Source organism: Strix uralensis, chromosome 3, assembly GCF_047716275.1.
Source record: "Strix uralensis isolate ZFMK-TIS-50842 chromosome 3, bStrUra1, whole genome shotgun sequence".
In the NCBI taxonomy this organism is placed as follows: domain Eukaryota; kingdom Metazoa; phylum Chordata; class Aves; order Strigiformes; family Strigidae; genus Strix; species Strix uralensis.
Genome location: NC_133974.1, coordinates 37,642,724 through 37,714,812, shown reverse-complemented (window position 1 = coordinate 37,714,812; position 72,089 = coordinate 37,642,724). Strand labels below are relative to the sequence as shown.

The 72,089-nt window shown below is 39.7% G+C and overlaps 1 protein-coding gene across 1 annotated transcript; it reads left to right on the top strand.

Moving 5' to 3' along the window:
* The first annotated feature begins 30,973 nt into the window (after positions 1-30,973).
* On the top strand, positions 30,974-66,324 carry ELOVL4 (ELOVL fatty acid elongase 4). Its single transcript, XM_074861924.1, has 6 exons — positions 30,974-31,292; positions 48,533-48,720; positions 51,983-52,063; positions 58,509-58,680; positions 60,851-60,978; positions 61,487-66,324. Exons 1-6 carry the CDS (start codon positions 31,193-31,195, stop codon positions 61,760-61,762), a joined length of 945 nt encoding a protein of 314 aa, XP_074718025.1. The 5' UTR covers positions 30,974-31,192; the 3' UTR covers positions 61,763-66,324.
* The last annotated feature ends 5,765 nt before the right edge of the window (positions 66,325-72,089 follow it).

The following is a 72,089-nucleotide window of genomic DNA, read 5'->3' as shown; positions in this document are numbered from 1 at the left end:
TTTCCCAGCATCCCTTTTCAACTATTTTATAAAAACTGAGCTGATGAAAAGATAATAGGGAAAAGACTTGTTTTCTTTTCTTGCTGACAGGTAGCTAAGGTTTAGGGCCTTGCTTTTTTTCTTCTTCTTTATGTATGAAAAGATGGTATTCATGGATTTGTAATCATTGCAGTTCCTCATGTGGAAGATACTATTATAAGTGTATAAATGCAGTTATTGTTATTATTGCATAAATAATAACATATTTGTACTGGAATGAAGTGTCCCCTCATGGCTAGAAGTAGGGTTAAAAATTTGTTTAAGTAGCCAATCATTAATACTCTGCCCTTTGAATTATAAATGCATCCAAACAATGTATTACTATGCCACAGAGATTGCACTTCTGATCCATCTTTATTTATGACCTTAAGAAGGAAGTAAATAAAATATTAGTGAAATTGATCAGTAAATGAGAGAAGTGGGAATAGGAGTGAATAACATATAACAACCTCAGGAGAACACAAAATAAAAACAGAACAGAAAACAAAATTATAAAAAAACCCTCAAGCATTCAAAAAGAATAAGTGGGCAATCAGTAATGCTGCAAAGGAAGTATAGATGATGTTACACAAGGACATAAGTATGTCATAACTGCCTCCAAAAGCAATTGCCACTTTAAGCAATTAAGAACTCTGACAGAGTTCTCATGAATCTTGCTTTTCACCCCTTGCCTGTTTTCTCCCTCTTTTGTTGGAGGTCACTACTTCCATAATGCAAATAACGCATTGTACTTCTTTAATCCCAGTGAAAGCAGGATGCTTGACTGAAATGGTGCAGCTCAAATACGCATTCCTTTTGATGCACTCTGCTACCCGGAAAGTAGCCTCAGGCAGTGGGATGAGGGGAGTCTCTCAAACTGCTTCACTTCTTTCTCAGCAGTATGATCAAAACATTCAGGCCAAGTACTCTCAAAATCATCTCCTGCCCCTGGAAATGGATAAATTCATTTCTGCCTTGAAAGTTCTCGCTGTTTTTGCCGATGATAATAATGAGAAAGCAGCTCAAATGTTAACAACATGCAGCGTTTGACTTTTGTCTCACATTTGGCATTAGTGGAAGACTCCAGCAGCAATAAGCATTCATCTGCTTATTTCAACAGGAGATTTTCATGTGGTAGATGAACTGTGAGCATGCACAAACCACAACTCTACAACAAATTAATGATCCAGTAACAAAGCAGCCTGTCATTTCAGCCGGGATGTCAGGGAACATGAATTCAAACACCTTTGCTGCCAGAATTAGCAGAGAGATCAGATTCAGACTTTCTTATCTTCTTTTTCTTAACAGCCCTGGACAGACTGCATCAAAAGCATCACTGCCACTCCCGATTACCACATTATCACAAAGTTATTACATTATCACAGTGTTATTTACAAATCGGAAAAAGATCAGAAAAACTTTTTAAAATTCAGGAAGTTGGTAAAAAGTGACATGGGGACAAAACTGAATGAATTTTATTTGTGAAGCCAGACAAGAAGTAACATTCTATAATATTCAGTTGGGCCGATAATTAAAATTACAGGCAGAAGCAACAGATTCTAGTACCACTCTGATAGGTCAGCTTTGTGTTGCAACATTTTGATGTTAAGGCCTTGAGCACTCTTTGGAGGTACACTGTAATTACTATTCATCAGTATTGTTGAGAAAGTGGACCCTGTTATTTCTAATCATATAGGAAACAGGGGTTAATCAGACCTTGCCAGAGAGGAAGATAGAAGCTGAGATACAAACTGTTTGTTGCAGTCTCAGAAAAATTGCCTGCTTGTGGATCATGTTTAAGCTGAAGTTACATAGATTTAATTACCAATACAGCCAAATAATCCCATCAGCATTCTCCACAAAATGCACAGAGTGTAGAAACTGTTTTCTTTCATTTTCTCTGCTGTGAAATTATTTTTCTCAGTTTATTTTCTTCAAAATAGTCAGCAGTTTCCTTGAGTTGAAGTTCATGGTTTGATTTTTAATGTTTCAAGAAAATTAATAAGTATTTTCTCCACAAGTTTTTAAAGTGTGATAGATTTTAAATTAAGGCTTCTTTTCCTACATCTTTTTAATGAAAAAGAGAACTTTGGTCAACTGAAGATTAAGCATTTAAGGGAACTGAATGTTTCTTTGGCTATTTTTGGGATACCTCCCAGTTAATGGAAGTAAAGAGCTTTTGTTTTCATAATATGAGACCATGTGAAGAATGGTAAGATTTGAGATATCAGGGATTGTTACCATTGCTGGAATTAAAAAATAGATTTTAAACTTAAGCAAAAGAGAAGGAAACTGAAATTTTAGAATAGACACAAAATTGATTGAAATGCTGTTTCTGTAAAGCATAAAGGAAATTGAAGCTGAAGGAAAAATTCTGGTCCCCAATACTAAATTATTAAAAAAGGCTAAAATAATTATACTCGATGACGTTTTCCCACAAAAAGAAATTAATTTTCCAGCCAAAAATGCGATTCAAGATGACACAATGAAGCGAAGGTAGCGGAAGCTATTACTAGGCAGATTGCCCAGAACGGAGCCTCAGGAGACATTCAGAAGAAAAAATTGATCTAAGCTTGCCAAACATGAGATGCATTTTAAGATCTTATTACTAGAAATAAATATGTAACTGATTTTTATCGCAGCTGTAAATAGCAGCATGAGAGCCAGAAGATCCACCTCAGGACATCCTTGTTATAGCTCTTAATTTTAGCTCATCTTAAATGAGCTAACCTGGTTATTGAAAGCAGTCCAAGGGCAGCAACAGAGAGCAATGTGGGCTCCCATACGCTGCTGAGAACTGTCGAGCTGAGATGCCGTGCTCTATCCTGAATGGTTCTCCATGCTGTCACTGTTGCTTCTGGTACCCAAGTAGCATTTTTTAAGGAATACTTAGAATATATAGAACGGTACAGACCACTGCCTGATAGAAAGTATTGCTTGCTCCACAAGAATCTGACTGTAACTTAAAAGACAATTGTGATTTTGTACAGAGCCATTTCCTCTATTCTGCCCTGACTGGTTTGCGAGAAAATTGATAATGAAAAGTCAGGTTAGTTCCTTGGGAATCAGGTCTTGCATGCTGAGCTGCACATTTCTCTAATTGATGGGGTATGAAAGAAGCAGAAAATTAGGAAAGGAACCATGGGGTAGCAAACTATACTTGAGTTAACTCATTGCAGCAACACCTCCTTCCAAATTTCTCAAGGAAGGAGGTTACTCAAAAAGGAACCCATAGATTAATGGCATGAAGGAACCAACCACCAAGAGTGATTTAATCAAAGGTATGAGAGTCGAAATTAGCAACTGGCAAATGTCCAGACACACAATACTGATAAAAAGAGATTAGAAGGCTTTGTCCACCCTGCTTTCTGTTGGGTGAGCAGCATGAATAGACATGCACAAATTAGCTCTAATCCAGTAAACAGAGGTAACATAGCAGTCAAGACATGGCAGCACAGTGTGGGCCAGTAACCAGTGTATTCTGTATTTATTATATAGCCCTGGATACTGTTGATGTTATGATTATCAACACTGTGGTTAACTGAGCTAGCCGGATTACAGCCCAAATAGTGGTACTTACCAGTGCTGCTGCTGTGCATCCCATTTGTAGGTGAACATGTGGAGAGGCCAGTGGAGACAGTGGGGTACACTACCCGGAGGGCTCAACTTGCCAAGACAGCTCCAGGCTCATTGAAAGGACTGATGTAGTTGCTGTAGTGTTGCAGTAACACTTGTTTTCACTGTGCATGAAATAGGTACCCAGAGGTAAGACAAAACAAAACTTCTTTTTAAAAGCAAAGACATGAGAATAACCAGTTATTCCATACTTTGAGTGCATCACAAGACAGCTTGTCCCCAGGGAGAAAAATACAAGAATAAAGGAAGGGGAGTCATCATGGCAGTGCACATTTCTGATGCTGCCTAGGGGAGAAACCACACCAGTTGTCCAGTTTATTACCTTATATCCTAGGAAAGTTGAAATTCAAAGATTATGACACCTTAGAGGACCCTAAGACCATTGTCTTAAGTGAACAAATGATCTTAACACTGCTGATACTAAATTCTTCAGAACTGAAGTACAGTCACAGATAGGTAAAGTTGTAGACATTTTGACCGTACTTATGCTGGCCGTTTCATACATCGTAGGAAAATTTGATTATTTGCTACACTAATCACTTAGTAGGACATTGGCAGTTAGCCTCATTCTCAGTGGAGAGGTTCCTTATGCTGATATAGCCAAAGGGTGCTCCAGTGTATGCTTATGTAGGCTCTGCATGAAAACTAGTTTGAAAAACTTGTGCCTGTTATCAGTAGCAAAAAGGGAATTTAATTATGACAAAATGAAATATCTTGATTGTCAAAAAGGAAGATCCTGTATGACCAAGAAAGCACTGCAAGGACTGCCTTCCAAATAGAAAAACCTGTCAGGAATGCTTCAAGCTTAACACTGTTTGAAGAATTATGTTGGAAACTACAAGCCGTTAATATCTGAAATCCCAGTGGGTGTTTAGAAAGTACTGAACCCATTGAAGATGGCCTGAGTGTTGAACAAGGTAGCAGCAAAGATCAAGGACTGAGCTAGCGTAGAGGAAAACTGTGCAGAGGAGATTACTGGGATATGTTTGACTTAGCAATTAATCTGACCTAGCCATGAGTGATGTAAAGGAAGACTACCCTACAGATGTTGAAAGTGGTTTCAGCAGATCTCTATCATTTCTGTAGATAGAACAGAGATAAAGCCTGCATCCTGAGTGTTTACAGGTACTCCTATTTTCCCAGTCACTAACCAATACAGGCATGTCTCATGCCTCAGTACCAACTCTTTCATACAAAAATGTACACTAATACTTTCAAGATGCCTTAGAAAAACAGATTACAAATAAAAGCTCTCTTACTCACCAGTGTTATTCCTTCCAAAAATAAATGATAACTTAAGATAATAAAAGTTAAATTTTTAAAACTTATCAGAGCAGGAATAGTGAATTATTCACTGTGGCGTGCAAATCCAATGTAATCTAAGCAGATAAGAAGGAAGATTTTTGTCCTCCATGTTAAACTGAAGGAATCAAGCAGTCATGGTTGAACAAATTCAGTGCATTATATTTTATATTATTCTGTGAGTACTCTGTGAAATATTGAGTCCTGTTTTGTCAAAAAAAAAAAAAAAAAGTGCCTGCTGTCTTTCTGAAGTACATGGCAGCTGTGCCTGATTTATTGCATTTCTTCACAGAAATCACAAGGCACCGTAAAAAAATCTGCTGAGTTCTCACCCAACATTAGACAGAGATAGTAAGATTTTCTCACATACCAAACCATTATGCTCCATGTTGACTACTTCATTGGAATCTGAATTCCTGTGTCTAATAATCCCCCAGTGTTTTAAACTAGCTGGCCAGAAGACTGGCAGAGCAACCAATAACGTCACATCTTGTTTTGCCCTAATCTTTATCTTACATGTCTTCTGAGAAGAAACCGTGTGTGGTCTCATATTAATACCAGGAAGGTAAATTGAGGAGATGAACATATCAGCCAGTTGTTGCTGACCAAGGTAGGGTAGGAATTTACAATGCATCAACTGTCCCTTAATTGCCTGTCTTACCATGCATTACTGTCTGGTTTAATCTCTGCAGAATGTGGCAAATAGATCACCCCTCAGTGAACTCACTTTTACGACAAGGTGAGAGTAGGCACATAGGCAGATACTGATGAGTAGCTGACATGTGGGGTCTTCAGATCCCTAGATTACTGCCTGGCAGTCTGTCCACTTGCTGTTCTCCTAAATTTGATTGCTTATGGATCAGGGACAGTAATTGCATTTGAGAAGAGTAATTATTTTCATTCAGGAAACCTGCAGTATCTAGCTTGAAACAAGAATGTGTATTTCAAGACTCCTTCACAGAGCAAAAATCCTTCCCTGTTTATTTACAGAGATAGCGTATTAACCTGTTGTCCTGGTTTAGCCAGGATAGGGTTAAGTTTCCCCAGCAGTGGGGGGGGGAAGCTCTAGCCGGGTTATTCATATACCATGCTGACGTCACATCCTGGCGCCATAGCGAGGGAAGAATCAGTGAGCGGGTGGGGTTTGTGCAACTGGTCCTCTTCACTGCTGTATCAGTACATACTTTGCTCTGTTCATTGTTATTACTGTTATTATTATTGTTATTGTTGTTGTTTGTTTTGTTGCTGTTGCACTGTTATATTAAACCTCTCCTTATCTCAGCCCTGGGGCTTTGTATTTCACTCCCTTTGTGGGGGAGGGGCAGCAGCCGTGTGGTCTCAGACCCCGGCAGGGACTAAACCACCACACCTGTGATTTTGTGAATGCCACTACCTATTAAGGATTGCAGGATCAGAGGACTTTAAATTAAACTTTCTAATGTTATCTACAGAGAGATTTTCACGTTAACTTTTTATATAAAATATACATTTTCTGAGAAAATGTGTTAGAGAATACCACGGAAAAGCCAGCAAAGACTGGCTGCAGTGTGGATATCTGCTCCACCATTGACCTCCATTGGCTAGAGGGGACAACCTGCATCATCGTGGTCTTCACCTCAGGCTGCAGGGAAATCTCTGCTCCGGCACCTGAAACATCTCCTCCCCTTCTTCTCCACTGGCCTTGGTGTCTGCAGAGTTTACTTCTCTCTCGTTTTCCTCACTCCTCTCTCACAGCTGCTGCACAGTGTTTTTTACCCTTTCTTAAATATGTTAGCACAGAGGTGCCACCAGCCTTGCTAATTTTTATACATGAAGACTGAATAATTTAATTTTGCAATAGCATCATAATTTTGAGTTTGCTGTCCTTAACATCCATATAAATCTCAGCCTTGGTCTTTTAATACATCTACATTGCCAGCCATTTTGCCTGGATCATAGGATGACAGGACGATTCAGGTTGGAAAGGATCTCAGGAGGTCTGTAGTCCAACCTCCTGTTTAAAGGAGTATGGGCAGTTCTTTGCTATCCCACTATATATTTTTCTGTTACTGTCCTTATTCCACAAGTGAGCCAGAACAGATTCCTTCTTGGACTCCAAAAGCAATCTGCATTACTTACTGGATCTTTTGCCCCTTTGACGTCCTCTGCAATTTAGATAACTGAGTCATATTCAAGGTTAAAAGATACAGAAAACTTCTCCAGCTTTTGCTTATATGTCATACATTGAACTATTCTGTTGTCTTTTAAGTGCTATGTCAACTTTCTTTTCCCCATCAGACTTTTCTGAAAATGGTAATCAATCTGTCATTTGAGGGCAGTTTTAAACACCTCTCACAGAATCACAGCATCACTGTGGTTGGAAGGGACCTCTGGAGATCACCTAATACAGCCACTCTCCTCAAAGCAAGGTCATCTAGAACAGGTTGCTTAGTGCCATGTCCAGTCGGGTTTTGAATATCTCCAAAGATGGAGACTCTACAACCTCTCTGGGCAACATCATCTAGTTTTCAACCACCCTTACAGTTTAAAAAGAGCTTTTCTTACGTTTAGGTGGAATGTCCTGTATTTCAAAGCCTGTCCTGTCCTGGGCACCACTGAGAAGAGTCTGACTCCTTCATCTTCATTCCCTCCCACTGGATGTTTATATCTATTGATAAAATCCCTCCAAGCCTTCTCAAGGCTAAGCAATTCTAGCTATCTTAGCCTCTCCTTGTATCAGGGATGCTCCAATCCCTTAATCATCTTCGTGGTCCTTCTCTGGACTTCCTCCAGTATGTCCGTATCTCTTTTATACTGGGAGCCCAGAACTGGATGCAGCACTGCAGATGTGTCTCACCATAGGACTGAGTAGAGGATAAGAATCACCTTCCTTGATCTGCAGGCAACACTTCTCCTCATGCAGCCCAGGATGCCATTGGCCTTTGTTGCAAGGGCACATTGCTGGCTTATGGTCAGCTTGACCAGCAGGTCCCCCAGGTCCTTTCCTGCAAAGGTGCTTTTCAGCTGCTTGGTCCTCAGCGAGTACTGGTACATGGGATTATTCCTTTCTAGGGCAGGACTCTACATTTCCCTTTATTGAATTTCAAGAGATTCCTGTTGGCCCATTTCTGTAGCCTGTCAAGGGTCCCTCTGAATGAGCAAAACCATCTAGTGTATCAATCACTCCTCCCAGTTTTGCACTATCTGCAGACTTGCTGAAAGTACCCTCTGTCCCATCATCCAGATCATTAATTATCATGGTTTGAGCCCAGAGGGCAACTGAGCACCACGCAGCCGTTCACTCACTCCTTCCTGCCCAGCGCTGGGAAGGAGGAAAATGAATCAAAAGGCTCAGGAATGAGGTAAGGACAGGAAGGGGTCGTTCAGTTATTAATGGTCACAGGCAAAAGACAGGCTCGTTAGGGAAGAAAAAGGACATCACTTTAATTCAAAACACTGATGACAACGACACTTAACAGACAGAATGTGACAGTGAGAAGCGTTACCATATCTTAAAAACACTTCTGGCACACCTCCCTTCGTCCTGAGCTCACTTTTGTTCCCAGTATTTCTACCTCCTCCCCCAGCGATGCAGGGGATCGGGATGGGGGGTGCAGTCAGTCTGCAACTTCTTCTGCCGGGGGGAGAGGCACTCTTCTGCATTCTTCCCTCTTCTCCACGTGGTGTCCCTCTCATGGGAGACAGCCCTCCACAAACTCTCTCCACCATGAGTCCTCCCCATGGGATGCATTCTTCTCTAGATGCTCCAGTGTGGTTCACCTCCACGTATTGCAGTCCTCCCAGCGCTGAACTACAACAGTGGGCACTTCTTCTTCCCACAGAGTCCCAGGAGTCCTCAACAGGCCACAGGCGGATCTCTGCTCCTCTGGTAACCTCCACGGGTCCACAGGATACAGGGAGTCTCCAGCGCACCTTCCCCCTTTCCTTCTTCCTTCCACTGACCTCGGTGTTCACATGGGTGTCATCCTCATAACTCATCCTCAAAGTCCCCACCCCCTCTCAGATTTCCCTTCTTAAATACATTATTGCTGAGGCATGGCCACCATCACTAATTGGCTTGGCCTTGGCCAGAGGTGGGTCCAACCTGGAGCTGTGAGATCTTTCAAGAAGCTTCTTACAGGGGGCCACCGCTGTAGCCCCCCTTCCCTGTTTCCAAAACCCCACCACACAAACCCAGCACATTAATAAAGATGTTAAGCAGTATTGGCCACAGTATCAACCCCTGGGGTACCATTAGTGACTGGCCTCAGCTGGATTTCATGCTGCTGATCACAACCCCCTGAGCCCCATAGTTCAGATCACTTTCATTGGTTGGTCAGTGAGGATATTATGCAAGATGGTGTTGAAAGCCTTACTAAAATCTCGATAAACAACATCTTCTGCTCTCCCCACATCCACCAAGCCACTTGTCTTATTGTAGAAGGCTATCAGGTTGGTCAGGCATGATTTCCCCTTTGTATATACATGCTAACTGCTCCCAACACCTTCATTTCCTTCCTATGCTTTGAAATAGTATCAAGCAGGATTTGCCCCACCACATTACCAGGAATCAAGGTGAAGCTGACCAGCCATTATTTCCCTGGATCTTCCTTGTCCTTCTTGAAGATTGTACTGACGTTGGCTTTCTTACAGTCCTCAGTTACCTGCCCGTTGCCATGACCTTCCAAAGATAATTGAGTGTCCTTGCAATGACATTGGCCACTACCTTCAGCACTTGTGGATGCATCCTATCAAGTCCATTGCATATGTCCAGTTTATTTAAAACCTTGATGTATCTTGGAAAACTCTGAGATTTATATGTATTTTAAGGACATCAAACTTAAAACTATGATGGTATTGCAAAAGCAAATTATTCAGTCCTTGTATATAAAAATCAGGTGATTAGTGAGTAGGACCTGAGAGGCGATTTTATTTTCATATATGGTGCTGGTGAGTCTCATATTAGTCAACAGCAAAGAATCCTCATTTCAAAAAATGAGTCATTAAAATGCACAAAAGATCCACAGAAATACCTCAGACCCGAACAAAAGGACTCCTTTGTTAAAGAGAAAAAAAGGGATTTGCAAGATAACTTGATTACTCTCTTTATCTTTGCTGGGAGCAAAAAGTAGATATTACAGTGGTCTTCAGGGGAGAAAAAGTTCAAAGGAACTAATGTTTGGAAGATGAAACTGGACACATCTGCAGAGACAAAGCACAGCATTGAGCATAACCACTGAAATAAAGCTTTGAAGGGATTTGTAAATAATCTTTGAATCAAATTTACTTTTTCTGAAAGAATGTTTTTGTCAAAAATGTATTTGTCTCAATACAAAGGTAATACAATGAAATGCAGTGAGTTGTGATGTATCAGCACAGATGTTCATTTCACAGTCCTATCTGACTTAAAACTCTACGAGATCATTAATTTCAGAGGTCCTGACAGTGAATTTGAAGGCCAAAACCAATGTGAGGCTTCAAAAAGTACTGCCTGTGCTGATCAGTATGGTTGATGCTGTATATCTGAAGAATATCAATCAGGCTGAGGTATCTCTGTTTGTTGTTGAGGCATGAACACCAAAATTAGATGGGAATTAAAAGCATGTAGTGCATGAAACATAGATCAGAAAAAACTTTATAGTAAAACATGAGTTCATTTTAGCAGAATGAGAAGAGATCCCACTACACACTGAACATTCTGAAACTCCTACTCAACAGTGTTTTAATGTAATTTTTGTACTAATGAAGTTATCATGGAATTAATGTCAATTTTTTGTCATCATTGGCTAGTTATTTGTGTATGTGCGTTACTCTGCATTCTTAACAATACATCATTGACTATGGGGTCTATTTTGTTCTAAATAAATTTTCCAGAACTATAAAATGCATTGTCATGTTTATCTTATTACTTTTTGTTTCCTAAATGACTTGCCATATGCTGAGTGACTGGGTTGCATAGCTGTATAGGAGGTGTCATTCATATGACATGAGTATTTTGGGAAACTCTTTTTTACATCACAGTCCTTTTTCCACCAGTATGCACCTTAGTGCCATCTCTTCTCTAGTCCATCTAGTGAAAGTGTGAATTTGCTAAAGATAACTTTAAAATGAGACTTCTGAGAGGTTGTTTTCTCAGAAGTGTCCATTCTGTTGAACAGTAAATACATAATTGCTGCAAGGCTTACACAGCTTTTTATGGTATAATGTATTTATCAAAATTTTGTATCATAAGGAGCAAAAAGAAAGAAGAAAGTAAGCTACATTACAGAATTGCTCAAAGAGCTTGAAGAACTCCAAAACAGTTCCAAAGGAATAAACTGAACATTCAGTTACAGTTCCTATGTAACATATTTCTAAGAAAGGTGGTTGTATTGCACTCATAAGAGAAGCTACAGTCAGATTTACTTGTGCCCTACCTCTTTGATGACGGAACAGCTCAAAAGGGCACAGGTCTTGTGACAGGTGAATAATACTGAAGAGACTCAATGTCAGTGAGACTCACATATGCACATGTTTTTGGTTGTTTAACAAGATTCTGAAAGTCATCAAAATGGTAGCTCAATAGCATACCTTTTCCCTCCCTTCAGGAAAACAACATGTACATGTCTATAATAACACTTGTAATCATGGGGCCTGGTCCGATAACTTCACCACTGGTTCACGTGTTTTTCTTTTTCCACACTGAATTCTCATCAGGTTTTCATGCACACTCCTAGCTGATGCCCCATCAGCTGGCATTATTTTGACAATTTCACATCTTCTCAAACAATCATATCCTAATGGGAGGATCCCTTCCCAATTCCACATCATAAAATTATACCCTTATTACCTGTCTTCACATCATTTTTCCCAAACAGAAAGGTCTACCCATTTCCTCATCTGCGTCTGTCTTCTTATTTGCATCAAGATCCAGCTCTACTGTCACATGCTTCATTCCTATTCCCTTTTCTGATTCATTCGTTAGAGTAGCACCATACAATGTCAGGCATTAAAATGACACCTCCGGGTTATAGGACAGTTCTCCAAATACCCCTGAAACAGCAGCTCTCTGGAATTGGGCTTTCTAAGTGTCAGTAAGATCATCAGTGGTACTCACGTGCACATTACTTGTCCATCAAATGAACGTGTGGAAAGTGAATTGCTGAGGCTGCTATTCCATCATTCTCAAGTGGTACTCAACATGTGTATGTGTGTGTATAAGAAGTATTGGCAAAGGTACATATTGTCACATTGTTGAAGAGATCAGATGTTTGTCTTTTGGGACAGCAGAGATTTTATTCTCTTACTGAGAAGGTAATCAGTAAAACATGATTTCACTGTTACTGCAAAGAATACCATAGACCTGTTCCTACCATGATGCCTAGTAATTGCAGGATGATGCAATAATATGCAGGCTGTGGTGAAAACGTCACTGTGTAGGGAAGCACCTGGATATGGTCCTGGCCATGCTACGGCTTACATAGTGAATGCTTACATACGTCTTATGTTATCTTCTCATTATCTAAGAAGATAAAAGGCAAGCTCTGGTCGCACACCCCAATACGCACTCAGCTTATAGATCTGGCACACACAGACAGAAGAAATCCTATCTCCTCCCTCTGAGGCTAAGGGGAGGCAACCAGGGAAAATGAGGGATGCCTCCCGCTCCCACATCCCTTATTGCAGGGTGATGTGGTGTAGGAATGAAGGAATGCCAGGTGACCGTGGGTCATGTTGTGTGTTGTGCACTGGTGCGGTATGCATATCCACTCTCCGGTTACAAACTGATTTGATGTTGCGCATCAGAGACTTTTGGTTTTACAGAATTTTAAGAGACTCTACCTACAGTAAAAGTATTGGATGCAGCAACATGTTTCTCCTTCATTTTCCAAGCACATAACCCCATTTTTAGAGTACTTGGCCAATATATCAACAAAATCAAATGCATTTGCAAAACCAAAAGTATGTGCAGAACAATTGAAAATATTTTTAATGGAAGAGGGGGAAAATGTCCTTCTCTTATCTAGGCAAAAACAAAGGCCCAGTTAGGGTTTGTTATCAACATGATATGCATTTATTCCCATTTGAAATAGTGTGCATTTGGAAGTCTTCAAAGCTGAAGCACTCTGGGCCAAACCAAACTAACAGAAACTATGTTAGGAATTTTTTTTTTTTTTTATTAACTAGAATTTTTTTCTTTATTTTTCTTTTTATTTATTAACTATTATACTTTATTAACTATGATTTTTCATTATTAACTAGAATTTCTTTTTCTTTATTAACTAGTAAAATAACTGGGGAAGTGAAAGGAGGATTTGCTAAGGAAGTAATAACATAACATAGGATGGCATCAAGAGCAAGAAGCTCGACATGACCCAGCAATGTGTGCTCACAGCCCGGAAAGCCAACCTTATTCTGGGCTGCATCAAGAGAAGTGTGGGCTGCATCAAGAGAAGTGTGGCCAGCAGGTCGAGGGAGGTGATTCTCCCCATCTACTCTGAGAGTACTGTGTCCATCTCCGGGGCCCCCAATGTAAGAAAAACATGGACCTGTTGGAGTGAGTCCAGAGGAGGCCACGAAGATGATCAGGAGCACCTCCCCTATGAGGACAGGCTGAGAGAGTTGGGGTTGTTCAGCCTAGGGAAGAGAAGGCTCCGGAGAGACCTTATAGCAGCCTTCCACTACTTAAAGGGGGCTACAGGAAAGATGGGGAGGGACTCTTTATCAGGGAGTGTAGTGATAAGACGAGGAGTAATGATTTTAAACTGAAAGAGGGTAGATTTAGATTAGATATAAGGAAGAAGTTCTTCACTGTGAGGGTGGTGAGGCACTGGAACAGGTTGCCCAGAGAAGCTGTGGATGCCCCCTCCTTGGAAGTGTTCAAGGTCAGGTTGGACGGGGCTTTGAGGAACCTCATCCACTGGAAGGTGTCCCTGCCCATGGCAGGGGCATTGGAACTAGATGGTCTTTAAGGATCCCTTCCAACCCAAGCCACTCTATGAGTCTGTGATTCTATGATCATGATCTTGTTACCAGAAATGGTTTCACTATTGCTTCATATTCAGTAGGTCCTGGAATGCATTAGCATTGGAGACTGAAAAAAGGCAAACTAGATAAGCATAATTCCACCTGTTAATGCAAAGGAGATTTCTTCATTACCTGGTGACTCAACAGTGTATTATGGATTGTAAATGTGTTAGTTATGGAGGTTGCCATTGAAAACATGCATCTCATTGACCACCTGCAATTCCACTCATATGAAGTGCTCTGAGGTGTCACTTGCCAGCTAAAGGGAAAATTTAGGCAAGCATGAAAAGAAGCTGAATTATGAGGGGAATTCCAAAAAACAAATTGTTTCATGCACCTTTCCCCATTCCTCTCAATCAGAAAAAGCTTGCTAAGAAATGACACAAGCCAAAGAATATAACTACTGGCCTCCACAGTCCTTCCATTTGAACAATTTTTCAGTGTTAGTTAATCTGTCTCAGTCTGCTGCTGGGATAGATCTACAGAAATAATGGAAAAGATGGGTACTCTTCCTAACTATATCTCTTGTATTTCTGCAAATTGCAAAGATAGTTTAAAATAGTCCCTAGCTGTATGTTTAAATTGCATCCATCCTCTGAAGATTACCCGATGTAGGAAAAAAAGTGGTGCAAGTTCTAGAAATACTTTTTCTCCTGTCTTTACACAAAGCCAAATACAATCCATATTTGTAAAACAGTAATAAATTCAGGGTCTAAAGCTGGATACTGCAGTGAAATTCAGGAATCTCTTCCTGTTCTGTCACAACTCACCCATGACTATAGTAAAGAGGATCAGTGGACCTTTTTCTGGCCAGAGACCATTCTCTTAATATGGGTCCAGCTTTTACTTAGTCTGGCACTTGTAACATTCAGCAGAATACCTTCCAGTACACTCACTTCCAGAGGCTGACCTTGAGGCTCATGGTCCTCATGGTATCTTCTCCTTCCTCTTTGCCATTAACATGCAACCTCTCAGTTACTTTCCCCTGTATCCTCCAGGAAAAGGATGAGAGAGCCTCTGTTCAAAGTTGTGTCATAGTAGATTATGGTGGCTGAAGGAATTGGCTGTTGGTTGCTCACACCAGCAGTTAACCCAAACCACACCATGACCTAGATAGCAGCAGGAAAGGTGACTTGGCATTCTGTTGGCTGGCATAACTGAGATGAACCATGTAGCAAATGCAGATGGCCATATGGAAATGGAGAGTGAAGCATTGTACTAATGTCAGCACTTGGGGAAGTTATCCAATACATGGAAGAGTGACAAGGAAAAAGGTAGGGAGGATAGAAACACTAAGGGAATTGTGTGAATAATAATTTGAGACTGAAGTGCTAAGGCTTGGACAACAGGCCCAAGCCAGAGTTGACCTATAGATGAATTCTGTATATTTTATAACTGATAACCACTGTGCTAGTAGGTATTGTACTAAGTTATAGCAGCCCACCTCTGCTGATGTAAAAAGTGCTAAAGGGTTGAAGTATTGAAGCCTGAACAACAGGCCCTGAGCCGAAACTGCTAACTTAGTATGTAATCATTAACAAAGTATGTATGCTCACTAGTGAAAAGTTTAGTTCAGACAGAACATAATCAGTAGTGAGGATGAAATGCTGAGAGAATGTGTCCAACTTCCCTTGCTCAGCATTGTTCAAGGCTGAGAACCCAAGTGTTTGGCCTAGCTAGAAACTCCCTTGGTTCTTCCCCCTGAGCCCTGGCCAGGCTTCGGGTGGAATCCAACAGGAGGATGAAACCAGACATTTCCACTCAAAAGAAAGGTGCCAGTTATTCTGGTTTGCTGATTTTTGGTATATAAGGCTGGACCCGCTTGCAGCGACTTTGGATGCCTCACCTACAGGTGGACGCACCGCATAGGACTTCCCACTTGCCAGGACAGGTTCTCCAAATCCTCACTGCAACCAGGGCTCCCCAGAGACTGCAGATCTGGATGTTGGTAATGTATGCCTTATCCTTTAAGTGCCTTATTCTGTCTTTTCTTACTGCATGTTTTCTGTATTACTCTGTTACATTATTTACTTCTCACCAGTAAAATACGCCTACTCGTTTCACTCTGGTGTCTGAGTTTAATTGGCATCCTTAATCAGCAAAACAGAGACTACTTTAACAGCATTTGAAGTACTCATGTATTTGCTGCTTCCATATGGCAAATCAGGGAGGTAACCTCACCACGCGATTTGTCCTGCAGCTCTGGCGATGCACACACTGATAATGGTAGGTTTAGATATGCACATAAGAGGTGTTGGGCAGGAATGGCAGTAAGGAGTTGAAGCCAGGAGGGGAGAGGGGTGGTGTGGAGAAAAATATGCAGCAAATTCATATTAATGATAACCTCAGAAGTCATGACATGAAGCCTACTGAAGTTGTGAACAATTAGTAGTGACTATGTCCCCACTAATAAATTGGCGTCAGAGAATGTTTCATGATCCTTAACTGAAATCATCTTCACTAGCAAGCTCCTAAAATGCTCTCTGTCCTGCTTTCAGCCTGAAACACCTAGCCTTCTCCTCAGCTGTTCTTAAGCCTTGTCCAGGGAGTAGGACCCCAACATGCTCAAGCCTTTCTTCGCAGGACAGTTGTTCCAGCCCTCTGACCATTTTTGTGGCCCTCCTCTGGACCCACTCTAACAGGTCCATGGGTCTTTTCTCTACTGAGGACTCCAGAGCTGGATGCAGTACTCCAGGTGGGGTCTCACGAGAGCGGAGTAGAGGGGAGAATCACCTCCCTCAGTCTGCTGACCACTCTTCTTCTGATGCACCCCAGGATACAGTTAGCTTTCTGGGCTGCATGTGCACATTTCTGGTTCATGTCCAGCTTTTTATTCACCAGTACTCCCAAGTCCTTCTCCATAGGACTGCCCTCAAATTGTGTTTCTTTGCTCAAAGGTTGGATTCTGCAGAATTGTATGGACACACAAATGTCTGAAGTATGTGGAACAGGTATTCTGTCATTCTGTCCTCAGTCTGGCTACATCTGTACCAAGTTGAATGTATGATTGATGTGAACACATCAGGAATTACCCTGTGCACACCACACCTCAACCTATTTACTTTGAATAGGGCGGAAGCAAGCACCATATTACACTGTTTATATTGATTTGGGAGCCACACCTTATGATTACCCTATCTTTGGGCTATGATTGTGAGGCATCCTCTGGTATTTACATTTATGCCACTAGTTTTCTGTGCAACCAGGGACGACTTATTTAAGCATGCTACGGCTGCATTTCTTCATCTCTAAATTTGGGGCAATTCTTTCCTAAGATTGTTATGAAGCTACATTAATTAATGTTTATAAAGCACACAGAGGATATCCTGGGGTGAATGAGATAGATACATGAAAAGTATTCTTACTATTCATAATAGGACAGTACATTCTATGTATATGTACATAGAAAATATACACACTGGCTCAGAAGAGGTGAAGTTTACCTAAACTATATATAAGGGCAGGATTCATTTTCTTTAGTCATCTAACACTTAAATATCTCACCTAGTCACTGTTCTAGGCTCTTTATATTATTGATAGAGACAGAAAACCTCAGGCAATGGCTTGTTTTATCTAGGGTGGTAGAATGAATCTTCCTCTGCAAGTGTCTGTTTTTCCCCACTGGCTATGAAACCTAGAGTAGTTCATAGAAGATGTGCAGGCGCACAAAGTAAAGTGAGTAAATCACAGACTTACCATTTTGTTCAGTCAACTGCTGCTATGTATTATTTATTCATAAGAATGATATGACTAAAATATCACCTATACAAGATGATAATATGCATTGGACTCACCATATCCTTTAAGTCAAGTTGGACAGCCACATAACAAAAATTATACAAGCATGTACCCAGCTCTATTACTGCACATGTGGATTGTTATTACACTGTGCCGTTAGTGTACAGACATGAAACAGGAGAATCACCTGGAAACTCTTGAGTCCTGCAGGCATGAGCTCAGGTTTCTTTGTCAAATGTGTGGCAAGCAAAGAAATCGAATACATGGCAAGAATCTATTTAAAATTAACATCAAAGCTGAGCTCATGTTTGGAAAAAGGAAAGGAGGAACAGGAAGAGGTGAAGGAGGTGGAATCACCTCAGGTACCTATTTAAACAGCAATAAGATCAGTGAATCATTATTATAGGTCACTATACCTTTACGGGACTATTTCCTTGGCAGTCCCTACCCATAACATGGACCAGATGCCACTTTCCCTAGCCCCCCCCTGCCACGGCTAAAGCATTTTTTATGAAAGCATGTCAGAGGGTTTTGAAACTGCTAATATCCGACTTGCCTATAAGATATTTCTATGAAAGCCTATGTTGCAAGGCCTTTATGGTAAGGGCTCTGTCCTTGCTATAGGTGTAAGTGATTTCTAGCATACAAGTTCCAGAGTTTCTTGTTGCTATAGCATTACAGATAAACTATTATTATTTGCAATTAATAGAATATTTTTTAAACCTCCTATAATCCATAGTTGTTATACCATTGTATTCTACTTATGCATGAAATTCCATTTGTACATGTACTAGATATACAGAATATTCACATTTTAGGATATACTGAAAGCTATTCTGACATGCTTAATACTGTTATGCAAGAAAAAACCCTCTACATTCATAGGGAATCTGAACCCAAGTGGCTATAAAAGTTGCTGTATATGCTATATATGGTTTAGTGTTTGATTCCCTAGATGAAACAGCCTTGCAAACACTCCTGTGATGACCATGAGGGATATTCTGGCTGTATTGTTACTACTGTTATTATTATTAATCACAGTAATGCAATTCCTATACAGTAGCATGTACCTGTACATACCTGTACATTCACAAATATTCCTTTACAAATATGTCCTATCTGTATCATTCATGAATGTGAGCAAATTTGGGATTACTGACATTGAGAGATCATAGATCGTGTATGACGTATGGTGAGATAGCATATACTGGAATTATAGCTCAGGACACATCACACTGTCAACTGTGTTCTAGGATACATTTGCACATATCAGAAAAAAAAAAAGACAAAATGCAGCTAGGAACAGATTTCATTTTTAGTTGCTATACAAACACTTTTCTGTCATTTCTGACACATTAAATGCAATACACATGAACAGAATACAATTTGTATCCCACCTAGCCACTTCACAGGTCACTAAGTAAAGCTATCACACCCGGAACACTGGAAGCAATAGTATAATTAAGTGGACACAGATCTTTATTATACTGGTATTATTTTAAAAAACATAGGAATGGAGAACTCACTGTTCAAGAGTATTAAAATATTAAAATAGTTGGTCAAATAACTCTCTTAAATATTAGGGTTAATTTTTCTCTAATCTAGAAAGAGTCATTATTTTCAAGTGCATTAGAGGAAACATGTCCAAATGTTAAATTGGTTGATTTCACAAACTTGTAACTTATTAACATGACATGGATTCAGGACTCAATTAAAAAGGCAGAAATAGGATGCCACGAGAAAGAAAATAAAATGTGAAGCAATTAATGTCCATCAGCCTGGTATTATGAAGTACAGATTTTGTCAGATAGTCTTGCTATTTGCAGGTCATAAGTCTGACCAATAAAGGTAATGGTAGTAGTGTATAAGATAAAACTTCTGTAAGCACATGAATTGCATGAGTTTATGAAAAAAATTAGAGGTGCAAAAATTAATTTAAATTATCATTAGAAACATCTCTCACAAGATTAACAAGTAAAGTGACAGAAAAGAAAAGAAAGAGTAACTGCAAATGGAACTATCAGCTGTAAGTAGTAAGACCATTTCTGAGATACCATGGACAGATCTGGAATTCACATTTCTAAAACAATAATGAAAACTTGAAAAAACTTTGGTGAATGGTATAACATCTGGAATATATGCCTAACAATAACAGTCAAAATAAGACTAATGCTATTTGCAATCCAATAAAAAATCAAGAGGTTACTAAATGAAGACATATGGAGAAGAGATTACTGACAGTAGCCTGATCTATACAGTAGGGCAGAGAAAGTATAATGGGTAGTTAAAAGCTGCAATGGGACATTCAGACAAGAAAAAATGATGATAAAAACCAACTCATAAGTACTTAATTCAAAATAAAAGAGAAATGGCAACTCTTGTATGCCACAGGGATAAAAGATATGACTTTCCTTTTGCTTTGCTGCAGAAAGTTTAATGGAGGTTATTTGATAGGCAGCCAGTCTGGGTTTAAAAGAGAGCGGAGATTGTGACAGCAACCAAGATGGATATTTCAACTGCTTCTTGACATGATAACCAGCAGGTCTGAAGACCATGTCCTCTGCGCTGCAGCTGCAGACTAGTTCTGGACTGACACTGAATTATGCATGGACCTGCACCTTGGCAGAATTATCAGTGCACTCCCTTACCCCTGCATTAGCAAAAGAGAGGAGATGGATCCTGTTATAATAAGATACTGCCCTATGGGACAATGTTCTTTAGTACTTTTATTGTACTGTGTAAAATTGTAAAAAATTTAGAAGTATGATTTCCTTCCTGTAGCTAAATAGCCTCTGTGGAGTTTGAATACACCCCTGGAGCTAGCCCTGTACCTACAGATACTCTTTCTAGAGCATGCTGGTATAATGAATGCTACTATATACCATATGTACATCTATTAACTTTTGGCTGTATGATAGCCATTTTCATGTTCAGAGTTAACTGTTCATTATTACTTTTTTTTTCTTACCCAGTGTCTGATGTATGTTGTTACATTGCATTACAGCAACTTTTTTTTCTTTAATACACTTTAACAACTGATCTTTTTAAAGGATTATGGAAAATACGAATAAACTGAGTCATCCATAGTTTCTCTGATATACTAAGAAATTTCTTAGAATAGCAAAGAAACTGTTTTCCTTCCTCAGAAGATTATGCTACCAAGTAGTTACAGTCTTAACATATTTCATACTTTCAAAATTCCCTTTTTAATGTTTCAGACGGGGTTCTTTGGTGCTGAAATAAGGCTGATTGTTCTTTCATTTAAGGATGCCCGTAAAACTCGTTTCAAAGATAGATCAAATAGTCACAGAATGCTAGCAGCTAGGGAGGTCTATTGGAGAATTACTTTTCATTGGCTTTTCCTGTTGTTACTTTCTATTCTGCTGTTGGTTTCTACAAGATACAGCCTACCTTTGCTTGGACATTTTCACATTCTTAAAATAAGTACAATGTTTACTCTTGTTCCAGGAGCTACAGATTCCAGTCCCTTTCATTAGTTGTCAACTTAAATGGAATGTACTGACAGTTTATTCTCAATAGGATAGAATAGCATAGAATATTTCAGTTGGAAGGGACCTACAATGAACATCTAGTCCAACTGCCAGCATGAACACCGTGATCATTTCAGCTGTTGCCATGTGGAGTGTGGAAACTCAGAAATTTAAAGAGAAATCAGTGACGCACAGACAAAAAGAATAAAATGTACTTACATTCACTTCACAGTAATATCATCATGTATTACCTAGCACTTCCTTAGGCTACGTTCTTAAGAACAAGTTGAAAAGTATTAACAATATATACAGAAAGTTGTACAAGTCTATGCAAGGGGTGATGTGAGAAATAGCACCAACCTCAGCTCACCACCAGTCCGCTCAGTTTGGAGTGCTGACATTTACTAAAAGTAATTAAAATTAACATCTGGGGTTAAGGGAAGGAGAATTTAACTTCTGGAGTTGAAGGTGAATCATGGAAGAATTCAGGTTGGAGGGGATCTCAAGGTTCTGCTCAAACCTTGGACAACTCTTAAGTCAGAACAGATTGCTCAGGACCTTTGGTTGGATTCTGAATATCTTTTTCTTGGCTGCAACTTTTGCCCAATGCCTCTAATCCTTCCTCTGTGTGCCTCTGAGGAGCATCTGGCTCCGTCTTCTCTGCACCTTCAAAGCCAGCAGGTAGCTGTAGACAGCAATAACTTCTTCCTGAAGACATCCCTTCTCTGGGCTGAGCAAACCCAGCTCCCTCAGTCTTTCCTTCTACATCATGTGCTGCAGCCCCTGATCATCTTGGTGGTCCTCCAATGGGCTCAGTATGCCCAAGTCCTTCTTGTAATGAGGAGCCCAAAACTGCACATGTAGTTTCAGATGCTGTCTTACAAGTGCCAAACAGAGGGAAGAAGCACCTCCCTTGTCCTCCTGGCTACACTCTTGGTATTGCAGCCATGCAGGTCAAACACAGAAGTATGTGATTGACCACTTTTGCTGCAAAGGCACACTGCTGACTCATGTTCAGCTTGTTGTCCAGAAGGACCCCCAGGTCTTTTTTTTGCAGAGTTGCTTTCTGGCTCAGTCCCCACTCTGTACTGTTGCATGGTGTTGTTATTCCATCCCAGATGCAGGACTGCATTTTCCCTTGCTGAATTTCATAAAATATTTGTCAGCCCATTTCTCCAGCTTGTCAAGGTACCTCCAATGGCAGCCGTATCATCCAGCACAATGACTGCTCCCATCAGTTGGATATCATCTGTGAACTTGTGGAGGGCACATGCTGTTCCGCTGTCAAAGCCATGAATGGAAATGCTAAACAATATTGGCCCCAATATGAATGCCCAAGGAATACCACTTATAAATAGCCGCCACAACACTTTCACTCTGTTACTCCAGCCTTTTATTTTTTACTCACTTTGTAATTCACCCAGCTAGTCCGTATCTCTCTAGTTTAGCTCCAAAGATGCCAGAGACAGAGTCAAAATCTTGGAAAGTGAAGGTAAATGACATCCACTGCTCTGCCCTCATCTTCAAATCCAGTCATTACGTTGTAGAAGGCAATTAGGTTGATCAAGCACAATTTGCAATTGGTAAATCCATGCTGGTTTTTCCCTATCACTTTCTCCTCCCTTATGTGCCTGGACATGGTTTACAGAAGGATTTGTTCCATAACCTTCACAAGGACTGAAGTAAGGCCAACTGGCCTGTATTTCCCCAACTCTTCCTCTTTGGCCTCTGGAAGATGGGTGTGACATTTGCTTCTGCCATCTTTGGAAACTTCTGATCACTGCAGCCTGTTGAAAAGATAGAGGACAGCCATGCAGTGGTATCAGCCATGCATCCTGCTTGGCTCTGTGTTCAGTTTGCTTAAGTAATCCCTAACTCAGTGTTCCTCTAACATTGGTTATATTCCACCAAACACAGGAGAAGCCTGAGAACAGACTTTGTCAGTAAAGACTGGGGGCATAGAAACCTCAACTTTTCCATCTCCTTCATCCCTAGGTCACCTGTCCACTTATCTTCCTCTTGCTGCTTTTGTTCCTATAGAACCCCTTCTTGTAACCCTTCATGTCCTTCACCAGTTTTTACTCTGGCTAAGCTTTGGACTTCCTAATTCAATCTCTGCATGCTTGGGCATTCCTTCTTTATGCCTCCTGAGCAGCCCATCCCTGCTTCCATCTCCTGTAGGCTCCCTTTTTCCATCTAAGCCCAGTCAGGAGTTCCCCATTCAGCTAGTCTGGCCTCCTCACACCTGCATCGTGTCCTGCAGATGGAAGTGGATGCTTCTTGTGCTTTGAGCAGGTTGTCCCTGAATATCAACCCACTCTCCCGGGCTTCTTTGTTTTTCAAAGCAGAAGCTCCTGAGAGCTAGCACACCAGGAATCTCCCTGAAGTCCTCTCTATTGAAGTTTAGAGTCATTATTGCTACTTGCCTCTTTTGCTTTCCATCTTCAAATCCTATGGCTTACTAGAACTAGACCAAACAAGTCCAGTTCTTTTGCTATTAGAATCAGCTAAGAAGAAATAAAACCAAATTTTATTATTCAACAAGTTTATTTTTAAAAAAATATTTTTTCATGTTGACATGTATTAATAAATTGATCCTCAGAGTATCTTAATATAATTATAAAAATTTTATTGTGTTCTTTTAATGTAGCATCTCTGGCCTTACTAACATTTTCAGTTGCCACTTTCTCAATGATGAGGTAAGTATTTCTGTTGGTGTTTCTGCCTGTGAATGGCATAAAATAGGTGTCCATAAAGACTCTACTCAAGTCCAGAGTCCTGTTCATTTATACAAGATGAGGATCTGTTCTAACTGTTGCTTTGTGAATTCTTGATGTAATTCAGATACAGAGCTATTATTCTGTGTCCATGAGCACCTCTGTTCCTATGATTTTTTGGGCAGATATTACAGTATCTGGTTGGTCTTTGTCATTTGGGCATACTGTAATATTGCCTCTAACAGATAGATCCTCTCTCAGTGTCAGGCCTCCCAAGTTTTGGTTTTAAGCATCTTGCTCCATTACATAGATAAGACCTACAATTTTGAGAGAAGACCTGAGGCAAAATAAAGATTTGTGGCTAGATGCAGGGTTGATAAAATGTGCACAGCAGGTAAAATGTGCACAGCAGGTAAAATGTGCATATTTTCTGCAACTACTCATATGCAATAGCTGCCTTTTTAAAAGCACAACAGTTTAGGGTGTCACCTTCCCTTCTGGAAGTCCATTTAGCTGCCATGTCGAGTTGTGACTCTTACCTTGGGGGCAGGTGACTTCACTCCCATCAGAGCTCTGTAATCCTGGTAAAATCTTCCTGAGTGTTAATTGCCTCTTGCGCTAAGAATGGATGGCTCACAGTCTAACGCCAATCCCAGTACCACAACAGCCTGCAACAGGCAGTGCAAACCCCACCAGGAAGCATGGCATACCTGCACAGCAGCCCTCCCTGGGGATCTCCCTCCCTGTCCCCAGGCTGGAGAGACAGAAGTATGGCAATTTGGGCTGAGTGTGGACAGGAGCTTGTAGAAGACAGTTTCAAGGTCCTTTACAAGGTAACAGCTGTTTTTCTGATTTCAACAACTACATATTCTTATGTTGTATTACCTGTTCTGCTCTTCTTTTGTTCTCTTAAAACACCCTTGTGTTATACACACACACAACTACTACAAAATTTTCTGTTGAGGACCCTGACAACTAAAAAGCTTTAGAGCAGCCACTGCATGAAAATGTACAAGAAAACTCTCATATGTTTTGTGAGAAATTTGGAATTTCACTATACAGCGTAGGAAATATTATGTTTTATATGTTTGTCTTGCCTACAGCTACCTAGTGGATCTTCATGTTCTTTCTGAGTAGGGTCCTGAGGCTCATGCCCTAGCCAATCATGCCTGAATATGGTGCTGGAAAGACCAGTGAACCATGGGTTTATACCAGTGGGTGGACAGGGCTTAGCTAACTTGAGGAAGATCCCAACATTTTTGCTGTATTCCATTCCAAAGACCTGGAACTGGCATTGCTTTTCTCTAGGCTTGATTTTACCATACATAAAATGAAATTAATAATACCCGCTTATCTCAGTAGGGTGTTATGTGGTTAACCTGATGTTTATAAAATGTATAACCCCCATGGCAAATACTTCCACATGACCTTCTGAGGATAGGACAACGCAAGCCTCTAATGAGGACTGGCATTCAGGCTGTCCGTCAAGAGCATACAGATCTACAGAATACCCCCCTGGCAGAGTGAAAGGTGGAGCATGCGCCAGGTCGCACCGGTTCAGAGGCCCAGAGGCTGACACAGCTTTTATGTAACTCCTTTACCACAGTTTTGTCCTCCACACATCACACAAATAAAGGGTATCCCCAGCACCATCGTTACCACCCATACTCACAGTTACAGCCGGAGACCGTGTAATAGCACACAGCTTGCATAATCAACACCCTTCCACCTAACTATATTGCTATAAGCATCTTCTGCAGGGGACCATGCCCTACATTTCAGGCCATTACAGAAGCAAAGGTGCAAAATCATCCCTACAAACAGCTACACGCCTTCAGGAGGCTGACACACCCAGTGAAGTGGGTGCAGTAGCAGTGACACACACCTATGGAAAAGGCTGGATTTGGTAGTTAGCGACGTGCTGCAGATCTGACTATACATGTTGCTGTCGTTTCAACATAGTGTCCTCAAAACATCAGCTGATACTTTGGCATAGCCCTTCTCCAGCATGTACACATATGAAGCCCTCATTGCAAAAGCGTGCTTGCCACACCTCACAAATGATAGATGCTGTGACAGATATCACTGCAGATAAAAATCTTAGCTGTGTAAAAGTATGAGAAACCATGTAAGAAGAGTATCAGTAAGGCAGAATGAGATAGTATGCATACATCCTTTGATCATCTCTGAAACACTCATTTTTAAAAGGAAGCTGAAACACAGGTAAAGCTGTGAACATGTACCTGCTGGGTATACAACACATCTCAAATACTCTGTAGACACATTAGCTTCTTGGTTAGGGTGAAATCTCCCACAGAGGAATTAATTACAAATGAATCTTACAGAATGGGGCTGGGAAACACTGGATTAATGGCTCCGCTTCTGGACCAGCACAGAACAGCAGCAGTTTAAGTTGGATGCAGCCCAGCACTGCAGGCCAACATTTCTTGTCACTGTCCAGATTTGTAATAAATGGGGTTAGTTCTACAGTTTAAAACCTGTAAATGTAATGATCTGGAGTCAAACCATAGTTATATTTACTTGGGAATAAAACCCAATGTAGCTTGGGAGAAAGCTGTCCACCACTTCCCTGGTCTTCTTCTTGGGACCAAATTTTTGGGTAGAAAGATGGACAAGAAATGTTAATATGTATATAGCGTCCTGTGGAAGCAAAAGTTGTATTTAATTCACTAGGTATTTGCCCTTGAGCATTTAAGCCAGGATATTAAACATATTTTAATTCTGGTATTTCAGATGGAGCCACAGCAAAAATGGCTGATGTTCAAAACATGAAGTTGCTACAGACCAGAAATCAAATTCAGTGCTGGTGCTGGCAGATGTGAGGTGGCACCTAGTGGGAACTTACATCAAAGGTAAGTTTTGGCCAAAGCCTGCACTAAGTATTAACTTCTCCGGATACTTTCTGATGCATCCATCATTCCAATGTATTTAGTTTGGAAAAAACCTGTTTTGATGCAGTTGAAAGTATGAAAGGACAGATGGCATCTAGCACACAGTTTAGAAGACAAAAGAGCTGGATCTGTTTCAGATCCTACGGAAGACTCCCTGTACAAAAGCTGTGTAATCCCTCTGTGCCTGAGTTACCCAACCTCAAATTATGGAGTTAACAACATGTTATGTAATAAACAAAAAAATGTGATTAGTACTGAAAGACACATTGTTGGTTTTAATGTTATTATTTTTTAAAAAATATGGTTGTTTGAAAACAGCTTCTTTTAAGCATGTATAGTATAAAGCTGCCTTAAACCAGCCTCTGTATTGAAGCAGATAGCAGTTGTACTATTGCATATGCATACACTTAAGCCTGTACTTGTTGATTCAAAGATCAGACAAGCTTTTCTGGCACAGCTAGCAGTCTTTATAAGGCATATCAGCTAGAAAGCATCCATACAAGAAGCATATAAATTTGACAGGCTGTGCAAGAAAATCCCATGCACTGCAAACTGATGCGCTAATTTATTTCATCATTTTCCCTCTTAAAATGTTAATGGAATGAAATGAAGAATTAGAATAGATCAATAGTTAATCAAAACACATTTCTAAAGTTAAGGTCTTTTGAACAATTTAAAATTGGTCATGCTTAACATATAGAATACTTTGTATGCCTTCTTTACGGGTAAGTGAATGGGTTGTCCCTTACCGCATGGTGTAACATTTAGATCTTCTGTCAAATGCATTGATTCAAGCACTTTCATGGTTTCCCACCAGGAAAGTTCCTGGTTGTGATGATTCTCTTTGTAGCAAGGCAAAGTTCTTTTACCACTGTTTTTGTCTTTTGGTGAGCTGCCTGGAGGGATTACTGGCAGCAACATACAAAGCTCTGACTGCTTTCTTCCTACTACACTTCATAAATATTATCCAACATACATACCTGGATTTCATTTTCCCCTTACAACAATCTCACTGCTAACCTGAAGTAAAACCTGCGTGCGAATACTTTCAATTACTGCAGAAGCATCTGCTCATTCGTCAAACATTACAGTAGAATATGCTTCACTGAAATTCATGAATAAATGCTTTTTCACATGCATTACTAAATGCACTGATCACCTGGACTTTGTAACATTTCTATTGCTATTTATTTGTGTCATGAAGAAGCAGAAAATGGCTGGAAATAGTTCTGAAATGAGATATCTCATTGGCTTTTTTACAAAAAGGTCTGGAAGGAATACAAAGTTTGTATCGTCTCAAATGGGAACTGGGAGGAGACCTTCCTTGGGGCAGGCTGTCCCACAACTTCCTGTTACCTTCCGCACCTTTCCTGAAGCACACAGACTTGCCTGCTGCCAGCACAAACACCCTGGAGCACTGGACAAATGGCCGGATTGCAGCTGGGAATTCGTGTGTTCCTCTGGGGTCAGCTGCCACAGGCCTGCCTTTTCCGAGCAGAAATTTGTCCATCTGAGATGTCCAGGTTTTAGGAACATGTACATTACCAAGTATAAGGTGACAACACTGGCTAATTAATGACACTAAAAAAACATCTTTTTCTGACTACCACACTGCAGATTTCCTTGGAGGTTGCTTTGATGCTATGCCTTTGGATGCCTTCCTCCTTCTGTGCTCTTTAAGTAGCAGACATGGGTCTCAGCTTTCTTAGAACCAGCACATCCTGCTGGGTGCACAAACATAGGAAACTAGGTGGGATGTGTTTGGAAGCCCTCAGATACAGACCTAATTTTAAAAGCATGTCCGCGTGCTTGCAGTCTGAAAGTTAAACTAATGAGAATAGTTTGTCATAAACTTCATCACATTTTTTAAAGCCAAAGTCAAAGCACAGAAGTTACTCTGTTTAGATTGTTCATCTTTTCCCGGTTCTCCAAGCGCTGCAGCTCTGTTGCGGCTCTGTGTACAATTCTCAATGTACAATCATATTGCCAATATAAAGGAATTAATTGCAATCAAGAAAAGTTATCTAATCTGAAATAGATGAAACAGTAAACCGGATTGTATATTTTATAAACAATAATTATTGGTGTCAATTGTTCAAAAAAGACTTCCATAGAATAAATAAACAACCGTTTTAATAAAGAAGTAAGCATATCTAGGCTATAATATAAACAATTATTATTATGAATATGTATTAATATTGCTAATATGTCTTGTTCCTTTTTGTTCTTTGGTAGACTGTGGATCTTTACTCCTTGTGTTGGTGGCACTCCACTTAGTCCACATCTTGCCCAACATCATGTATGGCAGGGGAATGTGATCCTTTGTCATGATTCATTCAGTAGCCCATTCTGTTTCAAACATGTGGCCAAGGCAAATGGCCATATACCAATCTGAGGATTATGACTCATTCTTCTGGTTTCCTTTTGATTTAAATTATAATGTTAAAAAAAATTCTGAAGCTATGCTTTAGACAATACCAACCACACGTCAAATAAACGATACGCCGCAGTGGTTTCACCTGAAGGAGGCACAGGAACCACAGCTAATATTACGCTGTCTGCCTGCAACTTGGGAAGCAGGTTGGTGTTCACCTTGCCCTACCCAGTGACAGATCCATTTGAGAGCTCTCACCAGACCTCCTGCCATGATCAGTGCCATTAAAATAAAATGTAATTCAAGTCAGTGAAATTCATGCAGAGTTTTGATTGACTCTTCTCACGTGAGAGAAGTAGCAGCTGTCCATACATCAGCATGAGGTAACCTTGCTTTGGCTCCGAATTTCAGCCAGCATTGGTGTAAGTTGGACCTCCCTGTCCGTCCAGACCTCCAGGGGTTGAGATGGCTCCTCTTCCTTTCCCCAGGGCAGGTGATCCCTACTCCCAAACACCTGCTGGTTTCCAAGCTGCAGGTGCAGCGGCTCTGCTCGCGGTGGAGTAACTAGCGATGGCCAGTGTGCCTCTCCCATCCATAGGGCTGGGATTGCAGCAGCCAGGGTGGTCCAGGAGCAGAGTGGAGGGTGACTCAGCCAGGAGGAGGAGGGTGATCTGTGCTCACCACGACCAACACACAGGTGCTGGTGCACTGGGGGAGGGAGAGGTAGATACCATCTGATCTGCTGCCTGCCAGGAAGAAAGCTCACAACGCGGGTGGAGCAGCTCCCCTCCTGTCCCTCAGTGATCCTGAGGGTGTCATGCAGCCATCCACACTACACCTACACGGACTGTGGGAGAAGGAGAGACAAGCTGGCAGGAGGAGATAAGAAGCAAAGGGTGCGAGAAGCAGCTGGTGCACCCACACCAGGCAGAGGGTTTGTTGGGGTTGAAACGTAGGATGCAGAATGGATGAACTGGGACTGCACTTGTGGCCCTGCGGGCTTTTGCCATGGAGGCTCCTTCTCCTGCAGCCCCCAGCAACGGTCCAGGCAGGCGAACCTTTCTACACCACGAAGTGACCATAAAGGCTTTGGCCCGGGAGGTGGAGTGTGCAAAAAGCACCTCGGTGGCAAGTTGCTGGTCAGGGAAATGCCACCAACCACCACTGGTGGGGCAGGGAGAGAGCGAGTTCTCGCTGCGATTGATGGTGTTACCAGTGCTGGGAGGGGAAGGGATTTTAGCAGCGGCTTCTCCGGGCAGTCAGCTGCAATGCCAACACCTCGGTACCACCAGCCTTTGAGGTAAAGTGAGCACCACTCACACTGATGCCTTGGCCTGTCCGTCAAGGGGGAGTGAGAAAAGAAGAAAAGTCCAAACTTCTAAAATGAGAAAAGGAAGTAGAGAAATAAAGTTGACTAAAATATTTATTCCCCGTCTGGTAAAAGCATACCTATTTGAAAATAAAAGGCAAATTAAGATAACAAGCACCTCTTTTCCACCCCGGATTCCCACTGAGGGAGGAGAAGGGTCCCCGCGGGAGCGCCAGGGGCCGCCGCGCCGCCCAGCACCTGCTCCCGCCGCACTCACCTCAGCCGGGCGGCGGGTGGGCGCCCGCAGTGCGCCTGCGCGGCCGGGCCGTGCCCCGCGCCCCCCGCGGCCGCCGCCGCCGGGCAGCCAGCCGGCCGGCACGTGACGCCAGCGCGCCGCACCGCAGCGCGCGCTGCGGACGGTGCTGCGGAGCCGGGGCCGCCCCGCCGTCCTCCCCCTCCCGCCTTCACACCCCCCCCCCTCCCAGCCGCCGCCGCTCCCCGCCCGCCTCCTCGCCCTCCTCCCTGCCCGCGGGACACGGGAGCCGGTGACGGGAGCGAGGCGGAGTCTGGAGGCAAGATACCGAGAGATAGAGATTTAAATCACATCCCCGGCTGTAGAAGGGCAGCAGCAGCAGCAGCCCCGGCGCAGAGGCACGGACGCACGCGCCGAGACAGGTCTGCCGGCTCCGCCGCTGCTGCTGCTGCTCACCATGGGTGCCGCCGCCGCCGAGCCCCCCCGCGCCATGGGCCTGGTGTCCAGCGTGGTGAACGACACCCTCGAGTTCTACCGCTGGACCTGGAGCATCCGAGGTAACCCGCCAGGGCGGCCCCGCCGGCAACCCCGGCACCGCCATCGCCATCGCCGTGCCCGGCGCCCCCCCTCCGCCCGCTGTCACGGAAGCGCAGCGGTTCAAAATGGCTCCGTCTCCCGGGAGACGCGGCGCGCCCCGAGGGGTCTGAGGCGGCGGCCGGGCCTGGGCCTGGGTCCCCGGGCCTGGGACGGCGGAGGGGGGCCAGGCCCCTCCGCACCCGCTTCTCCTTCTTGTCCTTCTGGGTGTGCTTGCGTGCTTTGTTTGTTTATCTGTCTTAATCCCGTATAACGGCCCGGCGTGCGCGGGGCATCTCTTGGTGGCAAGGTGAGGGTGTCCCCCGGGCGCCCGCGGGCTGGGCGTAGCAAAATCTGCTTCCCAGAGCTGTCGTTCCTCTGGTTCCCTCTTACCACAGCCTGCCTTGGGGTGGTCATACGGGAACCCGGTGTCGGAGGTAATTCGTGTCTGGTAATTCACACTGGAGCTCAGGCCTTAGGCTTCTGCGGCAGGTGGGAGTCCTGTGACAGCATCGCGTGGAGTTCAGCAAACTAAATGAGGAAATGATTGTTACCGTCTGTGCAGAAGCTTTTCATTTTATACTAAGTGTGTTTGGGTTGGTCCTGCTGTTTTCCCTTTTCAATATGCTCCATTTTTGTATTGGCACCCGATGACTGCAATGTGGAAGATGCTGAAGGAAGAGAAAATGTCTTGGAGTATGGAGAAATGTGAAAAAGCAGCTTTTAGTGCTGGGACAGCAAATGAGATGGTAACTTGCTACAATGACAGGTAGCTCTGGAAGTATTGGTCAGTGTGAATGGCTCGCTCTCGTTGGTCAAATGAAACGAGCTGGGTAGAGTCGCAGCTTTCATAGTTGCTATTGTGAGTAACCTTGGGCAGTTGACAGAAGAATCAACTCTTTGGATATTTTCTTCATTTTTCAGTTGTCCACACAGCGATGAGGTCTAGGCGATTTTGATGTAAACCCAGAAATACATGGAGTAAAACTCTGGAGTGAATGTAACTATGGACATATTTTGTGGTAGTATGATAAGTGAGAATGTGGGGCCTTCATTACAGACGGGAAGCTCACTGCATCAGCAGTCTTTTCTTTTTCACCCCCCTCCCTTCTGCCATCTGTCAGATAATAAATTAATCTTGTGTTATAGATGGAGAGACCTCACTGTCTTTCACAATTTGCCTTCCCAGCCTATCCTCTGGGTTTTGTCATATTTTAAAAATTAAGCCTGTGTGCATATTTTTTTCTTCTGTATTTAAAACCTGCCAGAATATGAGATCAAATAAAATGCTTGCAGCAGCACTGCATTGTAATCTACCACTGTTTGCTCTCTTTCTCTTGCAACATACAGTTGTTCATAGACTGCCAGGTAGCGTGTGAAAGAGATGCTGTTCTAGCCAATCAGCAGCATTTTCAGATGGATATAAAAATAGGTGTGGGTATAAAGTTGATATCCTTATGGATTACTTGATTTGTTTGGAAAAATACTTCAAGTTCTGATATATTTCCTGAGCTTCAAACATGTTATTTAAGTCTGCATATAGACCATATTTGTTGTAACCAAAAATGAATGGAGGAAAAAAAAAAGAGGTGAAAAAGGCAAGTGTATGTTAGGAATGTAAAGATAAGTAACTTACATTAATACTATATATAGAGCAGACTTTTGCTTCTTCAGAGAATGTTAAGCAGTAGTAGGATGACATTGTGATGACATCTAAAATGTGCTTAAGTCTTTTACTAATTTACTAATGCAAAATTTTTAATTATTGCTCTAAGTTCAGTAGTGTTGCTGTTAACACAGGATTCCACTGTAATGAAGTAATCAGTTGCATTTTGCGTAAGAGGTGGAGAGTTTCTTGTTCAGGTTCTGGATTTCAGCGGGTCCCTGCAAGGATAGTTTTGGATAGAGCCTAAGTCACATCAAAAGCATGTTACTGTTCTTGTTTATACCCAGTAGTAAGTAAAACAAGGTCCTCCCGTAGTTTTCACAGTTGGGTATGGATGTAATATCGCACAATGCAGTTACAAGGTAGCTCCGGATAAAAAAGTGTCATTTATGAGGCAACGCTGCATTGCTGTTTAATGAAATCATATCTTAATGCCCTGAGTTCTGCTTAAATACCTGCTCAGTTCGCTGCTTTTCTGCATGTGTCTTTGTTCAGAAAAAAAGTGTCCATTTGCCATCTCTGAGTGAATATAGGTTAAAATCACGAATTCAGCACTGTTGTGTGAATTCATGCAATTCATCTTTGTGTCAAGAACTATGGCAGTGATATTACTCAACAGAAAACATAAATTATGGCATGCAAGACCATTGCCTAATGTTCAATATCATTAAATAAAAAAACTATACCACGCAGCAAAGTTGCTCAACAAATGATGCCATACCAGTAGCATTACACAATAAATCATACTGAAACACTACCACACAGCAAAATTACACAATAAAATGTGAAGAAATTGTATTCCCACTACTACTCCTACACAAAAACTTCTCATTCATATAAAACCAAATTTACTTATTCTCTCCAGTTCTCACTTCCATTTTTTTATTGGACACTCAAGTCATTCTTTAGCCCTGTCTCAGTATTCATCAGGATTGTCCTGCCAGCAGGTGTTTTCTAATGCTGCTCCAGACTTCTGTGATGAGACTTGTGAAGAACTGTGCCAGAACATCCCACTGAGTCGTTTGCTGCTTTATTTTTGTGCTGTAAAGATTTGGTCTTTTTCCTCTCCTCCTTTGTGCTATTTAAAAAGCAACTGACCTTTTCTGAGACCAAAAAGAACCCCAAAAGACTGAATATATGATGAGCCTAAGTGGATTTTTTTTTTTAAATGATGTCACAATTATTTTAGCATTAAGTGTGCTATCTAAAGCTCTCTTGTTTGTGGTTTTGTTTTTTTGATCTCTCATTTGGGAATAATAACAGTATTCTGTGACTTTTTTTCCCCATATATATTATCAATTACACTTTCAGCCTTAGCTTAATATTTTTGCTTGTTAATTTGTTGAAAAACTACTATTTTTCTCTCCTTCCTTGACTGTCTTTTTAGACCCCTTTCATGAAAGCCTAAAATCCATTGTAACCATATTTTCACCTGAAAAGGCTGAAGGAGATCATTTAGGAAGCCATAAACTTAAAGGAGAGATAGAAGGGACAAAAACATGGTCTTAGCGGTCATCAGGAAAAAAAAAAAAAAAGGTGGTTGGTGGAACAGTTACTATCAGGTAAGATGATCTAGGAATTCCATTATTTCTGTAAGGGCATGGGACTGGTTACTTGTAATAGCTAGGGCAGGGCTTCCTTCTTTTTCTCGGCTCGGGTAGCTGGTTGGGGTTAGATCTGTCAGGAGGGATTAAGGGTGTGATCAGATGACTGAGCAAGTGACTTAAAGGGAGGTTCCAGGCTGAGTCCAGGGGAACTATTAAGGTGAATAACTCAGGACACAATCCAGGAAAGAAAAATGTGGAAATCTCAAAACATGGGTGAAGAAACCATTGGCAGTTGGGGAGGGGGAGTGAGAGACTGTGGCTTGAAAAGGAGATTTGTGAAACCCTGTATCAAAAAGCTTTATTTTAGAAGAACTAGTTAATTTGAATCTATTGAGCTAAAGAACAGAAGGCTTTACCTACTTTGGGTGAGAATAGTTGTTCTTGGAGCTCAAAGTTAAAAGGAGGCAGGGTCATCTCAGCCCATGTGGGACTGCTTTGGAACAGCAACTATTTACAGCTGTTGCAGTTAATAAGATTACAGACTTTTTCCATCAGGAGGAAAGGAGAGAGGAGAAAGATGCAAACTTTCACTTTAGTGGTAGGATAGTCTTCTAGTAGCATCTTGTTCAGGAGAAATATCAATTGTAGCTTTTATTAGATGGGTCCAAAGTGTAGGGCAATGAGGATGTGAAACACACAGCTGCTTGGCCTAGAAGTGAACCAGTGGAGCAGCTTCCCATGGGAACTCCAGTTGCTATAAAAAGTTTTGCAAGAAAGATCTTGGGACTAAGTTAAAAATGCTCAGGAAGTTCAGGTTCAGTTTTTTTCAGTCCAGGGAACAGAACTGGAAGAAAATGTGTTTCTTCTTCTCCCTCATTCTTTTCCCTATGCAGAAACCAAGTGGCCAAAGGATCCTGAAAGTTTATGCTTGAGTAAAGTTCATTGGGGTGGTTAGCAGAACAGTCTGAGTGCAGGTAGTACTTTGTTGTATATGAGAATTTGTGCCAAAGCTGGAGGCAAGTAGAATCCAAATAAAAGTTCTTCAGAGGGTGATAATGGGGAGAGAGAACGAAGGGTGAGATGAAGGTTCATAAAGCCTGTTTCACAGAAACAAAGCAGAATGTGTTCCTAAGCCTTTGGAGGGTTGGCTAAGCATAAGACTTAGTGATTTGACTATGATACTTGTCTGGCAGATACAATTTTCTTCTCAAGGGAACTGTTTTTTCTATCTGTGACTGGGTAAAACACAAGGATTAGGTAGACAGGAAGAAACACACCAGAAACTGGGGAAACTAGTGTAATTGGGTTTGGCTGTCTTGTAGCAGAAACACAAAGAAAAACCTGTGGCAGAAGCAGCACCAGGAGGAATTGGTTACAGAAGTAAAGAATGTTAAAGGCTAGATTATGTGAGTGTATTGTCAACCAAACTCAGCAAAAGGAACATCCCAGTTTACTTGATTTGTTCCATTAAGCATCACATTTAACTGCCTGTCAGTGGAGGGAGGGACTTCATTAATGAAGAAAAAACAGCTCTTGGTATTGAAGACAATTTGCTGGGTGTTTGAAGGAAATTACACCCATGTTTCATCACCAAGAGATTTTATCAGATTGCGGAATTTGAAAGACAGATAATCAGAACAAAACAGATACCAAGCACCTTTGGAAATAGAAACATCAGACAGAAAAGTATATTACTGAAGTGGAAACGTCTGCTTAGAGATTTTGGATCACTAAACTTGAAGAACTCAAACCTGAGGGAGTAGCCTGAAGCAAAGCTAACACTATGGATGAAGAGCCGAGTTGTGAGTGGAAGACTTCTCTTTCCTAACGTAAAGGAGGAGGAGTTGTAGGTGACCATCTGCAACTCTCAGCTCCAGCGAAGAGATGAACCAGAAAAAAGCTCTTTGAAGAGCACCAGCAAGAATGTGATATGAAGTTCTGTTTGAAGACTCATCAGCATATTCTGGAAGGAAAAGCAAATGTTTGGACAAAATGGCAAGAACATAACTAAACTTCTGAAAATTCCTCTTAATGGAGTGTAGATAGAATGTCTTGAAATCTTTGGAGGAAGGAAGATGTTATGAATACTCTTAAAGCAGATTCCATGGAAAAAAGTTGGGAAACGGCTTTATACAGAATTTAGCCAAGCTGATTGCATGATCTTCGTACCTACTTCAGAAGGCCAAATGACTAGATGTTTAAAATTGCAGCACACTGTAAATTACTATTGTGGAGTTCTCAGCAGATCATGTTTCTCAGCTAAGGCTGCATGCCATTAGTGAGGTGCAAATTAGCATGTGGTTCTGGAGCCACGTACTGCAACAAGAGGTGAAGAATTCTTGAGCAGTTGAAATATCTGTGGCACGCTACAGATGCATTCATCCTGGGGACTGCACTGGTTATGTAAATTGATTGAGCATAGTGGATGAACTAGGTAGCTGTCTGTAGTTAGAGAAACTGGACTAGAAATTGATCATGGTAGTCATTCTGTATTTATGCTGTGCTTGGCATGAAGAGGCAGGTAGCAGGGCTATGGTTATGCCTGTGGAAGACCAGAAGAGGTTGTATGCAAGGCAGCTATGCTATATTATGCTGTGCAACCAGGAAAGATTGTCAAAGGCTGCATAAGGATGGTTAGTAGAGAAAGATGTAGGAAACATAGGATGTAGTTCCTTTTAAGGTCTTGTAGATCTGGAGCCATGAGGAGTGGGTGAGACAAGACTCCACTTTTTCCTCTGCCAGTCCAGACAGGTTTTTGGAGTTACTTGATTCATATGGAGAGGATTAAGGGAGCGTTTGGTTGAAAGGTGAATGAATGAAAAGGCTCCAAGCGAACATGGAGAGAACTTTTGGAGGAAGAATTTGCTAGGATGCAAGACTAGGGGGGGAAAAGGATGTGGTGTATACTGAAGAGTTTTTTGAGGTAAGGCAAATGGCGCTAAACATGAATGGCCTGAAAAACTGGAGCTAAATGGCCGTTCGTTTAGCTAGAAAGAATTGGCCGTAAAAAGAATGAGGGCTTTGGCTTTTAAAGAGTGTTGGTATGAGTGGAGTGTGCATGGAGCACAGAAGTTGGTGTGCTTGTAAGGGCAGATCTGATCCATGGTTATACCTGTGGAAGACCAGAAGAGGTTGTATTCAAGGCAGCTATGCTGTATTATCCTGTGCAATCAGGAAAGATTGTCAAAGGCTGCATAAGGATGGTTAGTAGAGAAAGGTGTAGGAAATGTAGGATGTAGTTTGTAGAGAAGGTAGGACTTCCCTGACTAGTGAACTGTTACATGTTTTGCTTTGGGCTTTGCTTTCTCAGGCTGTATTTGGAAACGAAGTTGAAGCTACCATTGCATTTCATAAGGAACTCGTGTGGGACTATCTGACTGACATCTCCTTTAGGAAGATGTAGATGTGGGGTGCATAGTTTCTGGATCTTGTTTAGGTGGCAGGTAAGTACAACTGTGCTCAGTTTTGTCAAGACTCAAGTGCTTCTGAGTGTATGGACTTCAAGGTCTTGTGGCATTTTAAGGACATAAATGAAGGCAGCTCTGAAATTCAGGCCTGCCAAGACTTAGGTGTCAGCTCTATGGGGATTTCCAGGACTGAACCCTCGACTGGAGGTAAAGCAATAAGTAGCTCCAAGGCAAGCATAGAGATGAATTGATTGCAGCGTGTTTTGCATTAACTCCCATTGTGTGTGCTTGGATCTCAAGATAAACATGAGCTAGCTTACCTTTTGCTCGTGGAAGGTGAGGGGGTATAAGCTACCTCAATTTGGCTTGCATTTGATGCAAGGTAATGGCACACCTGTGGGCATTAACTGCTCTTGGTTCTGTCAGATTAACTCATTTATATGCCTGCAACTCAACTCCTTTCTTTATGTACTTGAATAATTTCAGTGGTTTGATCCTTAACTCCTGCCCTGGAGCGTTCTCTCTCTCTGTGGCATTGTGTCTGCTTGTACCATGCGTTTCTTCCCTAGTTTCACTCTATCCATCCACCTCCCACATGTACTCCTCTGTTTCAGCATAATTGTGGACGCTTGACCATTTGATTTGTTTCCATCATATTTTCATATTCCTCTTATCTCTTTCTGCAGCATCTCAAAAGCATCTTCTTCCAGCTCTTGTATATGTTATACTTCAGTTTGCATGCTTGACCATGGTGATTTTCTATTATTTTTTTTCTTTTTTATCTGCTTACAGATACCATCTCCTTGATTCCCTCTCCCAGCAAATAAGAGAGATTGTTTTATTGCTTTCTAAATGCTCACAGGATGTTGCTACAAGAAGGGAATTTATAACCCATGTTTTTCACTTTTTCTGTTGAGCCAGTAAATCTTCTCTCTAGACAAGATTTTATGTCCTTCTATTCCTAGAGCATCATTGTAACACCTTGTTTTTAAATGGTTTAAGATACTGTAAAGGAAAAAAAAATAGGAAATGCAGGTGCTAAATTGAATAGCTGGGCTGTAAGTACGAGATGTCATAACCATATTTTCGGGGTATGCATTTAATATTTAGTGGTTTACCAGGAACAGATATGCCCAATAGAAATAGTTACACATATAGTACCCCAAAATGCTTTCATATTTAGGTCAGATTTTCTTCTATTCTGTCTAATCTCAGATTCAGTGATCCATGAATTTTTGATCAAGAGTGAGAAACTGCATTGCAGAAAACACTGGAGAAGCTTAGATTTGGGGGCCATATGTTACCATGAAAGGTAACATGGCTGTTAAAGAGAAGAGACGTAGTTGTATCAGTCATTTGCGTATGGCATTATCTAGCTGCCAAATTGATGATTTTTCTACTGCATACTTAGTGAGTGAAAGATTCAGACACTGATCGTTCTTCTGGTCATCTTTAGGTATAAGAACATTTTCTCATTCAGTTCATGCTTTGAAAATCACCAGTTAAAAATTAGTCTCTTTTTATGGTCATTTGTCATTTTTGCTGATGTCAAAGGCATGTTGAGGAAAAAAAAAATCTAAGTGTTTTGCAGTAATATTTTTCATTGGAGGCTTTGACTGATGTATTTGTGTTAGTCTAATGGAAGACCTAATGTACCTCACAACTGTAAATTTTACTTCTGCCCCTGAACTTTGAAGATAAGAGCGAATATATTTCAATAACTCCTTTTGTAGTTTTTACTCACAACATAATTCCTACCTCATTCATCCTTCTGTAAAACCAAATTGATGAGCAGCATCTTCATGCTGATGCAAACAGAAAAAGTGGGTAGTTTATCAGAGAGACTTCTGTGCAGCTTCTCATAAATGTTCTCAAGTAGTTTTCTGGTATTGTTTTTAGGTAGATTTCACTTGCTATTGCTGGTTTTCATACATGTTCAGTCACTGCATCTAGGAGTCTCTAAATGCGCATCTGCAACCCCAAATCATTCTGTTTTATGAGAGCAGCAATATAAATTGTTTACATTTGCTATGTAGTTAAGCATCAGTATCCTTGTACTGTGTTACCACAGTAGCAAGACATACATCAGTGCTGAACTTACTGTCCTGTGTATGCTGAGTATGTAACACATGTCTCTACAGTGGATAAGGCCTTGCAGAGTTATTATTAAACTGTTATTAATAATCCTTCAAATTTTTCAAGGTTGTTATCTTCTAACTGAGGGAATCTAATAAAAAAATCTGTCTATGGAGAAGATTTATGCGGTGATCATCCTCTGAATCACACTAGATGGGCCAATAGTCTAATCTGTTATTGCAACATTGAATGTGCATAAATCCTGTGTTTGTATTACTGCTTACTGACACCCCTACAACTATTTTCATAGTACCAAAACCCACCACTTCTGTGTGGAGTAATGACATCTCCAGTCTGAGCTCTCCAAAATAGTTTTGGCTAAGACCAGAGAAATTTGAATAAAAGTTTCAATTTTAAAAAAAAAAAGTGTGGAAGGAAAGCTTATTGAAGTGTGTTTTATGCAGCACTTTTATTTCTTTAGAAATACAGAGTCATGGGCTGGTTCATAGAGTTCTGCAACTAGTTCATAAAATTGCATCCCATGGGTTGGTTGTTTTTTTTTTTTTTTTCCATCTGTTTTCTTCATCTATTTACTCCATAACTTGTAACATTTAAGAAAAGACATGCAGGTATCACTGCACTAGGAATGCATCTTGCTTTTGTGATCTTTGGAGAAGATGTGACAAACAGAAGAATGCTACGTGCCTCAAGGGCTTACTATCTTCCAAATCTTGTGTAAGCTTCAGTGAGGATTATATTTTTATTATTCCTTGAAGCAGAGTGTTTGCACTGTCCTCACAAATAATCATAATCAACAGAGGATGTAAATCAAAAATAACTTGAACAAGTCAATCTCTTAGACTTGAAAATCCTGCAACTTGATGGTGAATTGATATGGCTCCTGAACTTCATAATAATTCCATTATTATCCTTGTCTTGAAACAAGTGTATCCTGTAACTGCTGTGTACAGGCACAGAGACAATATGGTATTAGTGACTGAATGATGGGAGTCTCAAGAAGACTAGCATGCTAGTTAGAATAACATGAATACTAGCTAAAATACATCTGACCTTTTAACAACAAATTTGGGCTAGGTATTCCTGTTATTTTAATGGGAGTTTATGGAATATATGCATATTACACAGGTGTTCATTAGCTCCAGGAGATGTTCTTAGCTGTGTAGTATTTTGATTTTATTTTGCTGTATATAGGTTTAAAAAAGACTAAACAGTCAATTACAAAGCCCTGAAATCTAAAACAAAACTACAGCTGGTTATAGGCAGTACCTGTTAGTCTTGTCTGTAGTCCTTTTGGTTTTGGGGCAGGCACCTCTCATTTCTGAGTGCAACAGGATTTGTACAGCTTCATTGGCAAACTCTTAAAATCTGTGGATTTTGTTGTTTTGTTTTTCAGAGTATATGTTTTCATTATTCATGGGGCTTGATACTGAATATTTTTATTCTTGCATCTTAGCTAAATGTTTCATAGCTTGTTAAAATGACAGTGATTTGCCATAAATGTTGATGTCTCTTGTTCTCAGCCCAAAGTTGTTTGTTCTTGGCTAGCTAAAGCTTGAGGGTAGACAAAATACTTGGATATTTCCATTCATTCTTGAAGATCAAAGTAAACATGTTTTCTCCGTACTGTTCTGTATTTTAAAAAATTACTTAAGTCAGGCCACCTGTTGTGCTTTTTTGTGCCAGGTTTTAGGAAACTGTTACGTGGCATTGTGAGTGTGTCATCCTTAGCTTTACCAGTAACACACCTATTCATTTTCTTGCCAATCATAACCACCACTGGTGCTATGATGTTATTGTGATAATACAGAATTCATCTGTGATGGAAAGTGGTGGGGACTTGATTGGTGTAGTTAATTTTCACTGTCAGGCTGATTTAAATGTTTGTAGAGGATCCAGAGAAGAGCCATGAAAATGATTAAAGGTTTGGAAAATACGCCTTCAGGTGAATGAAATAAGGTCTTTCTTTAAACAAAATAAAACACATTTTTAGAAAAAAGCAGCTAGTGAGTGACCTGATAGCTGCTTGTAACTACCCAAATAAGGATGAAGAAAAAAAATTGGTAAAAGATGGGTCTTCAGTCTAGCAGAGAAAAGTATCACTAATTGGTTAAAGTATAATCCTAAATCCTTGGGCTTTAGGGAGCAAATGTATGCAGTGGGTCTAGTTAACATCTTACAGCAAGCTGTTATATGTTCTACTGGGTTCTCTGTCTCTGAAAAGACATATTCTATAGTAAAATGGGAAATTCTTCTGAGGAAGATCTCTTAGCTAAAATGTGCATTAAGGGAAGTTTCATGGCCTTTGATTTGTAGATTATACTAGATTGCAGTGTTCCTGAGTTAGGTACAGGTATCTTTGGCCCTGTCAGACTCCGTAGAAGTACCCATAGTGCCAGAGCCTGCAGACATTGCCAGGTTTGATAGGCGAGATAAAGGTGAGAAAGAAGCATAAACTGGACATTCCTTGTGTCCCAATCCTTTTGCTTTCCTGCAGCAATCTGTGCACAGTCCCTCCTAGGAGGACATAGACTTTTTTCTGATTGAAACAGGAGTGAGACTATAGGCAAATTATTTTAGTTTGTGCGCTAGATTCAATCCTCTATCATAGGATTTCTCATAAAGAAACTTGATAAACTGAGTTAATTGCACATATTGCACTCTAATCTTCAATGAATAATCAATATCAAAGCAGACAATTCAAGCAAGGGACACTTCTAAAAGAATCATTTTGGGCCATATAAACTGCTTTATTAAAATTGTAATTAATAAGTGAATAGAAAAATTTAACTTCTGTAGGTATTCAGTCCAAAGATATATGGCCTCTCAATTTTGATTCTGCAATAGTACTTCTCTGACAGTCTTCAGTCTCGAGTTGTGCAGCCCATGTAGTTAGTCATGTACTGCTTTAAAGGCTAAGTTTATTGCTGTTGTTGTTCTATCCGTACATTCTGAGGTTTTAGTCAAAGACTGAGCTTTTTTCTTGGAATGTCTACAAACTTGTAACAGTGAATGTACTTCTAAGTGATTTTGATGTGTTACTCCATTTAGTTTAAAAGCATAGGGTCTAATCATGTAGATGCCTATCTGAGTTTAATTTTAGCTGAGCCAGTCTGCAGTGGTTGTATAGCCACAGTGAACCTTATATTCACATTTAAATATTTACTGGACTGAGCCAGTATTTCTAATACAAATGCAGAAAAAGAAGTATGTTGTATAGAATATTAATCCCTAACCAGAAAGCAGAGAGGGAGAGGGGGGCACTAAAATACTGCTAAGGTATTTAATTTGAAAGCTTTGTAAACATTTTAAGGTGTATGAAGTTACGTTTCTCACATGTTTTCTTGATATCTGTTTTCATTTTGTAATATCCTTCAATTATAGTGCTAGTGGAGCTAATAAGATATGGGATATTCTTAAATAATTAAAACAGTGTAGTTTGTAGAACAGTACTCCAGTTAGATAATACTGGTTTGCCTGCCTTATATCGTGGAATTAAAATTTCACTTGTTTAATTATATCTTTCTTAAACTTGAGATTGAGCTTTGAGAGGACTTCTTGTTAAAATAAACTGTGTGATCTGCAGAGAGCTCTCCCTGTTAAGAACCACTTTTAAACAGTCACCATCATTTCTGCAGTGTCTTTAGAAATGTAATTGGACAGATGGATGTGCTGGATTGGCACTGTAAGTGTCTTTGCGCTGAGAATAGTATCAATAGCTATTAATAACTTTGAAAGGCTCTCCAGATAAATTAGTGAGTAGCGACCTTATAGCTAAGGAATGCATATAATGTTTAAGTGAAAATAAAGACTTACTAAGTATTGCTTTTGAATCTAATATGAATGCAGGGAAATTCAAAAGTAATGTATTTTGGTTATGTATTATTTTCTCTAAAACTAATACTAAAAGCAGATATAGTCACCATTGCACTGTTTCAGGATTTTTCCTGATGAATGTAGGAGCAACTGTGCTGTGCATTTGTTTGCTTATTCTTGAAGTTTGTGCTTCTTGATGAAAGAAAAGAAAATGATCATAGGCTCAGTAATATGCAGGAAATTTAACCATCTGAAATCCTCTCTATTGGAAAGGAAATGCTGAACCACATTTAACAGAAGCATTTGCTATTAAAACACTTATAGTATGTTTCATGGAGGTTTCACCATCAGTGCAGCCTTACTTATTGAAGTTTATCTTCATTTGCGTTCTATATTTCAATGTAGGTCAATTATGTCCTCTTTGGACGTTACCAGGTAGGATATTCAGTCCTTTTCACTGGTTCTGCTCTTGTTCTTGCTTTGGAGGAAGAAATCTGAAGTTTTTATGTGTGTATTTCCTGTTAATTGCCCCATGTAAAGAATTAAATCCTGCAAGGGTAGGTGCCTCAGGGCAATTTCAATTATTTATATATATATATATGTATAAGTTCTATTTCTTGTCTTGTCTTTGCAATGTGAAACTTTAAAATGTATATACACAAAATGACAGGAAAACCTTGTGTATATAAACATTTCATATTCTTTCCTTAAATAACAGTAATTTTCTATCAGGAACATGTTAGCAGCTACCTTATTCTACTTTGGATTCACCTTTATGATTGAGTGCAACTTTAAATGTTTGTTCTTTCTCCCACCTTACAAAAAAAGCACTGTACTCTACAGCCTGTGCCATCACAACAGACATTTTATTTGTGATCGAATTAGAATCTGGGTCTTAGGATTTGAAAGATAAATGCATTAATCCCCTGAAAGATTCAGTCGGTCTCTGTCAATTCTAATCAGGTAAAGGCATTGGTCATTTTGCTTCAAAGCAGTTGGAGGGATTTTTTAATTCAGGGAGCTGGCCTTTTTATTTCAAGCTTATTTCATCTTTCAGGTAATAATGTACTTATAGCGTGTGAAGTACTACAGGATTTAATACACTCATATGTCCCCTTAAGCTGTAGACAGTTCTCTGTAATTTGCAGAAATCATTTGTGGTCATCAGCACCAGCTAGTATGTAGGACACAAAATTATGCTGCTTTTGCTAAAACAAGGTGGAGTTGTGAGGGAGGAGGGTATTGGAGTAGCTTGGGAGGTTTGTCTCTTAAGGAGATGACTTAAGAGAGTGAATTTATCTTGGTTTGGAAGAGGATATCCGAAAAGAAGTTCGGAACAAGGGTCTTTCAGCATGTAATTGTGTTTTCTGTGTAGAACACAGACAGGCAGGCTTGCCTGGTAAACTGAAATGAAATTGGTTTTGTAATACCTTCTGTGCAACAGGAATGGTGCGTGCAGCTGGTTTAAAACTGAACAAGTTACTTTGCATTATCCAGGCGAGATCTTGTGATGAACAAGTTTCTAAATCTCTCAAGTTCTGGGATGGATAGTAGCATGTTTTCTGATGCCACAGTATTAGTAAAAAATAATCATGTGCGGAGTCTCCTAAATGCCCTTAAAATAAATGCAAGGTGGTATTCTTAGTTAGCACAGTAGGAAATAGAATAAACTCTTTGACTATTGATACGCTTCTCTTTTGGCCAGGATGTACTCCAGAACTGATTTGCCTACTGTGTTCTCTCTCATACAGGTATTTTGTGTTCAAAAGGTCATGCCCCCAAAATCCCAATCCAACAGATTCCCTGGGCAGTGTGTTATGCGGTCTGTATCAGTAAGCTGTGCTTTTCTTGCAAATACTTTAAGACTTGTCTTTGAGATGTGGTGGCCCACTGTCCAAAAACCTTGTGCAAATGAAAAGTAACAGGTTGAAACCATGGTACAGGTATGGAGGTGTAATGCCAGCTGCCCAGGTGCTCTTATGTTGTTGTCACAGTTAACTAAATAGATCTCTTGGTTTTCTCCAGTTAAGTTCTTCAATTTGTAGTATTTGTGGAAAGTAGGAGAAAGAATTGTTTACAATGCTGATGAAGTGTGAGGCAAAGACCACTTGCAGCTGGACTTTCATAAAAGTTGTCCTGTTGTCTTTCCTTTCACCTCTAGTGAATCCTTGTTCTTCCCTCTAGAGATCTTTGTCTCCTGTCACCAAAAGAAATCTGGAATAGGTCATAGTTTCTTATTTTCAGCAGTGGATGGTAACATTCAGCTTCTGGGTAAAATTCAAATCTTCTTCCTTTTTCACGCTTTTCACATTGTCACTTTAGCATTCAGCATCCCATGAAACGCTGGGTTAGAAAATAGAAGACAGATTCTCTAGTATGTCCTTGCTTCTTTATATTGCTTAGTGCAAGAAGGCTGGGAAAGCAACCAGGCCTCTTGCCTCACCTGCTCTTAACTTGTTGCATGCTACAGTGTCTGAAGTGAGATGTGGATTTGATTAAAGCATGTCGCACATCAGCTATTCCCAGAGCTGTCTCTTAGTTAAGATTAAGTGACACCTTTCTTCTTGCTTGGTGGAGATGAGTCTTTGCCCATTACCATTATCAGGTGGATGTTGAGGTTCTCCATTTCTCTTGTCTTTTAAATGATGTTATCTTTTACTTTTAAATTCAGATTGGTAGAGGAATTGCTAAAAACAAACAGGAACTAAAGTGTAAGGGAGATACTACTGTAATAATTGCAACGCAGTGGTGTGATTTCAGCTTCAATAGGTAACGTTCTGTGAAGTCTGGAAAATGGGGCTGTTCCTTTACATCCCAAGACACTCAACTGTACTATAAAGCAATTGTTCTTGTGTTTTACAGAAAGTACATTATATTGTAATAGAAGTGTCTGTTCCAGGGACTTGCTGAAAAGTAAGAGGTAACTGACTGACTTCTCTCACTGTCTTTAGTTCTGTTTTGCTGCCTGTGTTTCTACAGTCAATCTGAATTTTTTTACCACTCCTCCCTGTACTCCTTGCCCTACCTTGCCCTTGACTTCTATCAGCAGCTGTGGTCGCAAGGCTGACTCCTGTCACTCTGGCAGCATCAGCCTTGCTGGAGGTTTCTGTGTACTAGGATGACTTCTCTCTTCTGATATTAACAGCCATAATGGAAGCAGCTAGGCTGGTTTCTCTTTCTTCTTTTCTGCTACTTTTTAGGCATCCTAGCATCTTGCTTGCAATGTGCAGATCAAGTATTGTTAAATCAACTGGAAGCAAGAAGCATCAGTGCCATGCACACTGTCTTTCTGTAGATCACAATACGTGTTGTTTATTAGAAATAGAGGGTCTCATGAAATCTGCTCCTAAAATGAGGTTCTAATTATGATCTTAAGGGCAACCAAGGAAACGAGAGAAAAGTGGAGGAGTAATGGCAGTGCTGTTCTGTACTTTTTTCACTGCATCAGAGTTCCTCATTTTGTAGATAAGAAGGGTTTTCTAACTTACCTGTTAGTATGCCTGGGATCAGGAATTAATTTATGGTATAGGTTCTTTTCACTGTCTTTGGGTTACCATGAAGAAAAACAGTTCTCCAAAAGAAACTTGTCCTCTAGGTAAGTCTGTGGGCAACTGCATTGCTATTTATGAGTTTGCTCACAAATGACTGAAGGCAGGTGTGTTTAGATGTCTGAGCTTCCCAAGGAGCCCTGTGGTGTGATTTCCATCTGAACTCCAACTGGCCTAAGCATCTGGAAAATAATCCAGTTAGTATTGTAGAGCTGTGCAGTATCTGAAGTATTGATAGTTATGGAATAGTTACCTTGTATTTCTTGCTATAACTAGAGATTAACCTTCATATGGTGGGGTGGGGGGAAGGAAACACTGAGTAAGGAGATGTCACAGTAGTCTCTCCCTTCCCCTCTCTGTAGCAGAGCCATCTTCTAATCGTAGATGTCACTGGTTCATCATGCTCAGAGTGCTTTTTTGATACAGATCCACAACTTAACATAGCATATTCTGGGCCCTAGAATATGTGTAACTCTGGATCCCATGAGTGACTGAAAGAGACTGTAAATAAAACCTTTGTCTCCCGTATAGCAGCACAGATTACTCTAACTAGAACCATCCCTTTAAACTCTTTTATTTAGTTGTTTTCCAGTAACGTTAGTATTCTGTCTGAAACATATGAGACTGATCTACATCAAATAGCAAAGGTACTTGGTTAACATCATACAACCTTTATAAAAAATAATAGGAGGCTTCCTGGTGCCTAATTTTAAACTAATAAAAGCTGTTAATTTTGTCAGTATTTTGCCAGTTTTGTGTATCTTGTCACTTGCAGTGGTGCTGAATATTTGGTTACGTTGCCACTGCAGTCACTATTCATCATAAGCAAAATTGGTTTGGGGGGGATTAGTGGGTTGGGTTTGGGCTCACGTGATTCTGTTTGCTTTATTGTTTTGGATTGTAGAACTGAACAATAGAACTTGCATGACATAATGAATCTCTGTGTGAGTTAATGTGATATAGTGGGTTTTTTAAAAGCTATTTTCTTTAACCTTCCTGGAAAGAATGAGTGTATTGTGTTTCTACTATCTGATGCAGCTATTCCAGGAGATAACAATACTTAACAAATGCAATGCTGAAAGTGATGATGAAATATATTTTTGTCCAGACCTTGTTGACTCCTTCTGTTTGCTTCATCCCCCCCAGACAAACGTGTTGATGATTGGCCCTTGATGCAGTCTCCATTTCCAACACTGACTATAAGCACTATTTATCTCCTCACTGTCTGGCTGGGCCCCAAATGGATGAAGACAAGAGAACCCTTCCAGTTACGTTTCCTGTTGGTTGTTTACAACTTTGGAATGGTTCTACTCAACTTCTTCATTTTCAAAGAGGTGTGTATGCCCTCTCGCAGGAGGGAATTCCTGTTTAAGTCTGAGGGTGTCTACAGATTGTAAAATGAAAATAATCTTACATATTCATGATGTCTATTGAGGGTGAATGTTTTGCACAGACTTTTAAAGCTGAGTTTGCCTTTGATGTGAGTATTTCTGTAGCTGGGTACATTCTGTTTAAGAATAAATGCACTAAAATGAGTCTGTAGAGAGAATGTGTGTACTAGCTATTCCAAGTTGTTCTTAGATGTATATTAGTGTGAATACTGGACAGATTAACTAAAATCTGTACAGATTTAACACTTGTAACTGATTTTTTTTTTTTCTGTTTAGTAATCTGAAGGGGTGTCAGAATGTATTTGTTAGAAATTGAGCTGTTTGGTGCCTTCCATGTATGTATTGTTTTTAGAAATTCAGATGTCTGTTGTCTGTAGTGAGGAAAAGTATCTTGTCTGTAGATTATTTTTTAGAATAAGAATAAAAATGAGCTGTATCTTTAAATAAAAATGATACAGTCTCCTAATACTTGGTTTGCAATGTTCTGAATGTGTTAATTTAAATAAATTTCAGTGTTGCTGCATTTCTCCTTTGTTAGATTTTTCTGTACAGAAGAAGTGACTAGAAACAATGCAGTGGATCAGCTCTTTATCAGTAGCTAAGTGGGATTACTTAACAGTTTGCTAATCATTATTCAAGGATAGCTGTCCAGAATATAGCTGATGTTAAGGAGTAGTTTATGCTGCTGTGACTTTGCTCATGTGGATTGAGAGTCTTCTTCCTGGAAGACCTTGAATTATAAATTTGCAAAATCCATATCCAGAAAGAAGCAAATGAACAGAGCAGTTAAAATTACAGCATTGCAAAATTCTTTTTGTGGCTGGTCTGTTCTGTACTTTTGCCAAGAAAGCATGGCATATCTGATGATGATCTGCATATTGACCCCTCCCCAGAGCTTCTGTAATAAAATCATGAACTAATTTCAGCCTTTTTTTAAGACATGGTAAAATTTTAGCCATCGCACCTCGGTTGTCATTTTGTCTAAATTGTTTCCTTGCACTATTCAACTGAGTAATAAAATACTACAAGTACAACAGAATTTAATGCTGACACCCAAGGATAGTTGTGTGAATGGATGAAATCCAATCATCTTGACAGGTTAAAACTGAAAATCCTCTGAAATGAATTCTGCAGTGTTTTTGGCATGTCTGTCTTTTTTCACTTATTCTTTTAAATTGGTTTGTTTTATCTATAAACTGAATTATACCAGACTTGTGGTCAATTAATTTTCAAGCCTGTGTTGCTTAAAGTATAACACATGTGTTTGTATGGCATTTCCAAATCACTGAATCGACATAAAAACGAGTGGGACTGCAAGGATGCCTTTGCTGCTGGTAGGCTGAAAGCTCATAAATTTAGACACAGGCTGAGGTTCTAGTTTCCTGCTATGTGTCTTTTCTTGATCTTAGAGACTGATAGGAGGAAGGTGTTCAAGTTTCAATTGCTCCCTTTAACCAGGCAGCTTCTGCTTCAGTCTACATGAGGTTTACAGTACCAGTGTGCCACTGTTGTAATTCACATGAGTAATGTAATTGTAATGAGTAAAATGATACACAGTTTGTGTTTTGTGAATGACTACAAAGCTTCCAGGTATTGCTGAGGACAGAATTTGAATGTGAAATGCCTTTAAATGTTATTTAAATAATCATCCTGATGGCAAGCTGTATTCATCTGTGATAACTTATGTTAAAAATATAAGTCCATAAAGCACTGCTAGGTTGTCTAGTCCAAGACTGCCATATGTTGGACTCAAATTCAGATACAAATTAGAAGCAAATTTTTCTTAGAACATGCAGAATTCCCATATGCTTAGCCCCTATTTTGCCACAAAATCTTGAATTTCTTATTCTACTTTGAGGCAGTCTGATGAAGTCAATTTACTGCCTTTTGCCAAGGGAACCTTGGTCAAATTACCCAGTAGGTCACAGTAGTGATTGGTTAGTTTCTTTAACAGTGCAGACTAAACTGTTCCCTGCTCTTCTCTGAAATTATCAAATGTGCTTGTACCTGTGGAGGACCATGCTGGAGAGTAGTGGTGTTACAGCAGTTTGTAAATGGACTTGAATGATGCAGAAGTAGTTCAATTTCTTTCTTAGGATCATTTCTGTGTACAGTTCTTTCACTTCCCTACTTTAACAGACATGTGCAGCAAGTAATTCTAGAGTTTCACAAGGTTTTGTGTGTTGGTTTTATCTGGATAACGCTTGTCTCTGCACCTCACTGCACTCCTAGTGCTGTGTGCAAGATGAGATACTGAAGTAAACTCGAGTTCACTCTAAATAAGATGGAAGTCAGGTTAGCGGTAAGAATAGTCAGTGCCTACCCATGTTTATTTTGGCAATCTTTTTGTATCACCCTTCTTTACTTTTACAGCTCACAATTTACAGGTTATATCTGCTCCACTGCTGTCTTGTTTGATCCTTAACAGGGTGGGATTACCTGGCTTTAAACAATCTTGGATCATAACATTTATGAATGTCAAGAGTAGAAGTATTACTTGAACCTTGTACAGCTCTAGGCAAGTGTTCTTCTCTCCAATGGGAACTTGCTCAAATGTCAAGTTTATCTTCTTCTGTTCAGGTTATTGTAATATGCTTTATTTTGAATTGGCCCTACAGGAGCACTTCGTGTGCTTTAGGCCATTTCTGTTGGCACAAAATGGGGAACTTTTCTTCATTCTGTTTCTCTCAATATGTTTTATGGGTGCTCAGCATTGGCTGTTCGGGGGTGGTTTTTTCCTGGATTTTGATTGGTATACTGTTTTAAGAATAGTAGACCAAATTTATCTAATCCCTGTCTCTCAAATCCATCATGGGAATAGCGTTTCTGTCATTCATAGTGAAAGCAATTAGTTATTTTTTGTTTCTGAAGCTAGAGCCGTCAGAGGGAACACTCATCTTTGAATAGCTTAAAGTCATACTGGAATTTTTACTAATGTGTACAGTAATGTGTACTAATTATCTGGGAAGAAACATGCAGGGGAAAATGAGTACTTTTTAATTTACAAGGAAAAAAAAGGTACTGTGTAACAACAGGTAGTTAGAATTAAATACTGGCTTTCTTCAGTAGTATTCTCAGGACTGATAAGGATTTTAAAAAATATTTCTTTTCAGGTAAGTTTGATGTAGCAAGAGATTGCTGATAGTTGTTATGAACATGTTTTATGTAGCGTCTTTCCCCTCATGTATGACTTTAATATTTTCAGCTGTTTTTGTCATCAAGAGCTCGAGGGTACAGCTATGTCTGCCAGACTGTGGATTATTCAGATAATGTTTATGAAGTTAGGGTGAGTATTTCTTTTTTGTATTTGTATATGAATGTGTGTAATATATAGCACTATGTGATGGTTTTAAGTCTTACCTGAAAATAGTGTTTCCAAAGTTCTGCTGTCAGCCATGACTGTATCCGTTATATTCTCACAGACTACTTCAGGTTTGACTACGTTGCACTTAACAGGTTTAATCAAAGTGTATCAGTGTATTTGCATTAACTTTCATCTGACTGCTGCAAGTACAGGTAGTCTTAAAGATACCATCCTTGGCTTCATTTGTGGTTGTACAATCCAGGATAAACTTTGTATACATACTTTGGTTCCTAGACATTGCTGAAGTTTATGATACCAGGATAACCGCAGTAAAGGTGTAGTGTTCTAGCTAGATCAAAGCAAGTAATATTTGTCAGCATATACTGTGGTTGCACTTCACTCATACTGGTGAGGCAACTTTTTGTCTCCTTTACCCATGTTTGGCTTCATGAGGTCTTGCTGGCTTCTGGCAAATGCACTATCGGTACATTTCATTGTAGAAACTTAGATTTCAAATGTGTGTTTTTTGGAAAGTATTCAAATTATAATCAAAGTGCAGATGCTTGTTGGTTTCTGTAACAGTGTTGATTAGCTCATGTTCTGAGTCTTATCTTCTGGCAGAGCTGACACTTGAGAATCTCTTGGCTGTTCTTGCAAGTTTCACCTACAGATTAGAACGTGTTCCTGAAAATGTAATGAAAGTGTGTTATAGTATAAATACATTTAATATTTAATAACACATTTTTAAAAGTGTCTGTCTACAAGATGGCTGTTCATGGGTAGTATTACTTAAAAGCTTGTGCACATGGCAGGGGTGGTAGTGAGAAGGACAGTTTTGAGTCTTACACCTTATGTATAATGGCTAATATTGCAGAACAGCTCTGTGTAGATTTTTATTGGCTTTATGGCAGTTACCCATCTTTTACCTTTGACAATACTTGCACTCACTATTTCAGTCGCTGAAATACTTCTGTTAATAAATTTGTTTAAAAACAAAGTCTAGACAAGTATAACAAATGCTTGACAGGTTGTTTTTTTTAATAGATAAGCAAAATAGGATGCCCTTGTACTCAGCTGGGTGACATTGAGGACTGGTATGGCATATATTGAAGGAATTTTTATATTAGCTAAGTAATTACAAGAGGTAATGACTTTTAGTACGCAAAAATTCTGTTTTGTAGCCTCACTTTTAGGTGCACTTGTTTGTGGGAAGCTGTGGAGGGATCAGACCTGCTCAAAAGATTTATCTTCTGTTTAGTTCATTATGCCAAATGAAGCATTATTATACAATGAAATAAAGGCAAAATCATGTGCACAATGTATTTATTACATAATATGTCCAGAAAAGAAAGGTTGCTCTAGCAATATCTACTCTTTGGATTTCCTGACTTTTTGATTTTTTTGCAAAGTTATGAATTTGCATAAATTCTAAAGTTTTAAGTTGTAACATTCAGTTTGCAACTGAGAGAGTTAAAGAAGCACGGAAGATTGAAAAACTTCTCTCAAGTTGTGCAGCACCTGTATAGTATGTTACCAGTCAAGATCCTTATCTTGATCATTATCTGGTAGTTCTTTTGAATGAATTCTCAATTTAGGTAAATAAGTTGAAAGTAGAAAACTATGCTGTCCACAAGTGTACTTTGTGTAACTAAAGAGTCTGGGATACGTTTCTGGCCTGCCTTACAGTGTATCATGCTTTGCATTTAGAAGGTATGGTTTTGGACAAAAAAAACCCCAAACCTCATCAAGATTCCTTTCACCATCAATTTTCATAATATAAACCTGCAAAAGCAGTTTTAAAATGTAAGTAAATGTGAGCTGCTTCTTGCAGTTTTGAGTTTAGAATTGATAAACCTTATAGCACATCTCTCACACCCTTTTAATAGATCTAGATACTAAATATCTAATATCTGTTGGCACTGGGTTTTCTCTGAAGAGGAATGCTGCACTTCAGTAGTAGAATTAATCACAGATGCACTAACTTTATTTGTAAGAGAATGAGTAAATAAGTACTGTATAAGTCAGATAAAGCAGACTGGGACTATCTCAAATGGAAACAGCACTGAGCCTAAAAAGCATTAAGGAATATGCTCTGGAAAGCAACAGCTTCATATATGGCAAATATTGAGAAATGTGACGGTAATTGCAGATGGTGGTCTAAATGGCAACATAGTAGCACTGGTATGACCTCTGTTTCTGTATTGTTGGGAATGTGCCACTATGATGTTGCCGTGTAGTGACTGCTTTTGACCAGAGCTCTTGCTCAAAATGAGGGGTCAAGAAACCATCCTTTGTTCCTCAAGGGAGTACATATTGCTGGTAGACAGTCCAAAAAAAAGGTGTGGCTATCCTGGGTGCTAGAGAATGACTTTCCTCTCCTCTCTGGCCCACATTGTGTGTCAAGACAGTAAGCCAATGGTGATTTCAAGAGAACAGTGTAAAGGCATGTGGTAGCACTTCCCCTGTATAGTCTCACAACACCAGCGGTCTGTAGCTCTCAGACCTCTTAAGTGAGGCCTAGCCTCTTTGTTTTGCCAGTTTCTAAGGGAATAGTCTTCCATGAATTTGTATGTTTTCTTCAACTTTATCAAGCTTCTGGCTTTCACTGACAATTAATTCTGTAGGTAGTTTACACATAGTATGAAGAAGTTGGTCCTCCTCCTTACTGTTTCGAACCTACCCACACCTGTTAATCTCATCCAGTCTACAAGAGGCAATGGATGACTGGAGCAAGCAGGGATGGGAATTAGATTCCACAATTGCAGAAATAAACTCCTTTCTAAAGGACTTCTGTGTGTAGTAGGTAGCCACCTTACTGACTGCTGGCAGGAAGTTGAGGAGTGTGTTTTGTAATTGGTTATATAAAAATATAAAATGTTTATAGTAGACAAGAAAGAAAAGGTTAAAGAAATCGCCAAGAAAGAATTTTGAAGGAGCTGCAGCTGCATCTTGGAAGAACATTTTTCGTTACAGCTTAGGAGTCAAAATAATAAATGCAAAGGGCTGAGGTGTTAAATCCATGCTTTGTAGTACTACTTTGGAAGCTCCAGTATTTGGAGTGAACAATTTCCTAACACTGTCTACCTTAAGACATGTTAGTGTCTGTGAGTAGTCACCTTCCCCCTCTGCTTACATTTGCGTGTCCTTATTTCCCAGGTCGAGGTTCATCTGTTTTATTAGCATTTCTGAAGAACTGAGAATTAGGAATCTGGGGCTGTGTGAATTAGTTAGTTCTTAGTCTTAAGTGTGCTATCTGTTATCACAAAGCTGAGCTATGGCTGTCTTCTGTATTGTAATCATAATCTGTGTTGTTTGTTTTTATGTCTGGAGCTTGAGTAGCTTCCTCTTACAAAATAAATATAATAATCATTTACTTTAAACTTCTGTGAAAAGGGAATTTGACTTGACAAATAGACTTCATGGTCCTGTAAACAAAATTCTGTAACTGAAGCTGGGAAAAGAGTTCTCTTTAAAAGCCACTTTCATTTTTCATGTTACTGTTACCTTCTAAGAAGTACCTGTCCCCAACGGAACGGATAACTGTCCCCAGCCTGAAATGAGGAAGGAGGGTGCAGGAACGGAGTCCCATGTTAAAACAGCCCTCTATTCAAAAGCCTTGCAGGAGGCAGAGGTCATGGGATTGGACCTCTTGTTGACCCCCTTAATCCTAGGCTGTAATGTAATCTTTCTGTGCCATCTGCTGTTTTAACAGACTTAGATTGGCGCACATGAAAATTGCCAGAAAAGGTATGGTTGTGACTAGTATTACTCATTTCAGGAATATGCCTTTTTAACTTCTGATGCTTTGCAGAAGAAGTTTAATAGTAGTCATAGATACGTAAGGCATATCTTACGTATCAGTGTATTTTCCACTTTTTTCTGCATCTATAAGGTAGTGATCAAAACATCTGCATAAGTCTTTGGGAGCACTGAAATAGATCATCAGTACATGAAACCTATCAGGTTTGAGAATAAATGGCAGTAAAATTTTATGATAGGAAGAGACCAAAAGGGCTGTCAGGCAAAAAAATGTACAGGAACACAAAAATCAGCGAGTGTAATCCTGCAAGGAAATGGAGGCTATTTTTGTTCTTAAGTGATGGGAAGCATTTTGATCAAAAGTTCAGCTGGTTTTGATCCATGGGCTGTAATTGCTTTCTGTGAAAGACAGGTGGAATTCAAAAGAAGAAAAATGAGGTATGTTAAATGGCTTGTCTAGGAGCATATGGTGAACCTGTGGCATCTTGAGCATAAAACATAAGGGTTTTTGTTGGATTTTCCTCCACTTAAATTTTGCTCTGTGTCATACAGTAAATTGACTATTTGCTTCTTGGCTATTTGGCTTATTGTTCCACTGCTTCTTTAACAAAATGCACATTGGCTTTATAAGAGATTTTATGGCAGCTTGCTTGTGACTGATCTATTTGTTCTTTAAAAGTTTCTCGGAAGGAAGGACCTCCAAAGAGCTTGAGTATTTTGCTGGCTTGTCATTTTATAAGTGTTTATTGTAACTCATGAGATTAAAAGATGCTTATCTTAATTTATTTAGGAGATGCAGCTTTAGCAAAGATCTGTAAAAGATGCTGGACTGTTGTGCTAATCCATGGATGTGAGACAAAGCCTTGATGTGGGTGTCATTAAACAACTGACTACCTGTCCCAGAGGCAGAACTGCACTGGATATTGAGCAACATACATATATATATCTGTATATATAGATAGATATATATATATGTGGCTCTTGCAGCTTGCCTGTGTGTCTGGGAACTCCAAGATCTGTGGGAGTCATTTTTCTCTCATTAAGCCTTTCTCCGATTTTGACAGATATTAACATCTTTTTATATAAAAAAAATAACAAAATCTGCCTCCTCTTCCTGAGACCTGAGTAGGCTAAATCACATCCAGAGAATGAGAAGGGTATTCATTAATGGATACATAGAAGCCTGCAGTTTGGCAACAGTAAGCTGTGCAGTCCCTTTGGGAAACTGCAGAGTCTGCAATGCAGATCTGCAGCACTCTTCTGCTCCTGTGCTGCTTTTTCGCTTCTGCTGTAATCTCTCCTGAAATGCTCAGCAGTCCAATTATGGCCGTGACAAACTTACTCTGAGGAGAGATGCATTCATTTCCTGCTAGTTTGGAGAGGTGGAGGAAAACATGCAGGGGGCATTCCATTACTCTGTACTGCTCGTTCTGATTCTCCTTTCTCTCTCTTGCCTAGCAGTATGTGTGTATTTGGGGAGGGAAGCTATTGCTGTCTTAACTTTTTCTCTTCTGTCTCCCCTGGGGACTGATGGGGTGGTGGGATTATTTCACACCATGTTAAGGTAAGGAAGTCTAATTTGTTGTCAGATGAGTCCTGAAAGACCAGGTGAACTTCTTACAAATAGGTGTGTTGTGACATTGCCTCCTCTCCTTGCTGGTGATGCCATTTCCAATTTTTTTTTTTTTTTTTTTTTTTTTCTTTTTACATTCTCTGTGAGTCACCATCTGGGATATGTTCTGGTTCCACCCTTGCATAACAAGCTAGATGACTTACAATGCCAGGAACTAGACTTGTTGCTATGCTTTGGGATCTGGAAGGGAGTCCCCACCACCACCATACCCCCATATCATAGTATTAGCAAATTGCTACGCAGAGCTTCTGAGCTTTACCTGGTACAACACTATCCTGATTTCAGCAGGAAGCCATGTTTATGTTGCATCTTGGGCAAGATTCACTGATTCGTGGATTAGAAGAGGAATTTTGGGTGTGTAGCACTGTCACGTTGGGTAGATGGGTTATATCTCTGCAGCTTGTGTGGCTCCTATTCCCTGAATGACACAGAGCCACTTGGAGAATGATGCTTTCCAAAGGGAGTTACTGAGCAGACCTGAAGAGGCTGAGGAGAATATTGCTCTAAGGGATGTGAAATCTGTACTGCACCTAGCTTGTAAGAGTGATTTGGTACCATCCCACCCATATACCTGTGGTACAGAAAGAAATGTATATAAGGTTTCAACTTTTGCAACTTCATTTTATCATCATGTTTCTGCCTTGTTGTTCTGACTATATCACAGTGTTGCCTCATTAGTATGGGAAGCCCTGTGGTAGTCTTCTCCCGCAAAGCTTAGGATAGAGAATGAGGACACAAACTCCCTATGTTTAACTGGTAAAAGACATGGCAAAGCTTTCAACTATGTTAGTTCTTTTTACAGTTGTGATTTGTGAGCAGTAGACTCAGAATAATACTTCCATGTCCAGAATAGATGAATGGAGCATAGTTTTTGTTGTTCCCATACCATTAGGTGTTTGACGACTCCACCTCAACATTTACCAGGATTTGGGGAAGGAAGACATATCCTTCTCTTGCAATAGATAGGTGGAGAGAACTTTTTTCCATTCAGCCTGGAATCACTAAAACTTCTGTGTTGTCTTTTTTTCATTGCAGATAGCTGCTGCTTTATGGTGGTATTATGTCTCTAAAGGAATTGAATATTTGGATACAGTATTCTTCATCCTGAGGAAGAAATTTAACCAAATTAGTTTCCTTCATGTCTATCACCATTTCACCATGTTCACCTTGTGGTGGATTGGTATTAAGTGGGTTGCAGGTGGACAAGGTGAGTTCCCTTCCTCCCATACCCTTTTGACTGGACACAAGGGAGAATTGTTATTGTTTGGGAGAGATGAAAAAAAATTTCATAGTCTTAACATTTATAATATACAAGACTGTTTAAATAGCACTGAAGCAGTGCAGTAGCTTTAATGTGTACAGTTTTCCTCTGTGGGAAACGTGGGGGAGGAAAAGATAACAGGGCAGTAATCTAATGAATTGCAAAACTGTTTTCTTCCCTCATGGGCATCAATTGCAGGCCTGAAGTTCTGTCTTCAAAATTATCCTTGTTCTGTATGAAATAGAAAGATGAACGTGTCTTGCCTAACTTTAATTTTTGCAGATACAGAGAACTGCAAAATCTAATTACGGGCCACAATCTGTGTGCAAATGTAATGAAGTTAATGGAGACGTTATTTTGGCATTGTATATGAGTTTGGGGTTTGCTTTCTTTTTTATAAAGAAGCATGTATAAAATTCTGAAACCTTCCCTTGAAGGTGAGCCAGTAAATCTGTCAATTAACTTTTAAAACCTGTTTGTAATGACACAAGTCTATAATTCATTATCAGCCTTTTTTTTTTTCTTGCTAAAGCCCCCATCAAAGAATTTTATTCCATTGTACTTGCCACATCCTCCCTTGCCTTATTGTACGCCTGTTCCTGTTGTTTTGTCTTGTCTCTCTCAAATTAGAAGCTCTACAGAACTGAGGGTTCAGGGAAAGTACCCTCTTTTGTTTGTAGTGCGCTTAGTAGGCTTAAGACACTGAAAATAACATATAGTAAACAGCACACCAAACTAATATTTTGGGGCTTTTTGTCAAACCACACTAATACTTAATGCATGGGGGTTTTATGCTCTCATTTACTATAGATATCTTGTAAAATGAGTATCTGTGACTATCCTTGAATTTCTCCCAAGTAATCTGCAGGATGCAGGTACTCAACCAGACATTTCATGATCTTTATTGGCTACTGCACCCATAAAATACACTTATTGGAGACTGGATGCTTACTTGTTGTCTTAGAAATTCCCTGGATATCTCAAAATGCCCTCTTCCTTGTTGCCTTTTCAGACTTTTCGTGCTAAATATCAGCAGTTTTCAATATAACAGTTGCAACTATTTCCAAATTTATTACAAGTTTTGGTGTTCTTGCGCTGCCTCTTAGTTTATAGCCCCTGCAAAAGGAAAAGCAACAGTTGCTCTTCTGCATTTATGTAGCACTACTGCATAAATGTGACTAGATCTATGTTCTTCTGTTTTCTAGTTGATAGCACATTGCTTACATAGACAGATCTATTATAAACTGGACCCTATTATAACTAACTGGGTCTAGACCACATGGACATCTGAGCTGTTTGATGTCAGCAGCTATTGTCTGTATTGCCCTAATCTTATACATTAGAGCCTTTTTGAGCCTCTCTGGCACTGTAAGAGTACCTTAACAAGGTATAATTTGTTTCTGTTAAATGGCTCCTAATCTTGACAAAGCAAAGAGATTTTAATGCAAATAAGAACTGTCGTCTTCATGTCCAGCATGGATCATTCTGGCAAAAGTTATACTCTACATTTATATATTTAAGAATGCTGAATATTTTGGTCGTAAATAAGGAAACCAAAGATGAGCAATTTAGACAAACTCACTTGGCAATGCCCTTAAACGCCTTATAACCACAAGTGAAGTTTTGCTTTGTATGATTTTTTTTTTTTTTTGGCCTATTTAATCAGACTTCCACATGAGTTTCTTGACTTCTTGCTGAGAAGTGGACCTTGTGCGTTCAAATACAGTTTAAAAGATTTAAGCTCAGAACCTGATAGTTTATACTTTACATTGTTAAATACAGCTTTTAATAATCCTTCAGCAACACAATTGCAGTTATGCTACAATAACTAATGTGGAATCCATGCGATTTATGTCTGTTCAAAAATCTTATGAAAAGCTTTTGCATAAGTAGTTCCATGAAAGATGTGACATACTACTTGTGCGAACAGCTATTTGTGTCAGCACATGTTGGCAGTCAGGTCTATGCTATACTACTGAATATTTCATGGATGGAATCCCAGCATGTCCTACGCTTTAAAATTTTTACTATCACATGAATAATCCTAGAAAAGACTACTTTTTTTTTTTTTTTTTTCCAAAATTACATGGCAATTTTCCCTTTTGTTCCTGGACAGCTTTTTTTGGAGCTCAGATGAATGCATTTATTCATGTCATAATGTACATGTATTATGGATTAGCTGCCTGCGGCCCTAAATTTCAGAAATACCTGTGGTGGAAACGGTACTTGACCATATTACAATTGGTAAGTAAAATTTCTCCCTTTATGTCAGAAGGTGTTGCCTCTGAGTGGATTTGCATTTGCAGAGTTTTGGAACAGATGCTGCTCCTTCCAAAAGTTCTTAGCTGCCTGATACTCACAGCTCAAGCTAGAATACTTCCTGGAGATGGAAGTATTTATTTCATTTCCCAAAACACGCAGCATAGATATGAGTTGTGTGAGTAAAGTCTAATACTACTTTACTGGTTGGTTGGTTGGTTGCAACTGAATTGCAAAAACCTGTTCAAAACATAGAGAAAATCCAGATCTCTTAATGTCTTCTCATTTTGCTATTTCTGAAAGCTGGTGCCAGGTACTGCAATAAATTTGATGTCCCTGGTCAAGCATATGTGTGATGTAGCAGCCAAATATGGCTTCCTAACCCCCTCCCAGTTTAGCAGTTTTCATAACTTTATGCATTGGTATACACTGGTGCAGTCAGACCTACAGAATATATCCAGACCTTTTTGATTCTATATTTTCTGTCTTTCAGGTGCAGTTCCATGTGACTATTGGCCACACAGCCTTGTCTATTTATATTGATTGTCCGTTCCCTAAATGGATGCACTGGGGTGTAATTTTCTATGCTGTCACCTTCATTTTCCTGTTTGGTAACTTTTACTATCGGACATATAAGCTGCCCAAGGAACCCATGAAGAATGGCAAAATAGCAAATGGTGCTGTTGCAAATGGATTAAGCAAACAAGAAAATAATGCAGTGGTGGAAAATGGAAAAAAGCAGAAAAAGGGAAAAGCAAAAGGAGAGTAACTTGATCCAGGCCTTAACCATTGTTGGCAGTGAGGAACCTCCAGTTTGGTTTATAAAAGGAAGAAAAAACCACTATCTGTACCAATTAACCTTAGGTTACTGAAGAGCTAGAACACAGATATTTTCATTATTTATGAAGATTGTTTTAAGAACAACACTAAAGTTGAATTTCTATTGTAATTATGTAATTATCATGCATATGGTCTCTGTGTAAACTTGTAGACTGCTGGTGTTGGTAAGGAAGAATGGCAGTTGATTCCATATTTAGCAGTCCCAAAGTTAATACTACCATTGATACAGGCAGTTTTGTTGGCACCCACATTTCTTTGGGGGAGGGAGGTGGGAAGGAAGTAGCATTTGGATACTTGTGTTTTCTTTCCAGAAAATTATTAAATTTCAAATTATGATGTATTATCTAATCAGAATGCGCAACTTTTCTTGTCCTCCTTGGAGAGTGTCTTCAGACACATCATGTTTATGTGCTGTCAGAAGAGTGTTTGACTTTTCAGACATTATTTGATATAATTGAGTATCTGTTACAGGTTTGGTTTTTTTTCTTGTGTGGCAATATACCTACCTCTTCATCTGCTGAAAAGAATATTGAGCATTAAATAACTGGTTTCTGAAATATGGAGTCCTCTAATGTAAATATCCATTAACACTAATTCAGGAGAAAATATGATTTCCTGTGGGAGAAAAAGGGATTTTTGGTGGTATTTTTTTTGTCAAGTCATCAATAACCTTTTTCAATGTAAACTTAAATTTTAGAGTGGTACTTTTAGTATAGCTAAGTGAAGAAAACATCTTAAGAATGTATGAATATGAAACAATACATTGTTTGAAGCAAGCAGTAAAAGTAGGCCTGCTGCTTGTTGTCCGTGACCTACATTAAACCTGTGGTGCTGACTGATACTGAAAATGGTAAGATAATATTATGGTGGAGAGAAAACAACAATACGTAGTTCCATTCAGAAATGCTGTGTGTATGAGTAGTCATTCTAACTACCAGACAGTCGCTTTATAGGGAGAGAGAATTCAATTAAAAAGTACTAAATACAGCAAACATAAAATGTTGAAGATGCTGCTACTGCTTGATACCCATCAAAACTCTATTTGTTTAGACACTTGCAGACAATGTATTGCTAGTAGTCAGGCCACCATTTTAATGTGAATGTCAGAGATGGGCTTCTGAAACTCTATTTCCAAAATATTCTCAGATCTTTTCAACCTAATTGACAAAGTGATTCTGCTAATTATTTTTTAGTCAAAACTGCTAAAATAAGTAGAAGCCTTTTAGATGGCTTTCCATCTTATGTGGCACATTAATGGACTTCTTACTGCTCCTTTTGTGAAGAAGATATGGAAAGAGTTATTCTCCTTCCAAATAATGGGATTACTAAGAGAGATGTTTTGAGCTGCTCAGGATGCAATGACTAGAAGAGAGGGGTGGAATCAGAAACCATCTCCTGAACTCCCATGTTTCTTGTTCATTACTCCAAGAGCTGTGTTGTTGCTGTCTAAATGCATTCCTCCCAGCTCTGGTCAAAAACATATTCATAGTTAGTGACAAACTTGCATCCAGCAAGTGACACCGTTGCTGCAGCAAAAAAGTACATGGAGCTGTAGGTGTAAAGTGTGTGACACATTTAATATTTTTTGCATCTTGATTATCCATTTGTCTGTTTATGATATGCAAACAGGTCACATCGTCTGTGTCTCAGGTTTTTCTCTTGTCTCTATACTAAAAAGTGTCTAAACCCAAACAAGTCCTAGGAAAAAAAGGGTTGGATTAGTCTGTTGTATTCAGAAATAATTCCTAATGCTGGAGTTGATTCAGCTGGAAGGTAGTTTCCATAATCTCCACCACTGTGGATTTTATGGCAGAATATAGGCTTGTGAAAGAATTTCTCTGCTGAACTGTATTGCATGTGACCATTAAGTTTCTTATCTGCTGTGTCTTGTGATTCTTCCAGCCTTTGTACTGATGCTTTTTGCATTTGCATAGCTCTGTGTATTTAATGTAGTGTGGCATGGGGAAGAGGGATAGTGGTCTACCCTTCCTTCTTGGACAAATGCCACTACCGTTAACCAAGCCAAAATGCTGGCTCACTGGGTAACTTTGGAATCGATAAAGGAGCAAATAACTACAAAGCAAGCTAGCAGATTTACAGCACACCTGCTACTCCGAGTTAATGGCTGGTGTGAATACACTTACCCTACTGTAAATTCAAGGTAGCTTACCCCTTTGATTAAAGGGTAGCTTCTTTCTATTTGGCGTGGGATGTGGGCAGCTGACTTGTAAATCTGTATCATTCCTTGTATTGTGTTAAATTGATTGCTCTGTCTTTCAGTAAGCCAGATCAGATAAACATACTCTTAATGCGATCTGGCTCTGAAAGAGCAGACTGAGAAGTATTCCAGTACAGGTTCAGTTATGTCTTTGCTACACTTTGTCTTGCATGTTGGCAAATATTTAAATAACTGAAAGTCAAATCTTCTCACCCCTCCATCATGGAAGCTGCTTAAAGTTGGTAACAGCTTGAACCTTATTGGCGGAACTTGAGTAGAAACCTACCCTCAAACTCTGGGGCATTTGGTAACTTTCAAGAAAAAAAAAATGAAACAATGCATTGTGAGAATGTGTGCATACATACACGTCGGGTTGTCTGGCCCTGTGGATAAAACCAGTTCAAGAGATTGGCATTTAATGGAAAAAAAAGTCAGTTATTGAATTGCTGGAACACTGCTGTTTTGAGTCAATCATCTGCAATATGGCTTTCCTAGGTCTATGATATATTTGATTGTTTATGTGACTTGAGTCCCATTATGATCTTGAATATAATGGCCTTATTAAATGTACATTTTTGTAGGTGTGGTCTTGAGTGCAATACTTCTGTTTCTGACTATGCAGCCAGACTCACAGAATACAGGGCTGAACTTGTATAGCTTTTTCTTTTTCAAAATTTGAGGCATTGATATGCATGTGAGATACTGCCAGATTCATTAAAGTCATTGAGTCAAGACACCTCAGAATTTTGCCATGAAACTAATAGAATATATGTATAAATGTGTGTGTTTGCTATACACAGAACTGAACTTTAAATTATAAAATCTACTTTGCATGGTATTTTTTCAAATATTTTTTTTCTAAATGCTTCCAATTTATTAAAAGTGAAATTCAAACCATTTGGAACTTTTTTTTTGCCAGTGAAAGATACTTTTTTGCTAACAGTTCTGAAGTTCTTGGACCAGAGTCTCATAATTATTTGATGCCATATAAGCGATACCATTTCATTTAGCCTCATCTCTAGCAGTGACAGTTGTTGGATTCTTTTAGCACTGTGTTGATGTAAAATAAATACAAATTACCTATATATATGTGTGTGTATATATGTGTACACATACATTGTGTGTGTATGTATATATATATATATATGGGATCTTAGCAGGTTCTTTCAATATGTGAAGTAAATTGTATTTCTTTAACGTGAAGTTGGCAGGAGCTAATAGAACAGTTCCTGCAGCTCGAGCAGTAAAATCAAGCAGTTTTCATTGATCCATAGATCCAATATCAGTCTTGCAGACATAAATAGTATTTGTCAGTCATTTTAGAGATAGGATGGCAGGCAAGCCAGAGCCATTTCTCCCAGTGTAATAAATATTTTGAGGCATCAGTTGTAGATTCTGAGGGGAGGGACCTCAACTCAGAGGAGCTGAGGAATTATGCTGTTTTATAGTAGGGATCATTTTAGGAATCAGTAAGTAACTTGCTCCAGGTAAGTCTTTGAAGTTATTGCAGTCGAATTCTCTGTTTAACAAAACACTTTTAAAATAAATAAATAAATAAATGTTTCTCTGTAGGTTCAAAAGCATCGCCTGTTTGATTGTATGACCATTAACTACTTCCAGCTCCAGATCAGGAGAAAAAGATGAAGGCAAAGTAAAAATGCTGCACATTTTTTTTAAGGTTAACCTTAGGGCACATTTCTTCAGAGTAAGCACTTGACCTCCATGTGCTGGGGAGGCAGGTAAGAAAGGAGTAAATAGCTATTGTGCTGAAAGGTCTCACTCTTAAAATAGCTTATGAGCACACTTGCTATCCCTTCAAAACTTGAGTAAAATTGTTCATGGTGCATAACCTTGCATGAAGTTAGTGTGGGACGAGAGTCATAATGTTTAAACACATATTTAAAATTAGATCTGTTTCAGTCAAAATTGAAAAGAATGGGGAGCTTCTTAATTATCTGGATAGTGTATTTATCTTGGTTAGAGGCAGACTAATTCAATTTGGCACCTAAAGCACGTCACCCATATGACATCTCGTTGCATTGCAGTCTGATGAGTTGGCCTCTTTGCTAATGTAAGCAGTCAGAGCTCCATGGAAATCGGTGGGGTCGTTTCTATTTAGCTCAGCAGAGTACATTTAACCCTAAAGAACAGAGAAAATACTTGTTTTCTGCCAATATCCCAGGAGGATGAGGGAAATGTATGGTTCAGGATGCTGCTTTTGCATAAGGTGTTCATGCTTTTGTAAACAATAAAAATAAACATTACTTTTTTCATGCTGTTTGAGTTTGGTTTTATACATTCCATAGAATGTGTCCCATCCTGCTTCCAGATCCTTACTAATTTCACAGTGTTGCACAGGTTGTGTTGATGTAATCAGTTATGTAGCCCAAAAGTTTGAGAAAAAAAATTTCTTGGCATTTTAAGGTTATGGGGAGTTTCTAATTTTGGATATTGCCCCAAAATGGTAGTCTAGTGGCTTTGAAGTCACCCTTAGGGAATTGAGTGAAAATAGGATGTCTACTTACACAAAAACACAAGTCTTCTGGAATACGTTCTGGCTGTACAGCAAATGCCATCTTAAGGCTGGGATAAACTGAAAGTGTCAGATGGAGTTGGCCTTTGCTTCTCTCCCAGTATGGCTTATGCCTTGGATATGCAGGAGAGGAAGGGAAGGATCAGCAAAGTGAAAAATGGATGCAGTGACTGAATATAATTGTTCTAGCTAAGAAACCTTCTCAATCATTCTTCTGGTTTGAGGAGGTGGTGGTAAGGGACTCCACACTGTACTCAAGGCTCCAGATTGGAAGTGTTAACAATTAGGAATACGATTAGCCATGTGGTTTAGCTTTTGCTGGACCCTGCATTGTGTTAATGTGGTATCTCTCATCCTGGAGAATCTGGAGCACTTTTGGCAGTAGGTGTAATTCACAGTTACATGTTGCTATGTACTATAAGTTCCCTCATAGCTAGACCACCAAGTGTGATCTCTGTAACCAACCTTATAATACCGAGTGGCACCTGTGCTGCACTCCTAGCACCTAATTGCAAATAGCTACTCCCGATGTCAGGTAATAGAGAATCAAGTCTGCCATCATAGCAGAATATGGTGTGGTTAATTATCTCCTGCATAATTCACAGCTGTTGCTCCAATCCATTGCTTATCCCCTCCCTGGAATCAGAAAATCTGCTAAGTCTTCAGAGCAGGAATGGTCCCTTAGATGATTAACATATGCTGGTGATAGGCACTCTGTCCAGGCATCTTTTCCTTAATACTTATTCCTGACCAGTAATTAAATATAAGCACAATCATCAGATGATTGGATTGAATAGACTGGATCCTTGGTTTTTCATGTTCAGTTTTCTTTATTGTATTCCTTGCTTCTTAACATCCAGGAAATTAGGGTTGGGGGAAGGGTTTTATTACCTGTTTGCTTGCTCAGTTCAAAGCGCTGGAGCACCACAAGAGAGTAGGTGAATGCAGGCTATAGTCTTAGATGCAAATGAAGTATGTACTCAAAGATAATCTTGAAAGCAGTACTTTCTGTGGCCTAGTGCCTTTCAGTGTCTTTTTATGCTTGAGACTTCTAGGTAGCCTAATGAACACACACACACTTCTCTATTGATTGCCTCATGCGTCAGGGACATTGCTTTGACTTAATTACAAAGATGCTTATTGATGGTCAGGATTATGGCTGTTTTGATCATCATGGTGCCAGTTGTCCAGGGCCCGATTAGCGCATGCTGGTCTGATAGTATTAAAACAGTGCTGCAGTTCCTGCCAGAACACCATACAGTCAGTACAGCTTTGAGGGGAAAAAGCTATTTGCATTTTGATCCAATATGTGGGAACTGATACAAGCTTGTATGGCATCACTGCTATCTGTCAAATCAATATCAGGTAGGTTTTAGTCTGCTAAATGAGAAGAAATCTTTGATTCTTGAAATGATTCAGAGATGAATGTTGTTTATCCTTGTATTTAGGTTGAAAACTGTTATTCTTGCAGTGGTATCATCTTAATTTGTTTCGTTAAAAAAACACCTTTATGCTGATATCTTTTGGAGTGTGTTTATGAGAGAAGATGAGAAATACAAGAAACAACTTGGGCTAAAAGCTAGAGAACATGGAGTTGTTGCTCCTCTAGTTTTTGCCCTTGCCTCTAGATGATGCCAGAGTTAAATGGCTACTCTATAACTGTTACAGCTGTGTATTTATTATTTATAGATGCTGTAACAGTATACAAGTAGTGTATTTGTGCACAAGTACATTCTGAAGTACATAAGAATTGCTTTGTCTTAAATTACAATAAAGAGAGCTATTTATCTAGGTACAAATGCTTGTAGCGGAAGTAATGACAAGCATCATAGTCCTGCGTTGGCAGGACTCACAAATAATAACTGTTTATTCTGTGTTTTCTGATTAATAATCTTCAGGTCTTCTGAGGAGCTTCTTGCAATAACACAAAGCTCTGTGAAGATGCAAATTGCTATATAACTGCTAAAAACCTATTTTGCAGAGCTCCTATTATTGCTTTGTTTCCTTCTGTAAATGTGTCTTCAGGTCAGGTGCTTGCTTACTAATACTTTCTTACTCCAGAGTGGGATGTACTTCATAGAAAGACCTTGTAGTAGTTGCAAGTGCATAAAATGTTAGAATGGACTTGGCGGTGTTGTACAGTCGAGGGTGTCAAGTCCATGGCATCGCTTCGTACACTGGTCTCATCTCAAACGCTGCTCTTGGGCCCAGGGAACAGCCTATCCAGCCCATTATGAATTTTCTTTACTGGACAGCAGATTCTCACCTGGGATTTATTTGGTGTGACCTGGTTTCCACACATTTGGCAGAAGGGGCAGGAGAAGTCCTTGGGCCAAAGAGGAGGTTTTTCTGCAGTTCTGCCTACTCTCCAAATACCAAACTTGTCAGGGGGTCTTTGAACACTTTTGGCTGACAGCTTGAGGTACAGAGTTTGAAGGAAACGTGGCTCTGGATTCAGTACTCATAGAGAACCTAGCATGCTTTTCAGCTCGTCTTAGTTGCTTGACATAAACCAAATGTCCTGGAAATACTCCAGTTAAATAGAAGAAAAAAAGAAAACGAAACACCTTTAGGATTTATTTAGAAAATGAGGCTTTATGTAGTAGCTAGTTTTTTACTGAAAACTTCCCCTTTTTTCCCCTTTGCTCTCTTTAACCACTGTGCATGTCTTTCTGCTCTGCTAGGGTGGCTCCTTGAACTAAGATTACTGTGTGTGTTCAGGAAATAATTTATTGCTGTGATTTGTCACTGAGGCATTTGAAGTGACTTCTCTTATGGTCTGAAATGCTGAATAGCAGCCGCACAGTCTGATTCGGTTGAGTAGTAACAATATTTCACGTATAATGGTCTCAAAGCATCGCTACAAAACTGGGTGTTCTGGATACACTAAGCTAGAAAAAGGAACAGCTTTTATTAAACTTTGTCTTCCTGCTCAACAAATACCAGGCTGCAAGGACAAACTCCAGTTTTGTATTCTATGATACAAAGGTATATTGTACACTCATAACCAGAGCTTATGGCTGCGAGAGATGGAGAGTTTACTGCACTATAAAATCACTTTGTTAGAGATTTTATACTGAGCTATTCTCTTCTGTGATCAGAGTTTAATAAAAAATGGATTTTTATATAAATATGACTTCTGTTTTTTATTTCAAAGTCAGGTAACTAGTACAAATATTTTCTTGCACAGGTAAAAATTCTCATCCTGACTTTCTGATGCTCTCTAGGAGAAGTTTCACTTATTTCAGTGAGAATTTTCATTAGCTAAGGATATTCTGTGATGCTAACAGACTTTATAAGAGCTCACTTACCATCTAGACCTCACATTGCACGCTAAGATATTCAGAGGATAATAGAACAATAAGTACCAAAAACTTTATATTTTTTTTATATTTAGGGTTTTTTTTAAGAACTTTACAACAAAGGTATAATTGGTTTAGTAAAACACTAGAAGTGGCAACGTGTTTTGGACTTAAGCGGTGTTGGCTGTGGCAGGTTCCTTACTGAGAAAAAACCTGCTTTGTGCTGCAGACGAGTGCGTGGGAAGATTTTTTTTTTTTTCCCCTTGCTTTCTGACACTATTAAATATGCTTTTGATAAGAGCTCAGATATGAGATTGTATGTGCAATGTTTGTAGCTCTGACCCTCCTGAATGCCGCTGGGTGGACCAGCCCTATGGAGTACACCTGTAGTACTGTAATGGTAAGCAGTTGGCGTAAGTTACCTTTTTCACAGGTTTATAAATCTCTTGGGTCTGGGAGGTGTTGTCTAAAGGCTGTTGAAAGCTATAGAGGTACTGATTTACTAAAATCCTTGAACTGAACCATTAGGATGACAGTTTGAATTCTAAATTAAGCAAACCTGTATTTTTATTTTTTTTTTTTTAATACTTAGATTCCCATGTTACCTTGCAAAAGTATGGTTCGGCTCATTTTTGGCACCTGCTTGAGGCAATTTCTCATTCTTTCAACACCTTGAGTCTTTGACTTTACAAGCTTCTGGTCGTGCCGCTGTCTCCCAGGGAGTAGCACTGGCCTCTCAGCAGTTCATTGCGAGTGTGAGGAGATGGCTGCTCAGTAACTCTAGTAGGTGATGCATTAAATAGGAGGAATCAATTTACTTTGTAATGTGTTTTGTTTGGAATTTTAACAACTGACTGGGGCCTATGTGGGTATTTTAGTCTGACCAAAATATTCTTGGTGTTTTCTTCATCTCTTGATGCGTGTTTTTCATGGGGGGGTATGAACACATGCTGGGTTACGGACAGACGCACAAAGCATTACTGGCTTGCTTGCTTTTGAATTGCAAGGATGCTGAAAGTAATGCCTTTTTTTATCACTTTTGTTTTAGCTGGACAAGTGAATTTGGGCTCTGTTCTCAATTTGAATTTTGGTGTGGCAATTTTGGCAGCTTAACATCTTGAGGCAATGTAGTTCTTTGTATGTTAGAACGGGCGCTGAATGGTGTACAGTACCTCCTTCACTGAGCACAACTCCCTTTGTAAGCATCATGCTAGACACTAAGATTAGCTGTCAACGTTATTATGACTGGTGAGCAGTGTATTCTGGATCTGAATTATAAATTTTAAAAAATTCCGTAATCTGCCTAAACCAGATTTTTTTCCAGCTTTTTTTCAGCACTGTGGCTAGGCCAGGATATAAAGATATGTGCCATTATTAGCTGCAAAAGCTATGTTTAGGAACCAGGAATTCAGAAGAAAACGCAGCTTTTTTGTGTGTCCTAAATCCTTGATTTAAATAAATAATTTGTTAAAGTTATTACATTCAACACAACTTTGTCATCTCTTTCTTCAGCATTGTGAAATGAGGTAAAGAAGAAAACTCCCTGAAGTTTGCTCACTGGGGTTATTACTTACTGTTCTTTACGTGCCCTCTGCTAATTTAGTAGCAGAAGGAATCAAATGAAGAAATACCCTCATTATTGCTTACTAATGCTATTTATTTCAAGAAAATCGGTATCAGGTTTTAAAGCCCCAGCTGGAACCTGTTTCTCTTCGTTGCTTAGATAAAATAGCATTGTCGGTTGTGAAGAATGCTTTAGAAAAGAGATTAATGATATGCTCAATCAGAGATGGTGGGTGAGCTATTTGTGTTTCCTTTTTTCGGCTGTTATAAGGCAGTCTGAACATTTAAGCCAGAATTTCAGTTCCTGAAGCTGGAAATTCTGGAGCAGAAGTAGTATTTTATGTTAGCAAGGAGGAATCCGTACACTCCCAGCAGGATGGCCCTGGCACAACGTGGAAGGTGAAAGAATTAGAAATCACAGGAATATTTGGCCCTGACCTCCTTTTAAAATTACAACATCCTCCTTGCTGGTCATTCCTATTCCTTGGGACTGGTTTAACTTTGGGGACTTGCTGGATTGATTGAACAGCAATTTAAATAAATAGATAAATAAAAATAACAGGTGCTGAATTTCTGCTGTGGGTGATTTAGTGGCGAAGGTGAAAATTCCTGTAGCTGGAAACTGCATCTGCTTGCAAAA

Coding starts and splice junctions, on each gene's coding strand:
- ELOVL4 (XM_074861924.1), top strand. CDS start 31,193: ATGGGTGCCGCCGCCGCCGAGCCCCCCCGCGCCATGGGCCTGGTGTCC. Junction 58,681..60,850: donor GTGGGTTGCAGGTGGACAAG/GTGAGTTCCCTT, acceptor GTTCCTGGACAG/CTTTTTTTGGAGCTCAGATG. Junction 60,979..61,486: donor ACTTGACCATATTACAATTG/GTAAGTAAAATT, acceptor TCTGTCTTTCAG/GTGCAGTTCCATGTGACTAT.